The sequence below is a fragment of the Camellia sinensis genome, chromosome 3, assembly GCF_055761805.1.
Source record: "Camellia sinensis isolate YWXY chromosome 3, ASM5576180v1, whole genome shotgun sequence".
Classification (NCBI taxonomy): Eukaryota; Viridiplantae; Streptophyta; class Magnoliopsida; order Ericales; family Theaceae; genus Camellia; species Camellia sinensis.
Window position 1 is genome coordinate 184,755,895 of NC_138963.1, and position 72,089 is coordinate 184,827,983.

Genomic DNA, 72,089 nt, shown 5'->3' on the forward strand with positions numbered 1-72,089 from the left:
GGGGCAAAATTCAGTGTTGTATTTTCTCTAATCACATTATTAGGCCAAGAAAACATTACAAGTATACAAGCATTAAAATAATGGACAACAATTTTCTCACAAAAAATAATAATAAACATATATATATATATGTAACAGAACAAAAGATTACAATAAAGAAAAAGCTTGTTGTGACATTTTATCAAACATATACAAGACGCATAATGATTCCTCATTGCTATTCATAAATGTGTGTAGCATCAACAACAATTCATTCACATCAATGACTATATTGGTTAAAATATGAAGATCATAATCAGAATAGAACATGTTAATCATTCTATATTCAAGTATTTTTTTTTTCTCAAATTAAAATCATTCAAGTGTTTCATGAACTTTTCAAAGTAGAGAAGTTTTGGACATGCTAGAAGCAATGAATGGAATGGCTTTAATCTTATCATAATAAAATAATGGACAACAATTTTCTCAAAAAAATAAAAATAAATAAATAAATAGTATCCTATGTTCAATCTACAATCTGGAAGGATATACTAGCAGTGGTAGTTTCTAAACTTGATCTTCATACTTTCTATGTTAGCCATACTCACTTATTGATTGGGAATGGGGCTAGGACTCTGTTCTGGGAGGATAGGTGGATTAGGGCTAGTTGTTTAAAGGAAGTGTTCCCTTGACTTTTTAGAATTTGACTTGATAGGTAGAGATCTGTTAAGGAAGTCCTTGAACTCAAAAGGGTCTGTTAGAGTGGGATGAGGGGGTTTACAAGAGAACTGAGAGATTGGGAAAAAGAAGAGGTTGCTAGACTTGTTAATCTGATAACCAATGCCTATGCTCTTAAAGATGATAAGGATGACGATTTAAGGTGGATGGCAGAAAATTCTGGGTGCTTCAGTGTATTCTCAATGTACAGATGGTGTGAAAACAATATACAACCAAATGATTTTGAAGTTATTTCCAACATGATGTGGCATAATGTATCCCCTCCTAGAGCTAAATCCTTTGTGTGGTTAGCTTGGAAGCAGAAGCTCAAAATTGTCACTTTTTTACAAAAGATTGGTGTGATTCAAGGCAATGCTAACAACCTATGAGTGTTTTGTAAAACAAATGCAGAGTTGGTTAATCATGTTATGATGTGGTGTCCTCTTATTTGGAAGGTTTGGGCTGATATTATACTATGGTGGGGTACACAATAGGTAATGTCGAAAATAGTGGAAGGGGTGTTACTCTGGTGGGCTAGCTTTTCTTGGAATAAGTTTGAATAGAAAATTTTAAAAATTCTGCCACTTGCTATTTTTTGGTTCATCTGGAAGCACAAAAATAAAGTGGTGTTTAGGGGTTCATTCAACATAGGAGAAAATAGCTTTGTGATTGAAGATACTAGGAATAACTAGTTTGCAAAAACCATCACTTTTTACTAGACTAAAACGGACAGGGATTCTATATAGCGATCCCGGGTTTTCCCCTTTATGTACAATATTCCGGACTTAGGTTCCGTGGTGTTGATTGTTGTTTATATCTTGTTTCCGTCCTTCAATACTTTGTATTTGAGTTATAAGATGTGTTGGGTAGGTTTGTTACAAATTGGGTGTGATTAGGAGCAAATGGTTGCTGCCAGAATTTTGGTTCTTCGCTCGAGCGAGACATTTGTCGCTCGAGCGAGCTTTATGTTTTAGATCCTTCGCTCGAGCGAGAGTTGAGTTTTGTATCTGGTGGCTCGAGCGAGCTTTCCTTCGCTCGAGCGAGCGAGGTCTATGTTTTGGGTTTCTTCGCTTGAGCGAGCATTCTGTCGCTCGAGCGTGCTTTTGGGTTGTAGACCTGAAGCTTTGAATTCTTGGCTCGAGCGAGGCTTTCTACGCTCAAGCGAGAGTTCTTTGTGTCTGGTCGCTCGAGCGACCAATCCTTCGCTCGAGCGAGCCTGTGTTATATCAGTAGACAGCAGCGGGTAAACACTTCACTTTTTTATCTTTTTTGGTTTCAAAACCCTAGATCTGTCTCTCCCTCTCTCTTTACATACTTTCTCTCTAGGGATTGATCTACTTATAGTGTGTTTTTACCCTAATCCCTTTGTAAGAAAGATAGAGGGTTGTTTGGGCTGCGTCTTAATCTGAAAATTTGTGGATTTAGAGCACTTTGGATTTTCACCATCTTCTCCTTTGGTCTCTTCATTTCGAGGTAGGGATACCCTACTCCATCTTATGAGTTTTGTCATAAATTTTGGGCATTTTGATATGTTGGGGTTGTTGGGTAATTTTTGGAAAAGTTAGGGTTTGATTTGTAATTTATAGAAAAAGGGGTTTTCAAAATGTTTAATCCTATGGGTGTTTGAGACCAACAAAAATAGAATTAATGTTGTTGTATTGTTGAATTTGAACCTTTGGGTTGAGTTGTGATAAAGGGGGAAGAATGCCCTAATTATGAACTAAATTAATTTGTATAATTAATTTTGGGAAAATGTGGAAATATGGAATTGAGTTGAGAATAATGAAATTGGAAAATTATGGGATTGATTGGTATAGTTGAATAAATTAATCACTCCCCTATGGAGTAAGTTGATATTATATCTATTTAATGCATTTATTTTCAGTTTAGAAATAACTGCTTTGGGCTATCGGTGGAGGATAGTCTTGATTGTTGTAGACACTGTATGTTGATTAGGGAAAATTGAAACTAATCACATTGATTATGTCATTGAATATGACGGTTGGAATAATACATTAAATATGTGTATTGAGTGATCCCTATATATGTTAATTGTTTATATACTTGGAATATGTGTATTGTGAGGGAGGAGATAGGGGATGTACTCCATGGTTTGAGGGAAGATAGGGGATGGACTCTCAAACCTGTTTGGGAAGAGATAGGGGATGGACTCCATTAATACAGCAAATATGTGTATTAAATTGAAGTATTGATATAGCAAATATGTGTATCTATTGTGAAACATGGAAGTGTTAGTATATGCGTTATAGTCTCATTGAATTGTTTGGCCAGGTTCTGAGCCATGTATATGAAATGATTCGGATAAGTAAAGGAAAATTGAGTGTAACATGGACACAAGTGTCATGGAACTGTATTGTGATATAACTGGTTTATAAGTGTTAACCATCTATCAAATGCTATTGTTTTAGTCACTGCTTATATTTGGTTTAGTATATCTCTACTGGGCTGTGGCTCACCCTATATGGGACATCATTTTCAGGTCCAAGTGATATGCCACCTCCAAGGACATAGCTTGGAAGGTTTTGGGAGTTGAAGACTCTTTTTGTTGTTTTGTTATCTTTGTTGTATTACATGTAAATTCAGGCCAAGGGCTTAATGTGATATGAGTTAATACTCTCTTTTGTGTAACAAAGTGTTGGCTTGGAAAGTTGTAAGCCGTTGGGCATTTACTTTTGTTGTCAACATGTAATACATTTGTAAGGACTACTCTGATGAATGGAAAAATGTTTATTTCTCTTATATCAATGCATGTCAAGAATGTGGGCTTTTATGTATTATTTTGAGGGCGTTACAACTTGGTATCAGAGCGTACCGGGTTTGAATACTTTGGGTACGCAGGAAGTGGTTAGTACCACAATGGGTTTGTCTCGCTTGTTAGAGACTTATGCATGATGTTATATGTTTATTTGATAACATGTTTATGTGACTATATGGGTATGAGATTTAGTTTCTAGGATGTTGATTGGATCATTGGGTTTCTGGGAGTCCTTTTGGAAAAGCACTTGATCAATGTTGTTTCTAACTGGAACTCTAGCAACGCCTCGGGATTGTCATTATTCGGAAATGGAATTCGTAAGTGGTTATGTGCTTATGTGCTTATGTGGAATGAATTACAGTTGTCCATTGCATTAGGACGTGAGTGTTATAGCTTCGGCACATTTGTGAACATGCTAACGTTCCTGTTACCTTTATTAGGATATCAGGACGAGGACGCGGAGGTAGGCATGGTAGGCGTGGCAGGCAGGAGGTGCCTATACCGGATGAGATTCCGGCACAGCAGGAGGGTGTTGGCTAGGCCAATGTGGCCGAGCCAGTAGGTTAGCAGGCCATGGGTGTCTTAGCTTGCGAGATAGCATGAACTTTTATGAAATCCATGGGCATTCTCAGAGCTGAGAATCAAGTTCAGGCCCAGGTTGTTGATGCAGGGCCTTCTTTTCTGAAGAGAGAGTTTTTCTAGTCTAATCCGGATGAGTTTTGGGGGGATCCGAAAAAGCCACTTAAGGCTGATGAGTGGTTGGAGCAGATGACTAAGACGTTTGAGATGTTTGGCATCGAATACGGGGCTTTGAAGGTGACCTTGGCGTCTTTCCAACTTAACGGAGATGCAGGTCAGTGGTGGAAGTTCACGAGGGGTCGTATTGGTGGCATTTGGGAGGCCTTTGTAGATGCTTTCCAGGAGAAGTTTTTGTCTCCCGCTATCAGGGAAAAGTTGAGAGATTAGTTCTGCCAGCTAAAGCAGCTGAGTTCATCAGTGGCCGAGTTTGAGGCCTCATTTACTAGTTTATTCAGGTTTGCACCTGAGCTTGTGGCGTCAGAAAAACGTCGTTGTCTCAAGTTTGTGAGGAAATTGAGGCACGGGCTCAAGATGAGAGTTGGCGGGTCTATGACTCAGGAGTATGGGCGCCTTATGGACACTGCGGCCCATATGGAGATTATGATACATGAGGAGGAGGAGAGGTTGAGGGGCTCCAAGAGGAGTCAGGATGGCCAGGGGGATGGCAGGAGACAGAGGGGTCCTAACCCTCAGCAGTCTCAGGGTGGTTTTGCTAGATCTACCTTTCTAGTGTCGAGTGCAGGTTCTAGGAGAGGCAGTCAGGGAGACATTACTTGTTACAAGTGTGGTCAGCTGGGCCACAAGTCTCCAGCTTGCCAGCAGAGGGGAGAAGGTCAAAGAGCAGCTTCATCTTCAGCTCGACCTCAGAGCCAGAGTCAAGGTAGAGGCCAGCCACTCTCATGTTATCAGTGTGGTCGGGCGGGACACCTGAAGAGGTTCTGCCCGCAGTTGAGTGCCACTTCAGGTGCGTCTGGTTCGAGGCAGACGCAGAGTTTTCAGCCAGCACAGTCAGTTCAGGCCTCGAGGGCCAATCAGGGAGCTTCGTCGTCCTAGTCTATGTAGCAGTCTTTTGCTCCTAGGGGTGAGCAGGTAGATCAGAGACCTTCTGGGCGCGTGTATACTGTTATCACGCAGGATCTTGTACTGGCTCCATCTGTTGTGAGAGGTACCTTTTTGTTTTGCAACTCGGTTGCCAATGTGTTGATTGATACGGGTGCATCCCATTCCTTTATATCTGCTACATTTGCGTCTGTTTAGGGTTGGAGTTGGCACAGTTAGCATCTCCTATATGTGTTGTATCACCTGTTGGGGGTGAATTGATTTTGAAACAGGGGTGTCGAGGCTGTGATATAGAGGTCGCCGACCGCCGGCTTCCATTTTCTTTTGTAGTTATGGCTATGTCGGGTTTCGATGTTATTTTGGGTATGGACTAGTTATCGTCATACCGGGCTGTTATCAATTGTTACCGCCAGAGGGTCACAATATGTACCTTGAGTGGGGAATGCTTTTATTTCTTGGGGGATCGGGTTGGTAGTGTGGTGCCACCAGTGTATGATCCGCGAGGGCGGAGTGAGCTTAGTGGTCTTCTCGCTAGCTTCATGAGTGGTGAGTGTGATGAGACCCAGACAGTATTGCCAAGAGTGGTTTGTGAGTATTCGGATGTTTTTTCCGAGGACCTTGTTAGCTTACCACCTCATCAAGAGATTGAGTTCTCTATTGATCTAGTGCCCGACACGGCGCCAATTTCTATGGCACCTTATCGTTTCACCCCAACCGAGTTGAGTGAGTTGAAGATTCAGCTCCAGGAATTGCTAGATAAGGGCTTTATTCGCCCTAGTGTTTCGCCGTGGGGAGCACCGGCCCTCTTTGCTAAAAAGAAAGATGGGGCTTTGAGACTTTGTATCGATTACCGAAAATTGAATCAGACTACGATCAAGAATAAGTACCCTATGCCTCGTATTGATGATTTGTTTGACCAATTGAAAGGGTCCCGTTGTTTCTCTAAGATAGACTTGAGATCGGGTTACCATCAGTTGAGGGTCAGGGAGGAGGATATTCCGAAGGCGGCATTCCGTACGCAGTATGGCCATTATGGGTTTCTGGTGATGCCTTTTGGGCTCACCAATGCACCAGCAGTCTTTATGGACTTGATGAACCGAATCTTTCGGGAATTTTTAGATCGTTTTGTAGTCGTTTTCGTGGACGACATTTTGATTTATTCACCTTCTGAGGAAGATCACGAGGAACACTTGAGAGTGGTGCTTGAGTTGCTTAGAGCCCATAGACTGTTTGCCAAGTTTGGGAAGTGTGAGTTCTGGCTAGGAGAGGTCAAGTTCTTAGGCCATGTGGTTTCCGGGGAAGGGGTGTCTGTTGATACATCCAAGACTGAGGCAGTGCAGGATTGGGCACAGCCTAAGAGTGTTTTTGAGATCTGCAATTTTCTGGGATTAGCTGGGTATTACCGTCGGTTTGTGAAAGATTTCTCTAAGCTAGCTTCACCATTGACTAGATTGACGTGGAAAGGGGTCAAGTTTGTATGAAATGAGACTTGTGAAAAGTCGTTTCAAGAGTTGAAAGTTAGATTGACCACCGCTCTTGTCTTGATTATTCCGGAGAGAGGTTTGGGTTATGCGGTTTATTGTGATGCCTCACGAGAGGGTTTGGGTTGTGTGTTGATGCAGAAGGGGAAGGTCGTAGCCTATGGCTCGCGGCAGTTGAAAATACATGAGAGAAATTACCCTACACATGACCTAGAGTTAGCAGCTGTGATTTTTGCAATGAAGATTTGAAGGCACTACCTTTGCGGTGAGAGATTCGAGGTGTTCTCAGATCATAAGAGTCTGAAATATCTGTTTACACAGAAAGACTTGAACTTGAGGCAGAGGAGGTGGATGGAGTTTATTGAGGATTATGACTTCGAGTTGCATTATCATCCGGGGAAGGCCAATGTTGTGGCCGATGCCCTTAGTAGAAAATCCATTAGTGATGTAGTTTGTGTAGCCATCCGAGAATGGGAGATGTTAGGCACACTTGGCGAGTTTGATTTGCTTCTAGGCGAATCTGTTGAGGCTGCGACCTCGTTTTCTGTTGTTGCACAGCCTACACTTGTGAGTCAAGTGTCAGAGGCACAGAGAGGTGACCTTGAGGTGGAATCCCTCCGAGAGAAGATCTTCAGTGGGAAGGTTGAAAAGGGTTTGTCTATGTATCCCGACCTGTGTGTAAGATACCGAGACCATTTGTTTGTACTGAAGTCTTGCCGAGAGGAGGTACTTCGAGAGTTCCACCATTCACGCCTTGCGGTGCATCCATGAGGCACTAAGATGTATCGTGATTTGGGTCGCCAGTTTTGGTGGAGGGGCATGAAGAGAGATGTGGCAGTTTTTCTGTCTAAGTACCTTACTTGTCAGCAAATGAAGGTCGAACATCAGAGGCCAGCGGGTTTGATGCAACCCTTGCCTATTGCCGAGTGGAAGTGGGAGCATGTCACTATGGACTTCGTTGTAGGTCTTCCGAGGACTCAGCAGGGTAGTGATACTATTTGGGTGGTGGTAGACTAGTTGACTAAGTCGGCGCACTTTATCCCTATGCGTGTGAGAGATTCGGTAGATCATCTTGCCGACTTGTATATTCAGGACATAGTGAGGTTGCACGGGGTCCTAGTGTCGATCGTCTCGGATAGAGATCCACGTTTTACTGCTAGGTTGTGGCAGAGTTTGCAGAGTGCCTTGGGCACTAGGTTGACCTTTAGTACGGCTTATCATCCTCAGACTGACGGGCAGTCCGAGCGTACTATTCAGATCCTTGAGGATATGCTTTGAGTTTGTGTCCTTGACTTTAGTGGGTCGTGGGAGAGGCACTTGCCCTTGATGGAGTTTGCCTACAACAATAGTTTTCAGTCGAGTATCGGTATGGCACCGTTTAAGGTGGGTGATACAGCTTTGTTGGCCCCGGAGTTGGTTCGGGAAACAACGGAGAAAGTTGAGCTTATTCGTAGGAGGCTTGTTACAGCCAAAGTCGTCAAAAATGCTATGCCGACCGTAGGAGGAGGCCTTTGGTATTTGAGGTGAGTGATCATGTCTTCTTGAAAATATCACTTAGGCGGGGTTTGATGAGGTTTGGTAAGAGAAGGAAGTTGTCCCCTCAATTTATTGGCCCTTTTGAGATCCTTGAGAGGATTGGTGAGGTTGCCTATCGTTTAGCTTTGCCACAGTAGTTGTTCGGAGTTCATGACGTGTTTCATGTTAGTATGCTTCGGAAGTACGAGCCGGATCCATCGCATGTATTGGATTGGACCGACTTAGAGGTTGATGAGGATGCCTCATTTGAGGAAAGACCGGTTCGGGTCTTGGATAGACGGGATTAAGTCTTGCGAGGCAAGACCATCCCCTTGGTGAAAGTTTTGTGGAAACATCACGGAGTGGAGAAGGCCACTTGGGAACGTGAGTTAGAGGTCCGAGAGAAATATCCGGATCTATTTGTGGATGTTTGAACTTTTGTTGTATATTTTGTTATATCCATGAACCATAAGAGTATTAAAAATGTCTTAAGTTGTAAAACATTGTATATATTCTGGTTTATGGAAGTATTGAAGAACTTGCCTTGAAATAAAAGTTTATTATAACATTATATATGTTGAATGTGTTGCAGGAATGGAAATATATCATGAACATTAAATATGATATGAAATTGTATATCTTGTATATTGGAAATTGTTGGATTTGAAGGAAATGCATGTTGATAATGCATGTTGTAATATATATTGTAATGTACCTCTTGAATAGAGATGAAATGACCAGTAATGGGTCAAGTTATGGAATTTTAAATTACAATGTTATTGAGAATTGGGAAAAACTTGTTTTTGAAAACTCGTACTTAATTTCGGGGACGAAATTCTTTAAGGGGGGGAGGTTATAGTGATCCCAGGTTTTTCCCTTTATGTACAGTATTCCGGACTTAGGTTCCGTGGTGTTTATTGTTGTTTATATCTTGTTTTCGTCCTTCAATATTTTGTATTTGAGTTATAGGATGTGTTGGGCAGGTTTGTTACAGATTGTGTGTGATTGGGAGTAAGTGGTTGCTGCCTAGAATTTTGGTCCTTCGCTCGAGCGAAGGATCTAAAACACAGAGCTCGAGCGAAAAACCGGTTATAACATTATAACATACTATTAACGGCGGTATTACCGCCGTTAAAAAACAAGTTTATGGCGGTTTTTTTAAACCGGTTATAACATTATAACAGAATTTTTCGTTACGACAGTAACCGGTTATAATGTTATAATGTTATAACATTATAACAGAATTTATAACATTATAACAGAATTTACCGGTTATAACCGACAGTAACCGGTATTAACCGGTTAAAAATTCCCTTTAACGAAACCGGTTATAACACTAAAAAATTCTCTTTAATCACAGTAACGAAAACCGCCGTTAAAAAAACGGTCGTTAATGCCCTGTTTTGGCGTAATGTGATTATATTATTAAAAAATTATTCATTTCAAAATAAAAAATTACATAATTTCATCATTTTTTAGATACAACAAAAGTAATCTATGGTGACGAAAAGTAGTGAAGAAAATAATTTTCGTCACTAAATAAGAATAATCCGTGACGAATTATTAAATTTTGTCACATATAATAAAAAAATAAAAATAATAGGTGACGAAATTTGTTTTCGTCAACAAATACTTTTTTTTAAATGAGGAAAAATTTAGTTTTGTCACCGAAGGTTTTCCCGCTAATTTTTTTTTTTTTGTTGGCGCCAAAATTTGAGACTTTTGGTGAGAATTTTTTTTTGTCACCAATTATAAAATTATTAGCGAGAAATATATTTTGGTCACCAATAATTTTGTATATATATTTTTTGAGAAACTTGATTTTAAATATTTTAAGACCATTTGGTAAGAAATATATTTTTGTCACTAATAATTTTTAATATTTTGAGACTTTTTGGTGAAGAAATTATTTTGTCACCAATTTTGGAGGAAAAATTTTGACATATTGGGCGATAATGGAAAAAATAGACAACTTTTTTCCCCTTATTATTTTTGTTTATCTCTCTCTCTCTCTCTCTCTCTCTCTCTCTCAAAACAAAACACAAGTTAATTAACTCTCTAAACCTATGGTGACAAAAAGTAATGAATAAAATATTTTGTCACTAAATAAGAATAATCTGTGACGAATTATAAAATTTTGTCACATATAATAAAAAGGAAAAATAATAGGTGACGAAATTTATTTTCGTCAATAAATACTTATTTTTAGGTGAGGAAAAATTAAATTTCGTTACTAAAGATTTTTCCTCTAATTTTTTTTGGGTGGCGCCAAAATTTTGAGACTTTTAGTGAGAAAAAAATTTGTCACCAATTATAAAATTATTAGTGAGGAATATATTTTTGTCACCAATAAATTTAAATATTTGTTTAAAAAATTAATTTTAAATATTTTAAAACTATTTAATGAGAAATATATTTTTATCGTCAATAATTTTAATATTTTAAAATTTTTAATGACAAAATTATTTTATCACCAACCAATCTTAAATGGGAACTTTGAGATTTGGCGGTAATGAAAAAAAGGAACCCTACTAATTCTCCCCCACCCATTTTTTCCTTTTTTTTTTGGTGCTCCAGTTTTCCTCTCATCCCTCTCTTGCAAAACACGCAAAGGTATGGCCTCTCTCTCTCTCTCTCTCTCTCTCTCTCTCTCTCTCTCGCTTGTAGTTGTTTAATGGTGGGGTAAGGGTTTTCAGTAACGTGGTGGCGCTGTGATAGGGATGGAATGGTGTAATGGAGGTGCGGTGTGAGAGGAGAAGGGCTAGCGGTGATATAGTTGGGAGGGAAAGGGTAGGCATTTCAGATTTGTAGTGGAGAAAAAGAGTAGTTTTGTGGTTGTGGATAAGAGGGAAGGAGGCAATGGATCTATGGTAGTAGAGGGTTGGAGGGCCTATGGCAAGGGGCGGAAGGGGAAGTGTAACCAGATGGGATAGGGGTTCTTAAGGGGAATGAAGAAGTTAAGGAGCCAGAAGAGCATTAGGAGAGGGAGATGGTCACTACAACAAAACTGACTTTTTACGACACCACATCAACAGCATACAATAAATGCACGCCGTAGTTCCTCACTTTTACGACTTGTTTTTTTTGCACGTCGTACATACTTTTCCAACCACGGCGTGTCTATTGCGTAGGCCGTGAATGATAATAACGATGATTTTTTTACGCCTTGCAATGCATGTCGTAAATAATAAAACTTTCAACAACGTACATATGGCTTATCGTTAATACATCAATTATACATGATGCACATACACCATCCGTGAAAAGTTAATACTTTTCACGGTACACACAACACACGCCGTTAAAAGTATTATTTTTTTACGATGCACAAAACGCCTGCTTGTTGAAAGTATTACAATTTTTTACAATGAACAATGTATGTTGTAAATTGTATAATAAAAAACAAAGAGGCGCCAAAATAAAATTTATGGCACCAATTCACCAAAAAAAAAAAAACAAAACAAAACAAAAATATTTGGCAAATATACAACTGCTCGGCTTCTAATGGATTCTAATCATCAGACACTGGTTCGAAGGGGATCCATCGCCGGTACGACAGCTGGCTCGACAGCAGCATCCATCACCGTTTCCCTCATCATCTCTTTGCTCACTTCCATTTTCTAACTCGTCTCTTTGAGGCTTCGATTAGTAAAATGATGTTAACAACTCCACTTAACAGTGTCAGGCACAGGGAGGAAGATAAGGGAAGGTACATACTCATACTCTTCTCTTCTCTTCTCTCTCTCTCTGAGATTTTGCCCTAAACACATCTCATTTGGGGCATCTCTCTCTCTCTCTCTCAATTTTCCCTAAACATATCTCATTTGGGGCAACTCTTTCTCTTTCTCACACACACAGATTTGCGAACGAGATTGAGTCAGGCCAAGTCGAGTTACATAGTTATTCTAACGAGTCGTCGCTCGAGTGGGAGACTGAGTCGAAGAGGAGTCAGACCTCGTTTGGGTCGGCAGCAAAGACAAAGTACGGCAAGGTCGAGAGGAAGAAAGGAACTCCGTGGACAGAAGAAGAATACAGGTACATTTTCTGGGTTGTTTAGATTCTTTTCTTGGCTACCAAACAGAGTGTTTTCTTAGGGGACAAACAGATCATCTAGCTATGGACATGAGTTTCTTGATTGAATTGTTTTTTTTTGTTTCCCTCTTTTGATATTCTGGCTGATGGGTATAATATTATTATCTTCGAGCAATGGGATCAATCCCTCTTTCTCATAAAATTACGTAGTAATCAATTGTGTGGGTGCTGCAGGTAGTGTTGATAGAGAATGATATAGATGTGAGACCATTTACTTCTCAAGTTTTGTCACGTTTGCGGCCATTACCTTCGTCTGTGTCTTCTGAAGATTTGGCAAGTCCTATTAGGTAGGATTTACGTCATATACGTGTCTTTAGTGTGGATCCTCCAGGTATGTGATCTATAGATTTATCAGACCTTTTCTTTCTTAATACCCTTTTAGTTTTGCATGAGGCCAAATAATATTCTTTTTAGTGTAGGCAAATACCAAACTCTGTACAAATATTATTTTTCTGTTTCTGCAGGATGCAAGGATATTGATGATGCATTACATAATGGAAATTTTGAAGTTGGAGTTCATATCCTTTGACCTTTTGGTTCTTCCACGTATGTTGACCTTATAACTATCATGAAAATTATTGGAACTCATTAATGGAAGCAAATAGCACGAAAAATATCAAAAACCATGAGCAAAATTTATTATATGTGACAAGAGGGAACTTCTGACACGACGGAGAACGATCTTGGAGGAGAAGTTTATGTTTCAAGTCTGTTTTTTTGGCTTTGAATGCTTGTTTATGTTGAAGATTTGCCTATTAGTGGAAACTATCATTTATCTTGCTAATTACTTAGAAAAAACAAATCTTGATTGTTACTAATTTGGTTGAACTTTTACCTATCTTGCTAATTACTAATTTGTTTCTTGATATGTAGAAGAGGCTGCTCTCCTCAAGGGTGTCTCTGTATGTCTACATACGGAGATGGAGACCTTTTATAGGATAGTTTGGCCATGGAGGCCAGCTCATGCTTGAGGGTCATGCCAAGGAGTGGCAAATGTAGGTGTGGTATGCCTTTCGAGTTATTACATGAGTGTGCGCGTCCATGTATGGGATGGGGACCTTTTATAGGATGGTTGGGCCATAAAGGCCAGCTCATCCTTGAGAGTTATGCCAAAGGGTGGCAAAGTTTGGTGTCATACGCCTTTTGAGGTATCATATGCCTTAGTCAAATAGGTCTTTCTTTCTTGTCTAAGATAGGTGAAAGTGGAGCCACCTCGAGAGGGTGGACTAACCAATTTTGCTAATCTCTCAACTTTAACTACTAATCTACAAGTTTGTGGTAATCCAGCGTGGAGTCATGGGTCGCTTGGGTGTCTCATGATTGAGGCACTGAGGGATCCATAGGCCCTACTCCCTATCTATACCTAGGCAAGCTGTGTAGCTCTGGGTGGCATTCTTGAGGCCTTGAGGCAAGGCGAGGCCATGAAGTGACGCACTGCGACTAGGTGAGAATGTGAGGCTCATGCCTTGTGATGATCCAACCCCTCTTAAATGATGATGTGGCATGTATGTAGGGCACAAATACCTATAATATTTATTGAAAATTCATTAAGAGTGGAATTTTTTGTTGTTGCAATGTTTTAAGCGTTTACTATCAAGTTTGAGCATTGGTTGGGGGCATCCACTTTACCTAGCGAACCTCTCACTGCTACATTGGTAGGATGAGCACTTAATTTTAGATGTAATTTTTTTGATCGTCTTATATTTTCATCATCCTTGCTTCTGATTCTCGATACATTCATGATTTAGTCTTTATTTATTTATTTATTTGATAAATAAAATTTTATTATTGACAACATCAAGCTGATGCTAAAATACACCAAAAAAAATAAAATAAAACAAAAACCCCATGAAAGGGGAGAGACCACCTAACCAATCAAATCATCCAAAAAAATTCAAAAAAGCAAACAAATCCAGGTCCACCCTACATGTAACCCAGCTATACAAAACTACAAAAATCCTATTTTCTAACCACGAAAGAGAACAAGCCAACCCTTGAAAAATACACTAATTCCGTTCCAACCAAACCAACCACATTAAACACAACGGGGCCATGGACCAAGCCTTCTAACGCCACTTCCCAACCTGACCCCCTCCCTAACTCCAGAGGATTGCCATCACCCTGCTTTGTTGAACCCAAACCACTCCAAAAATAGAAAAAATAAGCACCCAAATATGATATGGCACAGGCCAATGGATAATAAGCAAATGATCCAAACTCCAATTTAGTCTTTACTTTTTTGTGCAATAGTAATTTTCTAATTGTCTTCTTGACTATTTTGCATGAATACTTGTAAAAAATTGTGTACCCTGTGTTTGATTCACTTCTTGGTTCCTTCAGTGTACACATGCTTATTCCCTATTTGTTGTTGAGCTCAAATGGGCTTTTGTTTTCCTTTGGACTCTTTTTTTTTTATTTTTTAATTTTTTATATATTTTGCTTAGATTAGGGCTAATGTTGGTCTAAATACATCCAATTGTCTAAAGGTGGTTCTCAGTTTTTATCAGTTAGGCATGGAGCTTTTTTGTCAATCCTTAATAACATTTAAACAGATATTGCTGATGTTACAAATTTTGTGCACCCTAGAACCCCTCTTGATGATGAGGCTACACAAAGGGGCACATCAGTTTACCTTGTTGAGCGGCGAATTGTCATGCTTCCTAAACCTTTAACAGAAGGTAATATTTCATTTCCATTAACTTTGTTGAATTTATTGGTTGCACATACAACTAATTTATTTTATGGCTAGTTGTTTGTTAGTTTTAAAATTTCTTAATTGTCACAGGAGCTCTTGGATAGCTCACTCAATAGAAGTTTTATATTGCAGATATTTGTTCTTTTTGAGCTAATGTGGAGAGACTAGCATTCTTTGTTATCTGGGTAATGATTGAATCTGTGGTGGTTATGATTCAGCTTTCTTTTTCTAGTGAGTTGTAAGTATACATGTATCTGATTGACCTGAAAAACACTGGTTCTTGTTACTCTCTCCGATACCCAAACATGCAATATCAATATCTGTGGATTATGGTGTCAATTTCATACCTTATTAATTATTAATATATTATAGTTATGTGGTCACTCCCATTTTTAATTGTGAGTACACCCATTTTACTATTTAGTCTATTAAACCATAAAATAGTGCTTGTAATGCTAATATTTCCAATACAAATGGAGCTTATTGAGGTTGTTGAGTTGTAAGTCAAGTTGTTCAACTGATCTGGATGAGCTGAGATGGAAAAAGATGAGAAAAAGATAGAATATAAAAGAAAGTCGAATAGTTGCTAAATACTGATAAACTTTAGAAAACAGAAGCCATTTTTTTTCCTTATCTTAGAGGTCCCTGTGTTCAATTAGTCCAATCATATGGTTCATTTTTGTGTTAAAAAAACAACTGACCTAAGATTTAGGTTTTCTATTGTTGGAACATAAGGCTGTTTTGATTTTAGAATGCTTTAGTTAATTAATCTTTTTCACCATAATTACTTTTTGCACATGTTGCATCTTTTCCATTCTTGTTTTCACACTTTACACTTCCTTTAGTTGTACCAATGAATGGTGTTGGTTCAGAGTTTTATTTTGATTTTTTACATAATATTGGCTCATAATTGAGCCCTTAAGTGTTAGAAACATGCAACAGATTACTTACTAAAGGAATGCTTACCAAAGGGCATTTGTGCTTTTATGTATCTGCTTTTGTGTTTACATATATTTATTTCCCTATCTTGGTGGTTTGTGTGTATTCGTGTGTGTTTGTGAATTCAAGTTTTGGACCCTTTTTTGACATTATTTGAATTTCAGGAAATGACACCTGAACCGAAGATTATTTCTACAAGATTCACGAAAAGTGTCATCAAGTCGTGTGCAGCATTGTCTTATGTTGAAGCTCAAGCCAGGATGAATGATAGGTGCTATATCTAATTTTTCTTGTTATACCTTGCCCCTTAACTAACATAGTAAAAAACTTATGAGATAAAGATAGTGTTCAGCTTTATGTAGTCTCTATAGTATGATCATATTTACCACTAAATCTTTGGCCATCATTTTCTCACAACATGAATCAACTACCATTTTTCATTGGAGATGACTAAATTATCTCAAAGCAGATATAACACACAACATTTATTTTAAAGCTTTGCTTGTGACCATGGAAAAGTTAACAAGGCATAGTACATAGTAGCAATACTTGATGTGTAATATGACATTCAAAGAATTTGATGTACCAATTATCTAGATTTATAATACCTAGAGAAGGCCGAGGTTACTCATAATAAACAAGATATATTGAATTCTTACCAGGATTTTTGTTCTGACACAAATTGTGTTCAGATTTTTTATGGTGGATTGATTGATTATTTGTTCATACTTCAGTGATGCATGTGTACAATGAATCCAAGTTTCAATATCTTGAGAAGATATATATATATATATATCAAGGCAAATGGAAGTCCAACCCAGTTGTGTAAAATTTTCACATGAATTGGAGTGAGAGATGTCAAGGATTGAGACCAACCCATACGCTCTATGGCCACCAGTATTATGAATGCATAGGTTGCTTGTGTCTACACGGTCATTGCATGAGTATGGAAACCCTTGCCACCCTTGTTAATTCAAGTGTACGCAAGTTTTATTGAACCTTTGACCTGACAAATAATTGAACACCAAAGAAACTGTTTGAAAAGGAATGCTTTTGATTGTTATTTAATTGACTAAATGATAAAGCTGGTAAGTCAGTCAAATTGCTTCATATTACTAGTTTCTATGTTGTGGTGGCTTGAGAATGTTACATTGGTGCTTAGTAATATTGTAAACAAAAGATAAAAACAATCTTGAATCTTGATTAAGAAAGATAAGGGGCATTTGACCCTTTGATATCCTGTTACCTGTGTAAGTTTATACATTTAGACTCGCTTTGGGTCTGTTCTTGCCCCTAAGGTTATCAGCATTTATTTATTTATTGTATTTGAAGCTTCCTGCCTACCAGTTTCCATATTGATGACTTTTTTCTACATGTATATTGTAGCCACTTGATGGATCCGCTAACTACAGATTTGAGAAATATGAATGTTTTAGCAAAGGTATTCATACTCAGGCTGATACTTACTGTCATTTATTCATTTGAGTTTTGGTTAAATGTGAATGGACTCTGTTTTTGCAGGTAATGAGGCAGAGGCGTATTGATAGAGGAGCATTGACTCTTGCCTCTGCTGAAGTGAAATTTCATATTGATACTGAACTCATGACCCTCTGGATATTGGTATGTTGACTTGACCTTTTTAAACGAAGAAAGTTGATTTAGTCTAGCTGTTAAGAGGTAGCCAATACCATTTGTAGGATTAATCCATGAATGAGACTTGGAGCCATTGTTGTCATTAAATATATTGTTGTTTGTTCGTTGTTATCCTTCCTCTGCACACTCTAGAATTCCTTCAGGACTCAAAGGCCCAAATCATTCTATATAAACTAGCTATCTGGGGTTCCATTACAGTTTTCGTCCAACTCATGGTGGTTTATCCTTGAATATGGGTATAACTCCATTCTTTTGTCCTTTTACTGTCAGGGATTGCCCTTTTTTCCATTTTTAATGCTGCTTACAATTCATTGTGCAGATGTGGCTACAACTATGATATTAACACTTGGACCTGTGATTGATTTTCTTTTGGCCAATCAGAATGCACTGGAACCTCGTAATATTAACCGGGCAAAGGTAATTTATTGGTAGTTTGTTCTGTATTTTATTTTTATTATCTGTCTATTGAAATTGTAATTGTTTGGACATGTTTAGGCTAAGAAAATGCTAAAAAATATGAGGGTTAAGACAAGGCTCAACAACATGGAATTTAAGATCATAGCCTTAAATTCAGCAACTTTGTGGACTAATTTGGCAGTTAATTGTTCTTGTTTTATTCTTTTAAAGCAACTCTTCACCCTCATCCAAATAGAACGGTGGGCAATTGTCATATGATGAAAAAAATGCTTTAAGCTTTTTATATATAATGACATGTGGGAATCCCTTGATTTTCTTCACCCCATCCCCATCCTCCTTTTTATTTTTATTTATGTTTTAAATTTTAGCAGTTGAAGGTTCGGGAAGCAGAAAAGAATCAGTGTAAAGATATTGTGAGAAGTGAAAAGACAGGTATCTTAAATGTCTAAGCTGCTCTTTCTGTCAATCAGATTGAACTACAAAGAGTCCATTTTGCTTCTTTCTTTTCTTTTTTTGTTACTCACATCCCTGTTAGCTGAATATTCAAGAGCAAGAAAAAGGTGGCAAACCCTTCGTCTGCTAGTTTGGACATTTACTTAAACCATCAGATGGGGAATCAGACCCAGAATGAGCGCTCAAACAAGAGTGATGCATGCTCTCCACCCCAAATTAGACCACCCAACACTCCTACCTGGTGCAGCTCAGTGGATAATATAGTGAAGAATACAATCTTTCTGTTGCTCTCAATGACAAAGGTAATGTTTTTTGTTGCTTTTGTTTATTATTATTATTATTGGGTGATTGTTAAACCCACAACCTTTTGGGCAGTATCCACAACCCCTTTATCACTACGTGGGACCCACCCATTTGAGAGAGAAGGCCTTGCATTCCTGTGATATGGAACTATCATTATTCAAAATGTTCAAATAAATTCATGCTGCTACACTTGCACATGCTCAATCTGACACGAAAATTTCAAATTACAAATTCATACAGCTCCAAATATTAAATCTACATTTGAACTGACTTGGAAGAAGTATGTTAGTTAAATATTATTGGAATTATTGATAGAAAAAACTTATTCAATTATAATTGCAGTATTGCCCAGAAGCTGAATTTTAGTGGCCAGTGGACTGATAATTATACCAAAAGCATACTCAATAATTTTTAGTGGCCAGTGGACTGATCATTGTGAACCACATGCCACTGCCAATATTTTTTTTAGATTACAAAACAAAAAAAAAGTGATTCATTAGGTGTAACACGTCCGCGAGGGGCCCTCGCTACAGTTTGGACTCGATTATTGTCACGGTTCTTAATCTGAACCAAAGAGTCCAAATCTGGCAAATCGTTTTGAGAAAACAGATTTTAGGAAAGAAGTGCCAAACATGGACTGCTTTGCCAGATACAGAGTCGCCACCTAAATATTTTAAAATGGGGAAATTTAGGAAACCCTGACTCGGTGCCAAAGGCCACGTGTCCGTCATCACCAAAGTTGCCTTGGCTCGGGAGCTTGGGTATGATTAGGGAAGGTCAGCTATGAGCACCCCCTCTCGCCCGATCCGAAGATCGGCCTCTACTAACCATGATATCCGTTTTTGAAAACGTTATGTGTTCTTATTCCATTTATTAGCCTAGAATTACTATGTTATGTGCACAGCAAACAAGTATGGATTAGATTGCCTAATTTGGAAACAAGCATTGCATATCCGTTTGTTTTGAAAAGCGCTTTGGAATTTGCTACTCTCAAGTAGGCTAAAACACGGATTTCAACGAGTTTTTCCAACTCAAACAATCCAACCTTCACCCACAGGCATTCAAACAGTTTATCTCACATAAGCACTTAGCCACATGATAAGCATGCTATCATGTTAACATTCACACGCATGCGAGATGCTAAAGCATAAATACTTATATCATACTCCGTGCCAAAACAATAAACTAGTTAGCAAACATGCGTGATCCTAGTTCATGTCAAGTTGACTAATGCAGCGCATGCAAGATGCAATTAGAGTAGGCTCGGCTAACCTAAACATGGCATGTGAAATGCAACCAATTAATGCACGTATTCAATTTGGGATTGAAATACAAATGCGGTTAGAATGATGTACCGAGCCCGGTGCATGCAAAACAAATGTATGGATGCACGCATGCATATCATAAAGTATGCTAATCTAAACATGCCCTAATCTACCATCATAAGCAGGTAAATAAAAGGGAAGAAAGAAGTGGGGGTTGGAAGACATTCACACACTCACCCACACTTATTACAGATTTGCCCTTGCCCGGAGGGACCAAATAAATATTATAGATAATTAATCTACAAGCTAATTAATTATTACAAATCGCCTTAATTAGTTAACAAACTAACTAAGCTAGGAAAAACAGTAAACCGCCTCGGGAAGAGAGCTCGATGCAATACGCGCTCGGGTCTAGCTCGGAAGTGCACCGCCATGCATAGGCTGCCTCTGTTTTCCTTGCCGTACTCCTCTGGAGGCTACTAGAACCTCAGGATTGCTTCTCTGGATGCTGGGGAATACCATCGGCTGAGCAGAATGCCCACCGGCAGTGGCCTGTGATCACCGGCCATTGGTGAATCTATCGGCAGAGGGAGGATTGCCGGTCGGCACTTAGCACTGCCGGTCGGCAAAAAGCTCTTGCAGAATCTACAATTGACAGCAACAGAGGGCAAGGCAGAGCATGGCAATACAATTCAAGGCATATATGCACCAATCATGTCCCTTATCATGTTAGTGACTCAAAGGGACATGCTCCTTGGTTCTCGGACCATCAATTGCGCATTTCGATGCGTGATGGCCCAAGAGACCAAGTTATGCATTTCCATGTCAAATGCAATGCAAACAATCAAACCAATGGGGACTTAACCTCTATCATGGATAGTCAAGAGGCCAAGCATGCATGCCAATGCAATGCAACCTAAGCATGTTAACTAGGCATGCAATACGGCAATGCAAATGAGCATGCAAGAAATGCAAGGCATAGAGCAATGCGACTAACAAGTGTGCAAGGCTAATGTAGGCATTCAAGCATGTAAGCCAACATGTGACTTCATTCAATCATGTGATTTTAAACATGCAACAACTCACCAATATGCTACAATATACAAGGAGAGCATGCAACAAACAAAGAGATGGACTTAAACATGATTTAGGCAGCTCTAATTAGGCCCAAAACAGTGGCCATAGTGCTATGAAATAAGGGCTAAATGACATGCAAACATGCATGCAAATATGGTCCAATTCCTAAGGCCCACCAAAGAAGTATTGAACTACACTTAATGCAACCACACATGGCATGAATTAAATGACTAAAAACAGAATTTTATCATATTAAAACAAGGCCTAAAGATCACTTAGATGGCATCCAAATGACCTAAATTCAAAGGCATGCACAAATGCCAAAACATGGAGCATGCTACACAAACTTTCAAAGCATTAAAGAGGTGTCCAAGGCAAGCATACAAGCATGTCAAAGGGACTGAAATGACGCTACAAATGGTGCCAAACCAATAAAACAAAGCAAATAAAGCATGCTACATACTCACACACTTAAGGCCAACAAGCCAAAATGCAAAGGGGCTATACTAAACATAGAAAATGTGAATCTAAAGACCCAAGACAGACCTTAAGCATGTTAAAACATGACCAAAAACTTCACAAAGCTAAGCCAAAATATACAAGCATGGTGGTCCAAAGGCAAGATGCATTTCTAGGCAAAATAGAGGAATACAAAGCAAGTGTATGATGCACGTGGAATCTCACCAAACCATCGAAAATTAGTGAATAAAACATGTGAAAATAAGCCCAAATAACCACTGATACGCAACCATGGCATGCAAAAATGATGAGTTACTTTAGAGGGCCATGCAAGGAGTTATTAAGCACATGCAAGATAGACATTCAATATGACCAAAACAACTCTGGAAATGGCTTATGGGGGTCCTAAAACCCACTAAAAAATGCCTGAAACAAGGCTTGGAAGCATGCAAATAGGAGCCCCTTTGGAAGGCCAAAAAGGGCAACAAACAAGGCAACAAGGGAGAGGGTCACCCCTCTCCTTCTTAGGACCTTAAACCACCATCCTCACCACTGAAATCCCTCAAGATTTCAGTGGTGAGGAGGCCCAAACAAAGTGGTCCCGAAGCTTACCAAAAATAGCACAAAATGGGGCCAAACAAGGCCTAAGAGGGGGTAAACGACCCCAAACACAAAAGTGTCCTTAATGAAGTATCTTAAACACAAAAAAACAGAACTTTTTTATGTTATACACAAAGCTCAAATCAGCAAGCAAGATAGGCTAAAATGGTGTGCAAAAACGGGGAATAAAGAGGGAAAATGGGTTACCTTTGTAGCCAAAAGGGGACAGCAGCCTCTAGACTCAAAAATGCAACCCACAACCTCTGAAAACAAGACCCAAGAACCTCCAAGTGATGATGGAAGTGTTGTGCTAGGAGGTGTAGTTCAAATGGCCAAGAACTAGACCCTTTTGGACCCTTTAACCCACCCAAATGTAGAGAGAGGGAGATATATAGAGAGAGTGATATATATATCATCTATATCAGATTTTTCTAACCCCTCAAATAGAAGGAGAGGCTCTCCTTATATAGAGAAACCAAGGGGGCAAAGCTTCTCTTGGAAGCTTTGAGCAAAAAGGCCAAGCTTCTCTTGGAAGCTTAGATCAAAAAGGCCAAGCTTCTTAGAGAAGCTAGGCAAAGGGGTCAAGAGGTTCAAGCTTCTTGGAGAAGCTAAAAAAAAGGGGTCAAGCTTCTTGGAGAAGCTAAAAAGGGTCAAAAGGTTCAAGCTTCTTGGAGAAGCTGAAAAGGGGTCAAGCTTCTTGGAGAAGCTAAAAAGGTTCAAGCTTCCTCAAGAAGCTAAAAAAAGGTTCAAAAGGGTCAAGCTCCCTCAAGAAAAGGTCTCGGCCAGGAAAAGTGGCCGATTGATCAGAAACAGTGGCCGGCCGACCAAACACAATGCCGACCGACCATCAAGAGTGCTGACCAGCCATCACCAATGGCCGGTGGCCAGGAAACAAGGCCGGTGAGGCATGGGGATGGCCTACAAGCTATTTCCCACCCTAAGAAGCAAAACAACAAGTGTTTGGTGCAAAACCAGACACAAAACAGTCGAGTCGAGAGATCCTGAGGCAGGGCGCGTAGCCGAGACCTCCGGGAACTCAAGACGAACACGAACAAGGATGATCACCGAGTGTTCAAACGATGACGTCCAAGTCTTAAGGACGGTCAAAAATGGGGTGTCTACATTAGGGCTCTAATTTTTAAAGTTATAACTTGTAAATAATTTCTTTAAAAATTTATCTTGTATATGCATATGAAAATTTGGTAATGATGTTGAATTTTTATAAAAAGAAGATAAACATAAGAAACTAAGAATGTCATTTCATGCTGCTCTTCCATACACTGGCTTTGGTTCACATCTTTTACTACCCCTGGTCTTTAGTAAAAAGTGTTGAATTGTGTTATATTTTGTTTATGACTAGAAATGAAGTTTAATTTGTTTATTCATTCATTTTTCTTTTAATTGTCTCCCCCCCCCCCCCTTCTTGGAGGGAGAAGGGGAAGTGGTAGGGAAGGTGGGGAAAGATGGAAAGAAAGAAAAATGAAATTTTAGGAGAGGTTAAAATTTGCGTGTTACTTTGAATGCATTTAGGCTTAAGTTAACTTCAAGGCTTCTGCATAATTTCCCATGCTATATCTAACTTTCCCAATGTGGTGTATGGATGTATCTAGTTATGTAATACTTTCAATATTAGATTGGCATCATTTATCGGACATGGATATTCCTCTATCTAGCTTTATTGCTTCATTAAATGAATTGACATGGCTCATGAAGTTTTTTTTTTCTTCTTCTACAAATTGTGCCTCCCTTAATACCTTTGATTACCTTGAAGATGTCAGGGAGCATTACATACAATGGACATAGTTTAAATGAGTTTGTTCCTTAAAGGACATCTGCTTATGTCAGTCAACAAGATTGGCATGTGGCAGAGATGACTGTAAGGAAGACTTTTGACTTCTCAGCTGGTTGTCAGGGTATTGGATATAAATATGGTAAGGTATGGAAGATAGTGTGTGCATGCTTGTGTATGTGTGGAGGTCACCTAAATGCTGAGCAATGATAATCTGCAACAGATATGCTTCTGGAACTTTCATGAAGAGAGAAAATTGCTAGAATAAAACCTGATGAAGATCTTGATATACTTATGAAGGTACATATTGTTTACAAATGGAATATTTTTTCTTGTTGTCCAAAAATATTATTTGAGTTAATTACTTATTTATACTGCTATATTTCTATGTTTTCGTTCCTGTAATGTTTGATGAGTAATTTTCAGGGCTTGCCTAAATAATATGTTTGTAGTCTGTACTCTGTACTCTGTAACACATAGTAATGTTGCTAGTCTTAAATTTATGAATTTGTTGATATCTTACTATCACAAGTTAAGATTCCAGGAAGTGGGATTTACCCTATATTGTTTTACCTGAAACTACTTTTGTGAATTGGTCTGTGTGGGCAGGTGATGTGTACAAAATACCTTCAAGAAAGAAAAGACTTGGTCCAAGCATTTCACAAGGATATAAAACTCTCTGATCTTCCCAAGATAACTCACGTTTTTGTATCTCTTATTTTGTCTGTCACCATATTGTTTAGCTCCTGCTTTGTTTCTCAGTTACTAGTTTGATTGGCTCGCTAATTGTGTAATATCTCCATGATGTAGCCCATGTTAATAATCTAGGGAGATCAAGATCAGATATTTCCATTGGAATTGGCGCATAGATTAAAAAGGTCAATACAAATAATTTTTTAATTTTAGTAACATTTTTAGATGTAAGGTTTTGTATTTTGGCCCTCTCCGATTTCCAAGAGGTTGGAGGAAAAGAAAATGACAACTTGTAACCTTTTTTATTTGCAAGATTTCTCGAGTTTTAATATTATTTGTCTTCTTGGCAACCAAGTGGGGCATTTGCATGTTCTAATGTTTTGAATTGCTTTAAAGTTTTAGGCTTGATTCATTTTCATTGAATCATGTTTCGTTTATTTTTTCAAGCATCTGGGTGAGAACACACAACTAGTGATCATAAAGAATGCAGGTCATGCAATCAATGTAGAGAAGTCGCAAGAGATGTTCAAACATTTGAAGTCATTCCTTATCGATCCTCTTCCTTCTGAACTCGAAAGCAATGGCAACAATGCCAAGACAGACTAAAGGATTCAGGAAAAAAAGGGAATTCGAATCAGGAGCTGTTCTGACCATCCTCATGTGGGTCATACTGAGTGTTTCGGACAACACAAGTGATTTTGAGGTTTGAAAGTTTTCATTACAGATTTTTAAAAAGACATGTATTTTATACAGTAAACAGTGCATATAAAATGAGTCCCATTGGACCTGTGCAAGCATGGTAAATTACTGACTTGAATTTAGGTTTGATGACTGTTGCAAAGGCTCTTTAACTATTAGTTGGATAATGAACTATTTGCCTTAAGGAGTGATAAAAGCCTGTTGCTTGCTGGGGCAATGTATTTCTCAAATTTTGTTATTTATTGACTAATCAGTTGTTTATTCTTATGTCCTATTCTTATGAAGCCCTGGATTTTTTTATTTGTAGGTTTATGATCATCGAATATATCAATATTTAGTGAGCCCTTTGGAGCCATTGTCTATTATAAAAGATGATGAGCATATTGTAGCCTACAGACTTCCAAAAAGTCAGGCAGAATTAACAAGACTAGAGATATGTCATTGTGACCTAGAAAAGTGAGTGATCTTTTTTGAAACCATAGCAATGAGATTTCCACTGGGTTAAGTTTCAAAAAACATATGCATATTTTATTTTTTGACTATGATTTATTATGATTGGCATGCAAAAGTTTGATTGTTGGTTTTTAACTTGTGAGAGAGAATTAGATTTGGTGGTTGTTTTCAAAGATTAGAACCCAACATGCATGAAAAACCCATTGTCGTGAATCAAATGTACCTCAATGCTACGTTATATTTTGGAGCTATTATATATATATATATATATATATATATATATATATATATATATATATATTCTGCCATTAGTGATAGTGATATATGGTATTCTTGCAGTCTTTTGGCATCTTATGTTATCCGTGTTGTTTTATCATCAAAGATCATCTCAACTCTTTGAAGTTCTGATTTGTCAGATGCATTTCTACTAAATTGGTTTATAAAATAAAATTATTTATATATGAGTTTAGATGTAATTGATAATATATTAATGTTTTCTTTGTCTATTTTCTTTGCAGATTGGTCTTTGATGATGTTTGGAAGTATACTTGCAAATGAAGATCAACTGTTGAATTTTGTTTCCTGAACTGATACTTAGTTGTAGTTGCAAATCAAGATTGAGTGTTGATTTTTTTTTTTTTTTTTGTAGATTCCACGTTAGTTCATTTTGGGATTTGCTTTGGTGGTTTTTTTGTTATACTTAATGGTTTATATTATTAAAGTTGTTTGATAAATATATTTTGATTTATAATATAAATTATTTATTGATTTTTTTTGTGGAGTGATGTATAATAGCTAGTGGTTTCTTAGTACAATTAAAAGACTATTGGGATATGAGCAGGAATATTTGTGAAATAATAATTGAAATTAAAATATAAAATATGGAACAGGTTTAGTGACGAATTTGTTTCGTCATTTGTACTTGTTATCATGACAAAGTGATTATTCATCATTAATAAACATTTTTTGTGACAAAATTTATTGCAGCGTACATATGGAAGTTTTCATTGATTTTGTTGTTTGGTGACGAAATATATTTCGTTACATATATAAATATATTTGCGACAAATTTATTTCGTCACCCATGTATGACTTATGGAGACGAAAAATTTCGTTACCTTTACATCTTACTGTGACGAAATTATTTCCTCATCAATGATCAACATTTGTGACAAATTTATTCGTCAACTAAAATTATAAATACGGTATTGAATAATTATTTGGAGACGAAAATGAGAATTTTTGGCGACAAAATCTTGTTTTATTGGTGACAAAAAATTTCTTCACTGAACTAATTTCATTGGTGACGAAATTATTTTTCATCATGGTGGTTTTTAGTGACAAACATTCAATGACGAAACTGGTGACGAAAATATTTCGTCACAAATATCTATAGTGACGAAATTAGCTCTTTCGAGACAAAAAAATTTCGTCATTCAAGACCCAACTTGTTATAGTGGTCATAACCAAAAAAATAAGTCATACATAATTAAATACTACCATATGAAATATAACTAAACATTTCAATAATCTTAACTAAAATATCCTAGTACAATTTTTCTATAGTTTATTTTTGTCAAAAAAAAAATGGCCCCGTCAAGCCCGACTCAAGTCTGTCAGCCCAAACCGAGACCCTAATTTAAGTGGGCCTGGACCAAACTTTTCAATCTGTGAACTAACCCAACGTGGCCTGGCCCAAATATTACTGGAAGGGGGGTCTGGATAGGTCGGGTCGGATTCAAATTACACCCCTGTTGATAGCATGTAAACGTGTTTGTGTACTATATTTCGACTTCAAACCAAGCAAGTAGGAGACCGTTGATTGACTTGTAATTGAGATGAGATTGTCATCATATATAGACCAAAAATGGTGGTCCATTGTTACAGGACCCCACATAGTCTGCAGATGACCTTCTATTAAGGACACTCCAGTCACAATGTAGCTGACATGGAAAATTCTATGAGCACCTTGTCAAATAAATTTTGGTATGTGTTACTATTGGCTTTTTCGACTTTTAAAGGTTAATAATGTAAATTTAAGTGTGCCAGTAAGGATCAATTAGTCCTTATAGAATATTAATTGCCAACCAATTATCAGACGATTGTGTTGTAATTCTTTCAGCCTCAATGAAGACGACTTTTACTGGTGGCTTGTTTAGGAGAAATTAGTAAATAATAATACGTGAAGAACAATTTCAGAATCTAAATTTCATTAAGTAAATGAAAATTTACAATGATCTGACCCAGCCTCGTAGAGGTTCACAGTAACAAACTATTTGAAACTACTCCTGGGAAATGAAGTGCAGTATAGAAATTGAAGTGCTAGAAATGTAAAGAATTGAAAATGTAAAAAACTGGAAAGAAAATGAAGTAAAATAAACTGGTTTCTGGATCTGAATCTGGGTCCCTCATTCTGGGACATTTCTTACTATTTATACTTCCAGTGGTAATCGTCCAAGTGAGCTTCCAACCGTCAAAATATCCTCCCATGATTGTTGAACATGCTCTCTCACAGTCAGTCCTACTACGCCACTCTTGCAGTTAGGCTTCCCTCCTGATTTTGAATTTAAACTTATGAGTAACCGTTAAGCCACATCATCTTGTATCTCTCGATTGTTCCAGTACTACGCAGATCCATTATTACCAATACGAATTGCCACGTGTCCGACTTTGATTGGCAACTTGTATTAACTCCTCAAATTTTCCTCCTCATACCACGTGTTAAATTGTAATTGGCTTTTACAAATTATATAGCCGACATAACCCCCCACACTAATATGCCCAATACTTGGTGATATTAGTAAACTAGTAAAATCTACTCACGTTCTCAGACGTGCATGGACTCTGTATATTCTGGAAGTATAACTGCTTTTTGAACAATGAAGCTATGAACTTCATTAAATCCTTGTGCTTTGCACTTCCATTCTTTGAGTAGACGAAAAGACTAGTATATCCCCAATGGCCAATCACACCTTCTCTTACATTGATCGAGCATACGAGGAATCTTTGGAAGATGATTACAGGCCTCGAAAGAACCTAATGCATTTATTGGCTACACCTATCCGCCTCCATTTATACAAGTCATGGAAGCTTTTGCAAATTACCAACCTTTAGAGCAAGAATCTGCCAACTACAAACCTTTGGACCAAGCATTTGCAGAAATGGATCTAGAAGCTCCTCTTTTGCCGCACCACTCTCTGCATAAGACAAAACCACTTCTTCTTCCTCTAAGTCTATTGGTTGGGAAAGTTGGTCAAAACATGATGAACCCAAATTAAGGAAGAGGATTCATCATCGATTTGTTGAATTCGATGATCCCCTTTCTATTCCTCCTTCTGCTCAGAGCTCAGTGGTTTACCCCTATGTACCCATTGATCACCAACGCAATTTGGAAGACAACTTGCTTGTGGCGTGGTACATATCTTCCATGCCAACGAAGATAGTGCGAGAAACTCCTCATCCATATGAAGCACGGGGATATAATCCGTCATTCTTGGCTAAGAAGGCAAAACTTGCTCTTCTGACTGGCTCGAATGCATGAATGACCCCTAGTTCTCCTCTTCCTTCGGGATGGATCCCTTTGCACCTCCTCTCCCTTAGAATTCTCATTGGATGGAAAAATTGAAACTTACTCTTTTTGAGAATCAGTTTTTTCTTTCCTACCAACCTCCAGCTCTCCTAATTGCATTTGAGCGATACAAAGCTCAGCTTCTACTTGCTGCCTTCTCTCACTTGCCTTTCAATGTTCTTGGAAACGAGATTCCTCTCAAAAACTTCCAATGGGCCTATGATGTTATGACTCGGGGTCATGTTCTCAACCCCATTGCCTAGACAGAGCTTCAAGCTTTTTCAGATCAACTACCACTCCTTCATTGGTACAAAATTTCTTGCGTTACCAATGACTCTTTGGACGAAATCACAGCTTATCGAATTCAGACTCAATACGAAGTAGAGAACCTTATTGAAGAATATGATGACTTCAAGAATAAGGATTCAACGTACTGGGATGATTTGAATATGGACGAAATGGAGCAAGGCTTGAAAGAGACAGAGTTCGAGGTGAAAGCTGAACAGCTTTTTCACCAAATAAGAGCATACCAGCTGCAACAACCTAACTTTGATAGGATAGAACATAAAATAAAGAAAGAACATAAGTTCATTGAACACTATTGACTTAAATTTAATGAACTTGTTACTTTTTCTATTTGCTACTATTATGAAATCGAATTCGTAGCCAAGTAGGCCTTTCTAATGTAATTACTTACATATCAATAAAACTAGGGGTTTTCTTCCCCTATTTGGCATAATCTGGTTTTGTGTTCCAATTGCATGCTTGTGACCATTTTATTCACACAATTCAAATAAAATTAGAGCTTCGAATTAACCAATTTTTGCTTCGAAGCCTGATTTGAACATCTCTGAAGTATGGAATACCTGAAGCCTGATTTTAGTATCTCCAAAGTATGGAATACAATTGACAATTTTCCCTTAGGTCTTCTCATTCCAATCGCATGGTCAATATAATCTAACAGCTTTGAATTAACCAACCTTTCTTCGAAACCAAGTTTAAGTGCTTCAAAGTATGGAATTTTTCCTTAGAAATTACACTACTTACTCTTAAAGAGCTCTCTCAGATAGAAAATTCAAGGATGAAATTTCATGTAAAGGTAAATCTTGTGGGTTTCTTCACTATTTGACCAAGAACTAGTTTTGTAATGCTTACTTATTGCAGAACCCCAAAACAAGATAAGCATTCTAAAGACTCCTTCACAGGATATTACCTTATAAAGACATCCTAGAAGTATGCTTATAAAACCTTCAAAGAGAACAAGCTGTAACTAATATCTTTTTAAGGTATAAGCTTCGAAGATCTTGGAAGGAAATTGGCTACGAAGCCAACTTATAAGTATTCAAAGCCAAGTTGAGCGTTTAAAAATATACTTCCCTTCCAAAACTTACTCTTGAAAGAGATTCTCAATGATGTGGTTTTGACACCCCTTGTATTTTAAAACTAAAGTTTTAATTCCACATGAGCCAAAAACCATTAATTAATTTATTTCGGGTCTACTTGACACATCGAGTCAACTTGGTAATTTTTGGGCGGAAAGGTTTAAAACCCTTTTTCTTCATGCTTTACCTATTCACTTGCCCAAAATTTCCCTTCTCACCCCTATTGCTCTTGTTTGCAACTTTACACTCCTCATCTACCTTCTTCCTTCAACTCCTCGATAATGGCTTCTTCTCCTCTAAAAGTACCAGTCGTTGAGCACGTAAGTCCATCTGTGGCTTTGAGAAGACTCATTAATAAGGAATGTGACAAATATAGACCGATGAATAGTGTGTTGTCGATGGACGCATCCTTATTCCTCGTCATCATGCTCAAGGAGAATACGTGCTTGGACCTATTTTCAGGGAAGCCCGTGCTTAGCTTCCTGCCTTATACCCGCGTCTAAAGGATCATTGCCTTTTTTATGAGGGTGACCTTGACTGGGGAAGCTGGAGGTTGAGTCAACTCCGCCGTTATTAGCCCACCTTGAGGCCTGAATGAGAGGAATGGTATGATCGAGTTATTCCTGCTAGGATGTTGGACCTTATATTTTTGTTGATGATGTTGTTGTTGTTGATGAATTCTTATATTTTTTTGAGCTGTTTTTTTTTTGGCTAGAGAATTTTCGGGATCGGGGAAACCCGATCCCCGTTAGGGGGGCGAGGACGGGGGCGGTGATAGGTTCCCCATCGTGGATTGGGGCCGGGGATCGGAAAATTTCCACCATCAAGGATCGGGGATGAGGAGTGTGATCATCAGCCCCACCCCGCCCCGTCCCGTCCCGCCTGCCTCGTTGCCATTCCTAACAAGGACCACACGCGTGCAAATGAGAATATTCTCTAGAAATTGCTCTATCTTCCTTTGGGAGAACTGCTCTGTTTTACCCTTAGCCACTTCTCTATTTTGCCAACGACAGCACTATGTTTGTCCACTTTGAGGCCTGGCCGTTCCAAGATAAGGCTCGACCAAGTCCAATAAAAGACAGTCGTGCTTCAATTTCAACCAAAAAACCTATTTTGTATAGTGAGATAATAACAGTGTAGACATAATGTTTCCAAAAGATATTTGTCCTTTCTACACCTTTCTATCATGAAGATGCTCAAGGAAGAGGTAGATTTGCTTCCTAAATCATCAACCATCAAAGGCTTTTGCATGATGATCTTAGAGGTGGCAAAAATGAGAATTAAAGCTAGAAACTTCAAATGAAGAAACGGCTCAAACATACTACATCTCATAGTAAACAAGAATAAATGAGTACTCGAATTAGAGAGAATAGGTTAATGAGAATCATTTTATGCAAAAGCCTTGGAAACAAGAGGTTGCATCATTGAAAAAAGGAATTAGAGACTTTTTTCTGTGCTCATGGAACATGAATTGATATCCATTTCCATGCTTCAAAATGGAACTAGAAGAGAGTCTCTAATACTTTTGATGAAAGAGATCTTGTTTTGTTTTAAAGAGAACCAAATCAAAACTAAAAGAAAACAAACAGAATAACTCAAAAAAACAAGCTAACTATCACTTGGGTTAAACAAAAAACACTTACAGGGGGTGCACTACAACAAAATGCACCTTTGGTGACTAAAATTGGCGACTAAAAAAAATTTAGTCGCCAAAAGTTATGGAATTGGTGACTAAAATTATTTTAGTCGCCAAAAGTAAAATATTTAGCTACTAATTTTTTTTAGTTGGGGTATATTCATTACAAAATGCAAGAATTTGCGATAAAAAAAAAATTAGTCGCTGTATATTGACTTTTGGCTACTAAAATATTTAGTCGCCGAATGAAAAATAAAAAAATTATTTTTTCTCTTTGGCGACTAAAGTTTTAGTCGCCAAAAACTTACTGTCAGTGACAAAAAAAATTTACTCGACGTATATTGATTTTTGGTTACTAAAATATTTAGTCCCCGAATGGAAAATAAAAAAATTATTTTTTCTCTTTGGCGACTAAAGTTTTAGTCGCCAAAAACTTACTTTTAGCGACAAAAAAAATTTAGTCGCTGTATATTGATTTTTGACTACTAAAATCATTTCGTGGCCGAATAGAAATAAAGAAATATTTTTTATCTTTGGCGATCAAAAACTTACTTTCAGTGACAAAAATAAATTTTAGGTGCCAAAAAATAAAATATTTGGAGGGATTTTTTAAATTTTGGAGCATTTTATAAATTAATTGGCGATTAAATTTTAGTCGCTAATGGTGTAATATATAGATTTACTTGGTTTCCAAACAACAAACCAACACTTGTGTCTCTCTCTCTCCCTCTCCCTCTCCATTGCTCCTCTCCCCTCCCTCTCTCCCCGCCCTCCACCAGCCGCGCCTCCGCCGCTCCTCCTAGCGGTCGCGGGCAACCAGACCACCGATTCACCTAGATTTGCCCTATTTTCTCTCTCTAAAATCTCTCTATAGTCGTATATCTGTCTATCCATTAACGGCGAGACCGATGTATGTATATATATATGTGTGTGTGTGTGTGTGGATTTGTATGTGATTGTTAGGGTTTTGGAGATGTAGGGAAGGTTGAATGATGGGGGAGAAATTGCGGTGAAGAAGCTGTCGCAGAGCTTGAATCAGGGGAAGAATGAGTTCAAGAACGAGGCCAAGCTGTTGGCTCGCGTGTAGCACCGCAATGTTGTCAATTTGTTGGGGTATTGTGCGCACGGTGCGGAGAAACTGCTTGTGTATGAGTATGTAGCTAATGAGAGCTTGGACAAGCTTCTCTTCAGTAAGTTCTCTTCTACTTTGATCTTTTTTTGGATGCAACACTCAGTTCTTATTTATGTAGAGTTGAAATTGGGACACCAAAATTGAATTTATGGTTGTTATAGTACCAATTAGTGATGAGTTTATTGAATTTTAGCTGTCGTGGTTAGCTGCCAATTGAATAAACAGGTACTAGGTAGATGTATTGAAATTTAAGATATTGAATATGGTATATTTCATCTTTGTAAATGGAAGTTCTTGATTAAATTGTTGATGGTGTCATAGTAGCACTCAGTGTTGCACTTTGCTAGACCTAGGGTGGTCTCAACTGCCTCATTCATATTCTCTGCATCTTGAAAAGAATCAAATCTGTTGCTATGAGTATTTTCAAGAATCAAATCATCTTGAAGGAGTATGCTCACCAAGTGTATGTAAAAATGTCATAAAGAGGTTTTGAGGACTGGTTTCCACTTACTTTAGTCTAGATATTGGGTCATTTATATATAAAGCTTCTCAGGATTTATAATTTTCTTGTGTGCTGATCCAAGTGTTTCTTTCTAATCCTTATTGAGTTGTTGCTTGAATTAATTGTTGCGTGAGTTTTGAAATCTAACTTTACAATTCTAACTTTGGATGGTTCTTTGTGAATTGTAAACAATGCCATCTAGAAGTCTTTTTCTTTGACACCTTATCTCTGACCTATTTTCTTACCTTGTCTCTAAAATTCCTTCTATAAGTTTCTAAAATTCCATTGAACTTTTACTGTGTTTTAAACCTTTTGCTATATGAGTTTTTGTGTTTTAAACCTTTATCTGTGTATATGTTTGGTAAGGTAGGGAATGAAAGATGATTGATGACTGTAATTGGAAATGGGAAAAACAGATAAGAGGAAGTGTGACATGCTTTAAACTGTTGACTATTTAGGATTCTGTTAGTCAGATGCTTTGGAAGGTTTCCTTGTGCAATTATCTGAGGGATTTTGAAATGCAGAAATTTGGATTTCAGTTATGACTCATTGATAGATGTAGCAAAGTGTAAACTGCTTTCGTTTGTGAGGTTCATAAAGCATTTTGTAAAAGTAAAGAAAGAACAAAGGGTTGAGGTGTCTTGCATTGTTGGAACAAGTAAATTTGCACTTCTTTATATAGGATTTTGTGGATTCAAACACCAGTAGGTTACTTAATGGTTAATTAAGAGGTAAGTTACCCATTAAGTTGCAAGTAGCTCAGTAGTGGTAGACAAATAGCTCAACACTAGCAACTTAACCAGGAGATTGCCTTGGAGCTAAGTAATTGAATTACCAAAATGCCCAAAACGTATAAATATAACTTTTTATAAACTCTTCAAATCCATTAAGCTTCATGGTTGAACCAGTTTTTAAAGTGGACTAAATCTTCAAAAAAAAAAATTTCTTCTTCTTTGGCCCTCATGGTCTGCATCATACTATTAATAACCAATTTATTCAAAAGAAGATGCTTCAGAAAATGAGGTCTACTACTGTTTTTATAGCCGTGAATTGTCTAAACTTGTTAACTTCAGAAAACACATAAGCTAGGCTATGGTCTGGTTTCCTTTATCATACTTTTGTACCTCTATGATCATGGTTCCTTTGTTAGATGCATTGATGGTGACGATCTCATGACATTAAATTCCATCTCCATTGTTATCTTGATCCATTGTTTGCTTAGCTGGTGCTGTTTGGTTGTTTGCTTATCTTGAAATTCCATCTCCATTATTACTCCTTGAATGTAATAAGTGAGTGCCGAGCAAACTATGCCCTGCATATATACATTTTAAAACAAAGAGCTGTAGAATATTACCATTTTTGGCAAAAGCTGGTTCTCCCATGTCATGAGAACAAAAAGTTGTCAGGAGTTTGGTGTCCCAGCTTATAGACCAGACGCTAGCATTTTCCCTCTCCATTATAAGCGCCACTATGGCTCCCTGAGCTGTTCCTAATAGGCATATCCAAGCAGTGAGGGAGAGCTCAGCAGGATATGTCTTTAGCGTGATTGCTTAGAGAAACAGAAACAAATATAATTATGATCTCAGATAAAAATTTATTGTCCATATCAAAACAGCCCCCAAACCACCATGTTACTCACACGAACAGTTTTCCCATGACAAATAGGACTTGTGAGAACTAATGGAATGTAATTCGGACCCGTAAGTAGGGAGTTATAGCCGAAAACGCCCTACACTTAGTCGAAAAAGAGCGTTTCGGAGGTAAAAATTCAAAACAACCCCCAAACCACCGTGTGACTCACACGGACAGTTTTCCCATGACAAATAGGACTTGTGAGAACTGACGGAATGTAATTCGGACCCGTAAGTAGGGAGTTAGAGCCGAATACACCCAAACTTAGTCGAAAAAGAGCTTTTCGTTGGCGAAAATTCAAAACAGCCCCCAAACCACCCTGTGACTCACATGCATAGTTTCCCCATGACAAATAGGACTTCTGAGAACTGACGGAATGTAATTCGGACCCGTAAGTACGGAGTTAGAGCCGAAAACGCCCTAAACTTAGACAAAAAAGAGCGTTTCAGGGACGAAAATTCATAACAGCCCCGGAACCACTGTGTGAGTCATATGGATAGGTTCCCCATAACAAATAGGACTTGTGAGAACTGACGGAATGTAATTCGGACCCGTAAGTAGGGAGTTAAAGCCGAATACACCCTAAACTTAGTCGAAAAAGAGCGTTTCGGGGGCGAAAATTCATAGCAGCCCCCGAACCACCGTGTGACTCACACGGACAGTTTCCCCATGACAAATAGGACTTCCGAGAACTGACGGAATGTAATTCGCACTCGTAAGTACGGAGTTAGAGCCGAAAACGCCCTAAACTTAGACGAAAAAGAGCGTTTTGGGAGCGAAAATTCATAACAGCCCCCGAACCACTGTGTGAGTCACATGGATAGGTTCCCCATGACAAATAGGACTTGTGAGAACTGACGGAATGTAATTCGAACCCGTATGTAGGGAGTTAGAGTCGAATACGCCCTAGACATAATCGAAAAAGGGTGTTTCGGGGGCGACAATTCATAAGAGCCCCTGAACCGAGTCACGCGGACAGGTTCCCCATGACAAATAGGACTTGTGAGAACTAACGGAATGTAATTCGGACCCGTAAGTAGGGAGTTAGAGCCGAATACGCCCTAAACTTAGTCGAAAAAGGACGTTTCGAGACTGAAAATTCAAAACAGCCCCCGAACCGCCGTATGGCTGACACAGGCAGCTTCCCCATGCCAAATATGACTTATGACAACAGACGGAATGTTATTCGGACCCGTAAGTTGGGATTTAGAGTCGAATACGCCATAGACTTAGTCGAAAAAGGGCGTTTCGGGGCTGAAAACTCAAAACAGTCCTTTAACCGCCATGTGGCCGATATGAACAGCTTTCCCATGCCAAATATGACTTGTGACAACTGACGGAATGTTATTTGGACCCGTATGTTAGGATTTAGAGCCAAATATGCCCAAAACTTAGTCGAAAAAGGACATTTCGGAGGCAAAAATTCAAAACAGCTCCCGAACCGCCTTGTGGCTCACACGGACAGTTTTTCCATGAAAAATAAGACTTGTGAGAACTGACGGAATGTAATTCGGACCCGTAGGCTTGGGGTTTGACCCGAATACGCACAAAACTTAGTCGAAAAAGGGCGTTTCGGGGACGAAAATTCAAAACAGCCCCCGAACCGCTGCGTGGCTGACACGAGTAGCTTCCCTATGCCAAATATGACTTGTGACAACTGAAGGGATGTTATTCGGACCCGTAGGTTGGGATTTAGAGCTGAATACGCCCAAAACTTAGTCGAAAAAGGGCGTTTCGGGGCTGAAAATTCAAAATAGCCCTTGAACCGCCATGTGGCCGACACGAACAGCTTTCCTATGCCAAATATGACTTCTGACAACTGACGGAATGTTATTCGGACCCGTAGGTTGGGATTTAGAGCCGAATACGTCCAAAACTTAGTCAAAAAATGGTGTTTTAGGGGCAAAAATTCAAAACAGCCCCCGAATTGCCGTGTGGCTGACACGAGCAGCTTCCCCAGGCCAAATATGACGTGTGACAACTGACGGAATGTTATTCAGACCCGTAGGTTGGTAGTTAGAGCTGAATACGCCCAAAACTTAGTCGAAAAATGGCGTTTCAGGGCCGAAAATTCAAAACAGCCCCCAAACTGTCATGTGGCTCACACAGACAGTTTTTCCATGACAAATAGGACTTGTGAGAACTAACGAATTGTAATTCGGATCCGCAGGCTTGGAGTTTGACCCGAATACGCACAAAACTTAGTCGAACAAGGGCGTTTCGGGGGCGAAACTTCAAAATAGCCGCCGAACCTCCGTGTGACTCTCACGGGCAACTTCCCCATGACAAATAGGACTTGTGACAACTGACGAAATGTATTGGAGATGTATAGTAATGGGAAGTTTTGGGAAAAATATTCAGAAACCAATATTAACTCAGTTTACGCCTTGTTATATTATATTAATTTCTTGAACATACACAAGTGGGTTATATTATATTTAAGCTTTCATACAAGTATCAAACTGTGAATGGTGTTTCTGAGGCTATATGCTTCATGAGATATCAAGTATTCTTTCTTTGATGAATCATTTATAGGTGTCTCAACATACATTTCTACATATTTCCTTTTATGATTGAACTTTATTTTTGTTATTATTTTTTTCACATGTTTTAATATCCTGAATGAAATGGCATTGACAGACATTAATAAGTAGGGATGGTTTTATATCCAATCTAATGATTCAAGTGCTTTTTGCAAACAAATAATGAGGAAGTTGGTAAAAAGAATATTTTCTATTCACATTGGGCTGTGATATTGGTTTAGCCACAGAATTTGGATACATGTTGCATACAAATAAAAGATTGTTACATGAGCTTTATGTTAGTAATGAAAGATTTAGTAATGATTGTTCTGCATTTAACAATGTTCCTTATAACAAAAGACTTTAGAAAGACTATAGAAAGACTGATAATTGATTCATCATGGGAGGTTGCTTCTTTGATATGTTATTTGTCACTTGTTGCCAAATTCATTCATGAAATTAGGCATTTTTTGGTCCAATTCTTTTTTTTTTTTTTTTTTTTTTTTTTTTTTTTTTTTTTTGTAGATGACTTTGTTGCGTGGACTTTCAGAGAAATATTTTGGTGTATGGAGAAGAAATTGTACTTTTGTATAGAAGTAATATAATACTATTGTCGTCCCCAACTTTTGTGCAGTTAACTATTACTGACACAGAAATTTTTTTGCAGCCAACAGATAATTACTGGCATGGTACATAGATCACCTTTTGTCGCTGTACATATATATGATTTTTTGTCGTGGTACAGATTACGATGTTAATTTGTACCATGTCAAATGGTCATTTCATATGGTAGTAAATGTAATTTTTGTATATGGTGGGCTTTGCTTTTTGTATGATTTTATATTTTGTATGAAATTATTATTTTAGTTTGGACAATAGTTGGTTTGTATGTACTTGGACAATTAAAGTTATTTATTTTTTGTATACGGATACAGATTGTGGAATGATTAATAGTTTAGGTATCATTTTATTTATATATGTATTACAGGTTGCATGGAATACAGACAGGTTATGGACACATTATAATATTTGCAATAAAACATAATATTATGTGTTTGCCGACTAAACATTTTGTAGCCAAAAAAAAAAAAAAAAAGGTTCAAACATTTGGTGACTAAACATTTTGTAGCCAAAAGAAAATCAAACATTTGGCAACTAAATGTTTTATAGCCAAAAGAAAATCAAACATTTGGTGACTAAAAGTTGTGTAGCTAAAAGAAAATCAAATATTTGGCTACTAAAAGTTTTGTAGCCAAAAGAAAATCAAACATTTGGCAACTAAAATATTTTGTAGCTGAAAACAAAAGCTGATGAATAAAAACACTTTTGTCGACTAAAATTTTAGTAACAAAAAATGTGAGAGTTTAGGCGACTAAATTTTTAGCAGCCAAAACAAATACTATTTGCCGACTAAAATTTTAGTAGAAAAAAAAGTTTGACTTTAGGCGACTAAAATTTTAATAGCCAAAACAAATACTATTTGTCACCTAAAATTTTAGTAGCAAAAAAGTTTGACTTTAGGCAACTAAAATTTTAGTAGCCAAAATATTAGCATTTACTTTAGGCGACTAATAAATTTAGTAACTAAAACTTTTTCCGCGATTAAATCTTTGGTCGTTAACAATAATTGAGGCTTTTGGCGACAAAAAAATTGGTCAGCGAAAATGTATTATTTAATTAATTTTTTAACCTTTTGGCGACTAAACACTTGTAGTCGGCAAAAGAATACATTTGGCAACTAAAATAAGCTTAGTTGCCAAGTAGCTTTCCCGATTACTCTTCGGCTACTAATTTTACGACCAAAAAATTTGGTCGGTAAAGCCCATCGGCGACTAAATATTGACTTTTGGCGATTAAAAATTTAGGTGCCAAAAATGAAAATTCTTGAAGTGAGTATAATTTATTAAACGTGTAGAGGGTATCTGTATTAAGTCAAAACCTCAAGAGATATTAGTGTAATTTATCCTTAAAATTTAAAGTAAATATTCATTCACAGAGTGGCCCCACAATAAAAAAAAAATCAAATCAAATCAAAATCATAAATCTAAAGTTTTGAATAACTTCTTTCTCTCTTCTTGTTGTTGTTGTTATTATTATTATTATTATTATTATTTTGGTGCTGAGACTTTTTGCTGACCAAAAGGACTATATAAAAAATAAAAATAAAAATCTATTCTTTAAAATTAACTAGAATTTAGATGCAAGGGTAAAGATTCATTCCGGGAGTGGTTCCATATATTAATAGAAGTTGAGCAATCTTAATTGGCACTCTCTAGTTTATATCATATATTTTTTTTATATATAATTTGTAAATTAAAGTACACTGTTAAACGAAAAAATAAAATTTTATACATATATAATCTCATTATATGCCTGACATTTTCGTCCATTTTAGATTCAAAGTATAATTTGCCCCATTATATTTTATTCCATCTAGGAGCCTGACTTTTCAACCTTTTTTAATATAATTTTTTGAAAATTGATTTTTTTTTTTTCATATTTTTTTTTATGAATTTTTTTTAATAATTTAAGCAATTTTTTTATTTTCTAGATAGACCTAACCTAGATGTAACTAAAAGGTAAAATATTTATAAAAAAAAATATTTTAAAAAATTAGTAAATACACAAGAATACAAAAATGTACTAAATTTTCATATCTTTTGGTATTTAATAAATTTTTAAAAGATTTTTTTTACAAATATTATACTTTTTAATTGTATTTATATTAAGTGTATTTAAAACGATAAATTACAAATACATCCCTTGAGATTTGCTTAAAATACAGATTGCCCCTTGTAATTTGAAATATTACAAATGCCTCCTTATTAGAATTTTTTATTTAACAGAATTAACTAAAAAAATGAAATTCATAATTGCTCTCCTATACAAAATAAAATTACCTAAATTATTAATTGAAACATATTTTTAACATTACTAAAAATTGTTAATTGACTTGATGATTTATTAATAAGGACATTTTGTTATAAAATTAGAAACCTTAGGGGTGGAATCTAATTTTCAAAATCACAGGGGGCGATTCGTATCCGAATCAAATCTTGGGGGTGTATTTGTCATTTATACTATTTAAAATGTAAAAAATTTGCATAAAATATTTTTAAAATTTTACAAAAAAATAAAAAAATTAAATTTTATAAAATTGAATTCAAAAAATTTAAACAGTTGATTTGAACCGAATGTTGATAAGAGATAAACTGAAATTTGACCACGGCAGTTCCCATAAGTTCTGCTTGAGGACTTCAAAAGCTTTATGCTAAGACTCATCATTCATTTTCAATTGGAGTTCCACCAATTTTCTTGCATCCAAAACAGTACCTTCCGACGGCGCCAAAAAAAAAAAACTTGCATGACATGAACAAGAAAACTTACTATAATTGTCATCATGACTTCAAATTTTTTTCGTTCTATAAGACCTCTCTGAACGACGACAAAATAACCAAATCAACCACAAAAAAATATACAAAAGATAATTTTTTGGTTTATTCTTATCTTAATCTCAATAACAAACAAAAAAAATTAAAATAAAATTAAAAATCAACGCAACACAACCAAAAACAAGACAATAAATTGAAAAGATAGTAGAGACAATTGTAAACTTGGTTCAGCGCAATTAACCTAATGCTAATGTCTTGGAGAGAGAAGAACTTGGTTGACCAACTTGTCTAGATTCAAGAAAGATGAACCAGATGAACTCTCAGTGGCCTCTAGAGCCAATCTCTTCCACTCCATAGCCTTTTTCTTCATCTCCTTCCCTTTCTCTCCAACCATCAACTCTCTCACAAGGCTCTCAACTTCATCTTTCTTAACATCATTATCTATCTCCATCCCTATGCCCCATTGGGTGCAACAGTGCCAACAATTTGTTTGTTGCTCCGCGAAAAATGGCCAACAGACCATTGGAACTCCGCTCGAAATGCTTTCAAGTGTAGAGTTCCACCCAGAGTGAGTTAAAAACCCTCCAATAGACGGGTGTTCAAGAACTTGCTCTTGGGGGCACCAACTTGCCAATAAACCTCTTTCTTTTGTTGCTTCCATGAATTCTGGTGGAAGAACAGCCAAGTCGCCAGTGACAAGATCAGGTCTTATTACCCACAAAAAGGTCTGGTTGCTATTAGCAAGTCCCCAAGCAAACTCAACCATTTGGTTTGGTGTCATGACAGTGATGCTTCCAAAGTTCACATAAACAACAGAGTTGGGTCCTTTTGTATCGAGCCATTCGAGGCACTCGGGTTCTTCTTTCCACAGATTTGATCCTATGAACTTTAGACTATCATCGTTGATTTGATTCATTAATAAGTGTAAAGGTCCAATGGTGTAGACTGGGGGGAACATAGATGAAAGAGCCTCCAAAACGTTATGTTCCAATTTCTCAAATGTATTGAAAATAATGGCAGAGCCTCTGCGAGCTCTCTCAGTTTCCCCACACACAAAATCAATCATAAAATCGCTTAGGTCTGTGGTTCGAAGAAAACTTGGTAAATCCTTCAAACGTATATCTTTCATACCAGGTATCCAATCGATAACCGTATCCAAATACCCATTGGTTATGCAACTCTTATCTGCACATCACCCCAAAAAAATAATATCAGCACCAAACTTACGATATTGTATTGAAAAAAAATTTATCAAATTTTTTATCAAATATCTTATATAAATAAAACTTATATTATATAAAACTCATATAAATTTTACACTCATATAAAATATTTAAAAAATAATAATAATAAACTTTTAAAATCCCGAACATTATTCAATTAGTAAAGGTAAATATAGATAGTATAGGAGTAAATGTCCACACTTGCCACACTTTTCTAGGAGTACAGATGCAGACTCATAATATCTTTTTTAAATTTATTTCTCTACTCTCTCAATTTTGTTTTTATTTTTATTTTTTTTTGTGTGTAATCATGTAAATTCTCAAATTTTTTATTGACTTTGAGATCAAACTACTGACCCATCATGTGATAGAGAAATTAATCTACTTTAGATGAGAGAAGACGTGTTGTCAATCTAATTAAAATAAAATAAAAAATAATTAGATGTAAATACAACTTTATATAAAAAAATTTACACACGTATAAAAATTACAAAAATATTTAAAACTTTAAAACAAGAACACTAAAGGAAGTCTAATAAGTGAAACTTACCCATAGATTTAATGTTTTGATCTTTTTATTTATATACCTAATCACGTCATTACTGTTTTGGTTAGAGCTATGTGTCATCATCGCAAAAAATTTATATATGAATTTTTTTAATTAATAAAAAAAAGGTGTTGATCTAGCATGCTTGAATGTATGTACATGTATATTTGTGCATGTAATGTATACATTTAATTATATTAATATCCATATTAATTGAATTAATAATACCTTCAAGTGGAATATAACTCTTATCGATAAGATTACGATACTGTTCATAACCCATGAACCCACAAGCACTAGTTGTCCAGAAAAGAACTTCAGGAATGCCCAATTCTTCAGCAGCATCCACAGTGAAGCTCATAACCCCATCGGAGACTATGCAAGTCACCGGCGGGACGTTCGACGAAGCGGTGTCGTTTAGCTTCGAAAGAAGGTCTTTAAAAGGAGCTAAGCAGTGTTTTCTGGTGGACTCGCACAGTGATGGGATGTGTTGGGTTGCATCGGCATCGCACTCGGGGAGCCCATCGGGTATGGTTTCGAACCTGAAGGAAGAGAGCCCGTTGAGAGAGTCGGGGCCCCGAGATTTGAGGAGGCGTTTGTGGTTGAACTCAGTGTTGACAAAGGTGATGTGAAAGCCTCTCTGGTGGAGGAGTTTGGAGAGTTTGAGCATGGGGTTGATGTGGCCTTGAGCTGGGTATGGTATACAAACTGCATGAGGTTTTTCTAACTTGCCCATCGAACCCATTCTCTCTCCTCCTCCTCTCCTCTCAATTGGGATATTATAAATTGCTTATTACGAATCACACATTATGGTTCTGTTTTGTTTTATAGCCCCATAAACAGCAACTGGGTTACATGTCTACGCACGTGGTGCGGAGTGGGCAGTCGCACATTAAAAAATATATATATATATATATATATTTTTTTATTTATGATAAAAAATTATATTAAATTTTTAAGTTTAGTGATGTGATAATTAGTTAGAATATCAAAGATAATATTTTTTTATCATTGTTGTTTATTTTCTTAATAAAAAATTGAACAAGTTATAATTATCGAATTGATTTAATTTTTGTTGTAAACAAAATACCCAAAATGCATGACAAAATGAGCGGTTCAGGTCATCGAAATGGAACCTATAGGGGGCCTCACGAACCCAAATAACGCCTTCAGTTCAAAATCTAGACTTGAGGGGATCATTTTCCTAAAAATTATATTTAATTTTTAAGTTTAGTGATGTGACAATCAATTATAATTTTGAAAAAATTATTTATAAGTCCTATTAGGGAGACTTATGCTACATATGGTCCTACAAAAAAACTTATGTTCCCATAAGTCCTGTGTAAAGTTTGTTGACACGTTTTACACCTACGTAAATGTAACGTAACGTGACACCTACGTAAACGTAACGTAACACGTTACGTTTCGCAAGCTTGCTACGTTTTTTATTTTTTTAATTGAATGTAAAAATGTTACTTTCTATGGTATCATTCAATTTCCTATATTGCAAATTGAATGTTATCACATTTCGCAAACTTATTAGGTTTTTGATTTTTTTTAATTGAATGTGAAAATGTTACTTTCTATTGTAACATTTAATTTTTAATATAGCAAATTGAATGTTACCATAGATTAAATTTGCGAAACGTAACGTGACACTTACATAAACGTAACGTGATGTGACACCTACATAAATGTAACGTAACGTGACACCTACATAAACGTAACGTAACGTAACGTGTCACATTATGTTTCGCAAACTTAATACCATTTATGTACAACTCATAGGATCTTGTGGAATACATTCCTATCTGAATAGGACTTGAGACTCTATAAAAAATTATACAGGACTTAGCATAGCATAAATGTCCGAAAAAAGACTTATAAATAAGGCTCCCTCGAATTTTAAAGGTAACACTCTTTTATATATATGTACTAATTATTAGCCAATTATATTACTTACATATTATTATATCTAAAAAATTAATTTAAACAATAAAAGTTTGTATATTGTTCTCTTTATTTAAAAAAATCTTTGCCGACTATTAGACCGAAAACGACATATGTGCTAACGGGGTATTCATTAAAAAAAAAAAAATGTACAGGTGCAATCATGATAATTGGTTAATAATTATAAAATAAATAAGAAAAAAATTTTACTTACATATTTTAATGTAGTGTCGTATTCTGAAAAGCATGTTTAATTTTTTAATCAAAATATTAATACTCAGGTCTCCTCCGGGGGCTTTTTTTTAACTAGAAAATTAAAAAATTATTATAAATTATTATGTCACTCTATTAAATATTTTTATGTGGAAATAAAAAATAAATAAATAAATAAAAACCTTTACAAAAATGATATAATAGTCTACTTTTTGAACTCATTTTCTAAACTAAATGATATTTAAGTGATATAATTGATTGATGATTAGAAAATATATAAAAGAGAGTGTCACATTTAATACCGTAATTGATTCTCACATTACTTGCTCTAAAAATTAGGTGCTACACATATTAATTAGTACACTAATTAGTGTACCAACATATGTTATAATATTATTATTTTAAAACTATGATATTTACCCATTATATAAATTATAAAAATTTAAAATTTTTAAAATTATGTTATATCATCTGTTAATATACAATTAACGAATGATACATTAGAGTTTTAAAAATTTTACAATTTTGTAATTATAAGCCTCCGTTTGGCAAGAGCTAAACGGGGCTTTTTTGGCTATTTTAGCCACAAAAGACAAAATAGGCTATTTTAGCCACAAAAAACAAAACATCACATCCAACCCATAATCATTACATTCTTCTCTCACAAAAAAAGCCAAAAAAGCCAAAAAGCCAAAAAGCCCTTCCCAAACCAAACTTTTTAGCCCAGGCTAAAATAGCCAAAAAAGCCAAAAAGCCAAAAAGCCAACCCACTTCCCAAACGGAGGCTAAGTGAAGTTATAATTTCAAAATGATAATATTATAATAAATATTAATACATTAATTAATATATTAATTAATAGAGGTAATATAACCGAAACTTTATTCACACACGTTAGTCGGCGTCGTCGACATATCCGAAATTCTGACCGAGACCTGGTTCACATTCTGTGTATGTAGACTCACACTGGTCAAATCAAATGATTCTTTAATCTTATTATGTTAAAATTGTCAATGTGTGGAAAAGACGTTATCAAACATGTCACGCAAACACAGTTATGCAGCTAATGAAACAACGGTCAACTTGCAGCACCGCCGTGTATATTATAATAAAAATGAAAATAATATATAAATTTATTTGGGCAAATTACATATACACCTCTCGAGATTTGGTTAAATTACAGATACCCCCTGAGGTTTCGAAAATTACATCCCGCCCCTTGAGGTTTGTATTTTCATAACAATTTACCCCCTGAGGTTTATATTTCATAACAAATTACCCCCTAATTTCTTATGCAAATATAACATTTAGGGGGGAATTCGTAATTTCTCAAACCTCAGGGGGGTATCTGTAATTTAGCCAAACCTCGAGGGGTGTATATGTAATTTGCCCAATTTATTTTTTTAGACGTGCTTTACAAACTTAGTAATTATATTATTAAATTTAAAAAATAAGTTTAATTTTTAAACTTTAATAACAATGTTGTATTATGAGTTTAAAAAAAATATCTAAAGTGTTTTTAAGAATTATTCTTCCACCATCCAAAAAAATAATAATCCCTTTTAAAGAATCTTAACTTTTTAAGGTAACAATCACTTTACTTGGTTAGAGTTTTCTAAAAATATTTTTCAAAAAAAATTATTTTCTTATTTTCCGAAATGTGATTAATTGTTGGAAAAATTAGTCTAGATCCCTCCCCCACTTTTCGTAATGGAAAAGATCCACAAAATTATTTTTTGATGTCTAAGGCCCCTAAACATATATCAGAGAAATTTGACTCTTTGCCCACGATTCCTCTCTCTCTCTCTCTCTCTCTCTCTCTCTCTCCCCTACAACCAAATGAACAAAAACTTCGTCTACCCTACCCCCAAATCCCATCCCTTCGCCAATGTCCTCCTCCCAAAACCTTATGCTAATCAATCTATTTCGCAACAATCTCGAGGGTTCAATCCCTTCGTTCATCGGAGATCTCCCGAATCTCGAGGTCTTGCAGATTTGGGAGAACAATTTCACGTTGGAGCTGCCAGCGAACCTTGGCCGTAATGGAAAGCTGTTGAGGCCGTCAAGGCTGCTATAGAAGCTGCTAAATGAACAGCACGTTCTAAGGATGAGGCCTATATGCGAAGATGTGAAGCACTGCAGAGATCTTTAAAAGTATTGGATGCCACTTCGAAGATGTGGAGATAGAGAGCAGAGATGGCAAAATCACTCTTGTTGAAGGAGAGACCACTTGGTGACGTGGATGAAGATACAATATATGTTGTTAATGGTGGACGGATTGCCTAGAGAAAATTCAAATTTCTCTAGGTTTATTTTGGCCGATTTCTTTCGAGGCAAGCTATTGATGTAAGTTTGATTTCAATTTCAATTTTGATTATGAATTTTAAAGTTTTTTGGTTGATTGTTGGTTATTATAATTAAAAGCAGAGTGACAAGTGGTGGGCGATGATTGTTATCAGTGGCGTGCTTGTCTTTGGCAACAAAGATGGAGGAATACAGAGTACCATCACCCTCAGAGTTTCAACTGGAATGCAACTTTGAGAGCAAAGTTATTTAGAGAATTAAGCTTTTGGTATTGAATACATTGGAGTGGAGAATGAGTTCAATCACTCCTTTTGCTTTCATTCATTACTTCATTAGAACCCTTGGGAACCATTACTCTCCACCAAGGAATCTGGTTTCTAGAACTGTACACCTCATTTTGGTTATAATGAGAGGTAAATTTTAGACAGAATTGCAAATCAATTGAAAGCCAAAAAACAATTTTTTTTAAAAAAAAATAGTAAGAATAAATCTATATGCACAAATTGTGATCTCTTGAACATGCTCCACAGTAGTCAATTTTCTCTGGCTTGGAAAGTCTAGAATTTATTAATTTTCTCTGGTTTGAAAATTGGTTAAACTGAACCCAGAGAAATTTGAATTTTCTCTGGGTTGAATCCAGAGAAATTCTTTGGAAGTCCAGAATTTCTCTGGACCAATTTTCTCTGAATCAACTTGAGGGATCTTAGACATTATGAAAATATTGAGGATCCTTTATGCTGTAAAATCTTAATATCAGGGACCTTCAAAAAAATTTCCCATAATTGTTCTGAAAATAAAGTGATAATTTATTTTATTTTAATCGTTCACTTTAAATTTAATCGTTCACTTTAATCACATTATTTTCTGAAATCGTTCACTTTAAACACTTTTCACTTTAATCGTTCACTTTATTTTCAGAAAATATATGTAAAATTATCATAAATGTGATTTATTGTTCACTTTATTTTCCAGTTCATTATCAGATTGGACAAACTAATCCAGCCTCATTTCAATAATACAAATTATTCAATATGTGCAGCTCGTCGATTATACCAACCCTACAAAAAATTACCTTGATCGAATATCGTTAGTTACTTGATCATATCACATTTCTATTAATGAAACATATAATTTTTAAAATAATTATGACAGAAATGTGATCTGATCAAATGACTATAGATATCTGATCAATATGATTTTTTACAAGAATTATATACTCGATGAGTTTTACATATTGGTGGTGTTTGGCAACTCGTGGGTGAGGCTATTTTATTGGCTACCTTTCTATTTTATTGTTTTTGGTATGGGCACTTTGGTCATTTTACATAACACCATCATTTCAAACACATTTTTCAATACAACAACTCAAATAAAAATTCATCCCATATTTCCAAACATAAAAAACTAAAATATCCTACTAAAATAGTCAAATAGCTAAAAAGCCTAAAAAATAACCACTTCCCAAACACCCACATTAAACGATTTGAATCATTAAAATAGGTTCGAATCAAAGCCTAATATGACCCAACAAGACTTGGAATGGTAACGAATTGGGTTGAGGGCTAGGGATTACACTCCCCGTCCCTGATCTCCTAAGGTAAAAAAATTTCTATCCTCGCCCCCAATCCCCGGCAAGGAACCCATCACCCCCCTCCCCACCCCCACCCACTAACAAAGATGGGGTTTCCCTGACCCCGAAAAATTCCCAACCCCCCCTTTTTTTTTTTGAATTTTGTTCAACACAAGAATAACAAATAAATTTAATCTGTTTTCAATGTGTTTCATCATCATCATCATCAATAACAATCATCAACAACTTAAAAAAACAAAAAAAAAATCTGAAATTGTTATGCACACATATATATATGTGCAAATCTGTGGTAGATCTGTTCATTAGCAACAACTAAAGATTTGTTCACTATACACAAACACAGATATATATATATATATATATATATGAAAATCCTAAGTGATTCGTGATTAGATCAAGATTAAGATATTCCAAATCCCAAATTTCCAAAACACTCAATCTAAATCAACCAGTACGTACAAGAGTGATTTAGATTGTTCGTTTTTCGGAATAAACAATAAATCGACACAAACGATTTTTACGTGGAAAAATCACAATTGAAGAACCTTCAATTGTAATCAAAAATCACGGGCGAACCGCCACTAATCAATCCACTACTGAAGAAAGAAAGATTACAAAGATAGCATACAAATTACCCAACTCAGTTAATTTATCTTCGAATCTTCTGTAACTCTTTCACCACGCCTTCGTCTCGGAATTGATTATCCTGAAGTTGAATCCACAATTTCATTTGTCGACTGAACGACTACGCACAGAATCAACCTCCTTTGAAACTCTACATTTGAATCTTCGAAATCCACCAAAGAGAACTCTCTTGAATATAAAGTCACAAACTCCTTGATGTATGAATCTCAACTCATAAGTTTAGAACTCTCACAGGAACATCAAGGAAAACTCACAAAAACCTCAGAAGAAAACTTCAAACAAAACCCTAGGACTCTTGAATAAGATCTAGGAAAAGTAATCCCTAAAAACAACCTAAATAGGTATAAATAGGCAACCTGAGTCCGCGATCTCCGCTTGAGTGCCCAACAGCCCGCTCAAGCGGCTTCAGCAAAATCTTCGTGTAACAAAACAGAGTTCCGCTCGAGCACTTGATAACCGCTCGAGCATGAAATCATACCTTCCAGTATTTTTACAGACTTGACAAAATACTGAGAGACCCCAATATCCGCTCGAGCGCCAATGGTCCCGCTCGAGCGAGAAAGACAAAAACATAGAGAAAGTTACAACTTGTTCAACACAAAGTTTTGTGTCCGGATTTGACAATAAAGGGACCTAACAATCTCTCCCTTTGTCAATTCCCGGACAAAACCTTTCTAAACAATGGTCCTTAAACACACGCACTAGACAAGACTAGAAACAAAGAAAAAAAAAAAAAACTCAAAGCAACTCTATAATCAAACAATCTTGCCATGTATCAATCCATCCATCCAATCTTCATCCAACATTTACCTGTGAAAAGGCTAGCAACATACCAGAAAAAATAAAACTTGTGGAACTGTATAAGAATATATCAAAACATACATAGAAAGATAACCATGATAAGTATCCACCAACTATAATATTCAAACTATCCGAATATCAACAAAGTATCCAACATATCCAAACATGAACAAAATATCCAAATATCAAAATATGTACCACAAATGTCCAAAAATTACCATGTATCACCAAGAAACAAAATACCATGTATCACCATACTCTCCCCCTTTTTGGCCGGGAAACAAAGAAGAAAACACAAAGATCATGCATCAGGGGGAGGTAGAGGCTGCTGAATCTGAAGTAAGGAAGTGATGTGCGCCAGCTGTGTGGTAGTCTGAAATGCAGTCTGCTCCAACTGACCAAGGCGGCCATCAAAAGCATCAAAGCGTGCATCCAGAAAGTCCAACCGCCGGGTCATAGCCTCCTCGAAATGTTATAGCTAATCATGAAGAGCTCGAGGTGGAACAGCATCCTCCTCACCACCTACTGCGGCAGCATCAAACTTCGCCTCCTCAGCTAGTCCAGCAGTGGTACCTGCAGAAGTGCCGGCCCGAGAAGACTCCCCCTTAACATGAGCACGACTTTGGGACACGGTCTTTTTAGTGAACGGTCGGGAGGGGAAGGCAAACTCATCATCCTCTAAGACACGGACCTCAAGCTTGGACAAAAGACGGTTGATCATGCAACCATAAGGAAGTCCTAACTGTTTATTTCCAAAAACACCTATCATCTTCTTAACAATCAAGGTGGCTAGATCAATAGACATGTGACGGGCGATACAGAACAAAACAAATCCTTGTTCTTGATTGATTTCGGATGAGTGAGTGGTCACAAGAATGTTGGCACAAACAATAAGGTTAAGCAGTCTAAACTCCGGAAGAAGTTCAAACTGTTTAATCAATGCACCCGTAGGCCAAGGACGGGAAGTACCACATAACATCTCAGTCACATTATTGAAATCACAGGTAGGACGACCTAGAACTGGAAAAGGGTAATGTTTAGGGAACACTTGGTCAATCTTAAGAAGCCTGCGAATGAGATCAGGTGTGACAGCAATGGATTTTGACCAAACCCAAGTAGTGAATAAAAGCTCAATGTCACTAATTTGCCCAATATTGCAATAAAATTCTCGAACCCAGTCAAGATTTTGACGCCCAGAAAAAGACAACACCAAATCACCACCTAGGGGATCAAACAACGGACGGATATGAATGGACTCGAAAGTGTTAGGCTGGACATTCCGTTCTAGATGAACAGTTCGAGCTTCAAAAGATTTATGGAACAATTTGTCCTGTTTGGCTGTCTGAAACCTAGCAGTATTAAAAGCAAGACGAGACACTGTGGCCTTTCGACCCTTAGGGGCAGACATAATGATGTGAGATATAACTAAAATCCAAAAACCAAACAAACCCAAAAAACAAAACAGGCACAACACAGAACATTAGTAACATTAGTAACAATGAGATTGAGAATAATGAAAACAAGTATGACACTTACAGTATGACGCAACTCATATACAAAATGACTAATGTAGGGCATAATAGCAATGTCAAACACCAAGGAGGAGAACAAATAACATTAGCGATCACTAATGAGAAACCAAACCCTTGCAAAACAAAACCAAAGAGATACCATAGCAATACTTGTAGATACCCACAGTTTAGCACATTCGAACCCAAACCCAACAAAAGCATGAAAAAAACATAAACCCTAGATCTAATAATACAACAAAGCATATAAAAAAATATAAAAGCCACCAAGAAAAAACCATTACGACGCAGTGAATGTGTGTGAGAGAAGGGAAAGAACAACAAGACATAGAATACCCAACAAAAAACGAAATACAATCCCCATATGTGCCGAAATTACAAAAAGAAACCGAGGAGAAGGGAGGGAAACACTTACCAAAGATGAAATCGGCAAGGAAGAGGAAGAAAGAAGATGGAATCGAGCACACAAAGACCACAATCCAAGCCCTAGGTCTGAGAAACTGAAGAAGAGGGGAAAAAATGACCTGAAGAGGCGAAGGAGGGAGTTTTATACAAAATAGGTCCGCTCGAGCATAAAGTTTAATGCTAGAGCGTGAGGCAAGGCAAGCTGACACCCGCTCGAGCTCGAAGAAGGACGGTCGAGCTCAAAAATACCTTTCTCAGAACTGTAAAGCAAAGAGCAAACTATTGCAAGGCTCAAAATCACGCTCGAGCATGGGAGTATCCACTCGAGCGGGGGAAAAAAAAAACAATTTTTTTTTTAAAAAAAAATAAAAAGAAAAACTAAACTCAAAATCAAGAGGTGAGACCTGAAACAAAAGTAGATGATCACATTTAGACAAAATGACTACTAAGATGAAATAATCCGCAATTCATGACTTCGGTAAACTTGCAATTTTAAAAAAACAATGACACTGGACATCATGAGCAAAGCAGATAAAATATAATCAGTGATCATAAGCTACATGAGAATGTACAACTCAAAATCCAACATGAGAGCTCACAAAATAAAGTGTGTGTGTGCAATCCATGAGAGTCCACTGAGCTAGAGTTAATTCTCGTAGTGATCGGATGGCTGGACCTCCGACAAGAGTAACTTAACAACACAGAGAAAAGTCAAACCACTAGGAATCACGGGGTATTTATTGAGTAAATGCGAAGGCTCCCCCTCAATCAATGAGTCCCCTTTCTTTCTTTTTTTTTTTTACTTTTTCTTTCTTGTCGGCACTCATTGGTGGCATTCACTCTCAAAAGTATGGAAACCAAACCAGAGAAGAATGAAATCATAAAGGATGGCCTGGTTGGTGCCTCTGAGTTAGCCTTTTCCTAATGCCCAAACTTTAAGGAACAGGGGGAGAAACCGTGGAAGTGAAAACAGATGGTAGATGGTTAAGAGACTCAACATCACCCATGATATACTAGTATCAGTCAATTCCACTGTAAATGTACAAGAATCACTGTTAGTAGTCCATAGAGAACTTTAATCACTTGTGCGGAAACCCCTGCAACAATTTATCTCAAGGATGTGTACAGAATGAGATCATGAGGTTAATGAGCATGGGCATTCAAAATGAGCTATGAACAGTGAACAATGAGATCTTGTAAGCAGCATGAGTAGTGTACATAAAAAAATTAGATGCAAGAAAAACAGATATCAATGACAATGAGATTATAGCATCCAAGCACATATAAGGAAAAACACTTACACCTACTCAAGGAACAAGTAACACTCTAGTGATTGAGCATGAAACCCAAGGTCTTTCTAAGGAACTCAAACCGAAGAAGATCAAGGGGTTTTGTAAAAATATCAGCTTTTTGATGCTCAGTGGGAACATGCTCAAGAACAACAAGGCCCTCTTCCACTAACTCTCGAATAAAATGATGACAAATGTCAATGTGTTTGGTGCGAGAGTGTTGGATAGGATTTTTTGAAATGTTTATGGCACTTGTGTTATCACAAAAAAGTGTGAAAGTTTTCTGTTTTATCCCATAATCATGAAGCATTTGCTTCATCCACAGCATTTGTGCATAACAACTTCCCGCAGTAATGTACTCAGCCTCAGCAGTCAAAAGAGAGATGGCATTTTGCTTTTTACTATGCCAGGAAACCAGATTATTTCCAAGGTAAAAACACCCCCCGGATGTACTCTTCCTATCATCCGCACACCCTGCCCAGTCGGCATCAGAAAACCAGTAAATTCAGCTGTAGTATCAGTAGAAAACCAAATCCCATACCCCAAGGTCCCATTAACATATTTAATGATGCGTTTGACAGCAAGAAGATGAAACTCTTTAGGACTGGCTTGGTAATGGGCACAAACATGTACACTGAAAGCAATATCAGGACGACTAGCTGTGAGGTAAAGAAGACTCCCTATCATACTCCTATAAAGGGTAGGATCAACATCAGTACCAGAAGAATCTTTGGAAAGGTGAAGACTGGTGCTCATGGGAGTGCGAGCATGTTTGGCAGACTCAAGACCAAACTTGGACACAAGATTTTTCGCATACTTAGACTGAGACACAAACATACCTGAAGGAGACTGTTTAATTTGAAGACCCAAAAAGTAAAACAGCTCTCCCATCATGCTCATCTCAAACTCATGTGTCATGCAATCCGAAAAATATTTCACAAGATGATCAGCAGTGGATCCAAACACAATATCATCAACATAAATCTGAGCAACAAGAATATGAGACTTAGTATGTTTCACAAATAAGGTATTATCCACACTACCCCTTTGGAAATCATTATCAAGAAGAAAAGTAGTAAGTCTATCATACCAAGCCCGAGGAGTTTGTTTCAACCCATACAAAGCCTTGTCTAACTTGTAGACATGATTTGGACATTTAAGGTCCTCAAACCCTTTTGGTTGCTCAACATATGCCTCTTATTTCAAGTACACATTCAGAAAGGCACTTTTCACATCCATTTGAAATAATTTGAAACCAAGAAAACAAGCAACACCAAGTAAAATACGAATAGATTCGAGATGTGCAACTGGGGCAAACGTCTCATCATAGTCAACACCCTCAACTTGTGTGTAGCCTTGAGCAACCAACCTAGTTCCTAACCAAAGTACCATTCTCATCAAATTTATTTTTAAAGATCCACTTGGTACCTATCACATTCATGTCTCTAGGTTTGGGAACTAGAGTCCAAACTTTGTTACGTTCAAATTGACCTAATTCTTCATGCATAGCATTGACTTAACTATCATCTAGCAAGGCTTCTTTAAAATTCTTAGGTTCAATTAATGAAACATAACACATGTGTGATACCTCATCCCGAATCTGTCTTCGGGTTTTCATTCGATCCGAGACACTTCTAATCACCTGTTGAGCTGGATGATTCAGTTTCACCCTTGCTGATGGTTTAAGCTCAAGACTTACAGTGACAGAAGCAACAGGTGTGATGTCCCTTTGAGCACTCTTTGGACTTGAACTTACCTGTGAAGATGGTGTTGTAACAAATTCTTGTGATTAGACTGCAGCTTCTCCTTGATTTTGTGGTTCAGTATCCAAGATTGGAGACTCACCATTGTCATCCTCATTTGTTGCTGGAGTAGGTGACCCTGTATCATTTATAACCACATTGACAGATTCCATTAAAGAAGAAGTTCGCAAGTTATAGACTCGAAAAGCCCTACTGGTGGTTGAATACCCTAGAAAAATACCTTCATCACTTCGGGAGTCAAATTTGCCCAAAGGCTCTCTATCTTTGAAGATGTAATACTTACTTCCAAAGGTTTCGAAGTATTTTACATTAGGTTTCAATCCCTTCCACAATTCATATGGAGTTTGTAAAGTGCCGGGCCTTAAATACACATGATTTATGACATAAATAGCAGTATTTAGGGCTTCAGCCCAAAACTTTGGAGGAAGTCTCTTACTAAGGAGCATGACCCTAGCCATTTCTTGAACAACTCTGTTCTTCCTCTCAGCCACTCCATTTTTTTGTGGAGTAATAGGTGTAGAAAATTCATGCTCAATTCCATGCATATCACAAAAATCCGAAAACGGACTATTTTCAAACTCACGACCATGATCAGTTCGGATTCTAATGATACGCCCAATGAAAACACCCTGTTCATTTTGGATTTTAAGGACTAAGGCCTGGAAAGCATCAAACATATCAGATTTTTCCCTTAAAAAAATTACCCACGAAAATCGAGTAAAATCATCAACAGTTAAAAAAATGTGTCTTTTACCTCCGATGTTTTCAGTGCGAGTAGGTCCCATTAAGTCCATGTGAACTAATTCAAGAGGCCGTTTGGCTGTAAAGCTGTTCACCTTCTTATGAGGGGCACGAGTTTGTTTCCCAAGTTGACATGGTCCACACACATGGTTTAGATTCTTACCCAGTTTAGGTACTCCTCTCACAAGCTCTTTGTTGGCTATCTTAGTTAGGTCTTTGAAGTTCATGTGACCTAATCTTTGATGCCACAAATCAATGTTACTCATGATGGCAGAGTGACAAGTGAGATCATTAGTAGTAACAATCCCATAGCAATTATCAGATGTGCGAACCCCATGCAAGACAGTATTTCCCTTTTTATCCAAAATTTCACATTTATTTTTTGAAAACAATACTTCATGATAGGAATCACACATTTGACTAATGCTCAAAAGATTTGCTTTCAGACCATCAACAAGAAGTGCATTTTCGAGCTTAGGAAGACCAGCAACACTTATAGAGCCTTTACCAATGACTCTAGAAGTGTCGCCATCTCCAAAGGTAACAATTCCTCCTTCATATTTTTCAAGGGAGGTGAAGTAGGATTTGTTACCGGACATGTGACGAGAACAGCCACTATCAAGATACCACATGTGTGAGTCACGTGTTTTTAGGGCAGTGTGAACAACTAAACAAGTCAAATCATCTTTCCTCACCCAAATCTTTTTGGTCTTGGTCAAAGTCTTGGCGTTGTGAACACCCTCATGAATCTTGGTATTCCGCCTAGACATGTAAGGTTGTCTCCTAACCCAAAAAGTATTCGAATTACTACCCTTTTGAGACACCTTACCAAACAATTCATAGCAATAAGGACGAATGTGGCCATACCTACCACAGTGATGACAAATAAAAACAGGTTTTACCTCGCTTTTGTTGATCTTACCCACTTTCGGTAAATGAAGAGAGGAATCATCCTGGTCTACCTTCAACTTTCCCTTTGCTTGAGTCTTCAGGTTCTGTGTGGTAGAGGCCTGTCCCTTGTGAGCTGTCATAGCCTAGCCCACTTTTGTCACAACCCATTTGTTGAGACCCGAGGATGTCTTCTAGAGATTTGGAACCTTTGTTCCACATGGCAATTGTGGCTCTAGCAACACGAAGTTCTTCATCTTTCTGACAGACTATCTCTTCCAATGTAGCTTGTGACATGTCAAGGCTTTCAAGCTTCTCTTCATATGTGGAATACACCTTCAGAAGTTCATTCCTTTCAGTTTCACAGGATAGAAGTTTTCCACATAAGTATTGCCTGTCACTTGAGATCTTGATGATATTCTGCTTTGCTGCTACAAGCTCTCATTTTAGTTTGACATTCTCACTTTCGCATGCTTTGAGCTTGAGAGTGAGTTTGTCATTGATTTTAGACAGATTCAGAGATTCATCATAAAGCTTTTCGTAAGCTTGCTGTAGATCATCACCGGTAATCTCATCATTGTCTTCAAATGTAGATGTTTCATCATCATCTTTTTGCTCCTCATTCTTCTTGACTTCATCCAGACGGGCAACTAAGGCAGAAAAGTTGCTGGATGGTAGTGAAGGTGAATCTCCTCTTTCATGGAATTAGCTCAGAATTTTCTATGCCTCTTTAGCTTTTGTGCACTGAACAACCCGTTGTTGTTCTTCAGCAGAAATTGCTCCACGAATAGTAGACAGAACTCTCTGATTGCTTGGATTGTCAATACTTTCTACATCCTCTTCAATGGCTTGCCAGCCTTCTGGATCGAAAGCTCTCAGATACGCCCTCATTCTGATCTTCCAATACAAGTAGTTGCTTCCATCAATGGTGGGAGCATTATGCAGGTTCTGACCTCGAGCTAATTCTGCTGGCTTTATGAGTGGTTGAGATACAGTGGACCAAAATGCCATGAAAGTACTATCCCCGTCTTCACCGGATTCAGGTTCATCGGGTTCTTGCTTCGACCCGCTTTCATCATCCCAGGTCACAGTGTAGACTTTCTTTCGATTCTTTTTCGAAGGGCACTCAAGGGCAATATGACCGAACCCTTGACATTCATAGCACTTGACCCTTTGCCCCTTTACAATCTTCTTTTCAGTTTTTGGAGCAAATTTTGGTGGAAAAGTTTTGGGTTTTTCATTACTCTTGTCTTTTGACATAGGGTCTCTGAAATTAGGCTTCTTTTTCTTCAAATTTTTTTTAAACTGTTTAGTAAACATAGCCGTCATCTCAGACTCTAAATCAAATTCAGTTTCTAGAGTTTTTGCAGTCTCATGAGCACTAGAGAAAGTCACACTGTCTTTTTGTTTTTTCTTTAAAATCTGGTGGGCTTCATAAGTCTGCAAGTTTCCAACCAATTGATTAAGCTTAAGGGTATCAACATTCTGTGCCTCCTCAATGGCTGTCACTTTTGATTAGAACCTCTCAGGTAAGGACCTCAAAATTTTTCCAACAACTTTAGCTTTCGAGATTTTTTCCCCGAGTGTGAAATAGGAATTCACGATATCACTAAGTTTTGCATAGAAATCATCAAACGTCTCATCATCGCGCATAAAAAGGGTTTCAAAGGCGGAGGTGAGACGTTGAAGTTTTGACCTTTTGACAGAAGTTGTACCTTCATGAATCATTTCAAGAATGTCCCAAGCCTCTTTTGCTACCTCACACGTGCAGATACGATGAAACTCTTCAGGTGTGACGGAGCAAAACAGGGAGTTAAGAGCCTTGCTGTTCCAACTCGAATTTTGGTAATCAGTTGTGTCCCATTTATCAAGGGGTTTAGGAATATCAACACCATCAATGGTGACAGTAGGTTCACTCCACCCATAGGTTACGTTGTGCCAAACTTTCTCATCGATGGATTTTAAAAACGCTCTCATATGAGCTTTCCAATAAGAATAGTTTGTACCATTAAGTAAATGAGGTCTATGGGTCGAGTTACCTTTACGTATAGAATCCATATCACTAGTCACACAAAATCACACTCCTATATTTTTTTTTAAACAAAAAGTGACCTACTCTGATACCAATTGAAAATCCTAAGTGATTCGTGATTAGATCAAGATTAAGATATTCCAAATCTCAAATTTCGAAAACACTCAATCTAAATCAACAAGCACGTATGAGAGTGATTTAGATTGTTTGTTTTTCGGAATAAACAATAAATCGACACAAACGATTTTTACGTGGAAAAACCACAATTGAAGAACCTTCAATTGTAATAAAAAACCACGGGTGAACCGCCATTAATCAATCCACTACTGAAAAAAGAAAGATTACAAAGATAACACACAAATTACCCAACTCAGTCAATTTGTCTTCGAATCTTCTGTAACTCTTTCACCACGCCTTCGTCTCGGAATTGATTATCCTGAAGTTGAAACCACAACTTCGTTTGTATTGAACGACTACGCACAGAATCAACCTCCTTTGAAACTCTACGTTTGAATCTTTGGAATCCACCAAAGAGAACTCTCTTGACTATAAAGTCACAAACTCCTTGATATATGAATCTCAACTCATAAGTTTAAAACTCTCACAAGAACATCAAGGAAAACTCACAAAAACCTCAGAAGAAAACTTCAAACAAAACCCTAGGACTCTTGAATAAGATCTAGGAAAAGTAATCCCTAAAAACAACCTAAACAGGTATAAATAGGCAACCTGAGTCCGCGATCTCTGCTCGAGCGCCCAACAGCCCGCTCGAGCGGCTTCAGCAAAATCTGCGTGTAACAAAATAGAGTTCCGCTCGAGCGCTTGATAACCCGCTCGGGCGTGAAATCATACCTTCCAGTATTTTTACAGACTTGACAAAATACTGAGAGACCCTAATATCTGCTCGAGCGCCAATGGTCCCGCTCGAGCGGGAAAGACAAAAACATAGAGAAAGTTACAACTTGTTCAACACAAAGTTTTGTATCCGGATTTGACAATAAAGGGACCTAACAATATATATAAATATATGTATCTATCAGATCTAAGAAAACCCTAACAAAAAAAAGTTAGATCTGAGAAAGCCTTAACAAAAAAAGTTGTTATCAAAAAAAAAAAAATAAAAAAAAATTGAGTTGTTCTCACAGATCAGAGAGAGAGAGAGATCATCGTTGAAACTTTAGATCAGATCTTCAAAATTTCAAATCTCACGACCGGTGATGGTGGTGGATCTGGATCTTGCGCTTGGGCAGCTCTGGGGATGAAGGTTCGGTTGGTGGTGAAAGAGATCATCGTTGTCGAAGTCAAGGCAATAGACGGAGGCGATAGAAGAGAGAGATGAGAAGGAGAAGGAGGTCGCCATCAGAGACTAAGCTGTCATCAACGAGGTAGCAGACAGAGGTGATGAAATAAAAAGAAGGAGAGTAGAAGAGAAGTAAAGAGGATGAGGAGGGAGAGAGAGAGAGAGAGAGATGAGAACGATCTGAGGCTTGTGTGAATGTGTTTGTGTTAGGGTTTGATTTTTATATATATATATATATATATATGTGTGTAGGGGTATAATAGTAATTTCAATTCTAGGAAACGTATCACTGTCTTCGGCTCGAAAATTATCGGGGATTTATTTTCGAATATCATTCCCGACCCATTGAGAGTATTTTTCAAAAAAAGAAAAAGATAAAAAATAAAAAAACCATTCTAATCAAAATCGAGGTGGGAAAAATCGTGTTCAAATTACCATATCTAAACAATACCACAGTTTGAAAGCAAACCGAAAAGGGGCCCTTACTGTTAATAAGTCTTTGATTGCATATGGTTTGTCGCACCAGTTTTTCTTGCCCCAATAGAAAAACAGAGTAAACATATTTGCTTTCCCGCATGGTTTATTGCTCCATTTATAAAAACACTATTGGCTGTCACACAACGCACAGTGTGTATAATTTAAAAAATTAAAAATTAAAAAAATAATAATATTACAATATATATATATATATATATATTGTTTAAGTGGTAAAAACATTTTTTTATTATGCTCAAAGTTTTGGTTTTGAGTCTCATTAATTCTTCATATAATTTTTTTAAAAAACAAAAATTCACATGCCATGTGGCATAAAGAGAAACAAAGGCTTCTGTATATTTCTCTATATATAATTTTTTTTCAAATAAAAAATTCCAACATGCTACGTGATATGAAGAGAAATAAAAATTTCAGAACATCGCATTACTTCATATATATTTCTTATTTCCCTTCCAGTTGTTATATATATCTTTTTTCTTTCGTTAATAATATTTTGTTGAGAAAATTATTTATAATAAAATTCACATTTTGATCCTTATAACAAAATAAATCATGAATTTTTAATTTTATCAATTTAGACTCTCTTTTGAATTGTTTTCAATCTAAACCATTAGCTAATTTCTATTAAGTAAAACTGATAAAAAAAAGAATATTTTAATCATGAAATTCAATATAGGTATACATAAAAATTTTAATATATCATTTTTCATTAAATTTAATGACTAAAATATTAATTTTTCTTCAATTTTATCGAATGAAAATAGGTAAATTACTTAAATTGAAAACAAATAAAAAAAATTTAAGATTTAAACTAATAAAATTAAAAATTTATAATTTATTTGATTGAAAAAGTGAAATCTTAGAGAGAAAATATATATATAATTTGTCCATTTTTCTTTAAAGAGTGATGAATGATTGCAACATTTCTATTTTCATCACATCCCACCAGCTCCTCGATTTTTTTGACTAATTCGTCTCCATCCAAAAAAAAAAAAAAGAAAAAAGATTAAATAAAATACCACATAGGTGTATTTTTAAAAAATAATTATAATTTCATAATAAATATTATAATTTTAATAATTAATATTTATAAAATTTATTATTTATCTGTAATTATTTAATAAAATTCAACTGTACACAACACCCCAAAATCGGAGTGAAGATTTGCCGCATCTCATGGCCCAAAGTTTCGGTGTCACATTTATCAACAACGGAATAATTAATGAAGTCGTGGAGCACATCATATTCCATGTTCAAAAAGTGCTTACTTTCCTATATTTTCGCGTCAAAAGAAGCTCACAATAATTTCAAAGAATTGTGATAGAGACACTAATTTAATGACTCTAAACTCATTATTAATAAGGTGGAAAAATAAAAAATATTAAAAATAAAAAATTAAGACACAACACATATTGCGACAGTGGGTGAGACTCACTGTCACATCATTAATAGTAACTCTAATTAGAACTCTCACTTATTTTTCTAATTACAAATCACAATATAAAAGAACATAATAAATAAAGCATGTACTTTTTTTCAACAACGGCTCTAGATGCCTATGTTAATAATAGGCCTGTTTGGTAGAGTTTATAAGCTGCTTATTTTAATTTTTAATTTAATTTAAGTTAAAATATTGTGTTTGGTACAATTTAAGTTAATCAGCTTATAACTTAAATCAAGCTATTTCTTAGCTTATCTCAAAAGCTGGTCAAGAAGTTCTTAAATTTTTGACTTAAACACACTGCTGGTGTTAAGGGGATAAAATTAGTTAAATCCCACCGTCAATACCCAAATATTAATATTATTAATTAATATTAATTAAAAAATAAAAAATTGTATATTTTTTAAGAAAAAGAAAAAAAATCAATATTAATTGAAAAATAAATATTAATTGGTATTAATTATTAATAAATTCATATTGTATATTTTTATATTAATTAAAAAATAAAAAATTGCATATTTCTGAAGAAAAAGAAAAAAAATAATATTAATTGGTATTAATTATTAATAAATTAATATTCTATACTTTTGTAATGAATTAATTATTAATTGATACTAATTAATAGCAATGGTTGATTATTAATATTAATTGATACTAATAAAAATTAAATATTAATATTAATTTATACTAATTAATAGTTTTAGTATTAATTGATACTAATTAAGCAATTAATTGATACTAATTAATTTATAATGGAAAATAATTGTGACAATAATACTTCCATTACATTTTTAGCAAATGTATCAATTTTTATATTAATTGATACTAATTAATACTATTTATATTAACTTTTACTAATGAAATATTTTTTAAAAAAATTAAAACTGAAAAAAATGACAAAATAATCATTTTTATATCATATAAGGATAAAAAGGACAATTATACAGTAAAAAGCTATTTTACAACTTATTAACCAAACATTACTCTACTGCTTAAATCCATAATCCCATAGCTGCACCAAACAAGTTAACAGCTTATGTTCACAGCTATAAGTCATAATCTATTAAGCTATAATCTATAATCACTTTTTCACAGCTCTACCAAACGGGACCAATATAACGTGGTATGCACGAAAATTTATAAAATAAAAGACTAAAATAAAGACAAAAATTAGAACATAAGTTTTTGAATTTAATTAGGCCTCGTTTGGAAACAAGCTAATTTAGTAACTTTTTGGCTATTTAGCTAAAATATGAGCTAAAAAAAAACAAGTATGTTTGGGATGACTTTTTGATTTTTTACGAAAAGATGTGCAAAAAGTAGAGAGAAAAGAGAATATTTGACTTTTGGTATGGGTTGTTAGCTTTTTAGCTAATTTAGTAATTTTTTGACTTTTTGGCTAAAATGGAGGGTTCCCAAACGAGGAATTAGTTCACTTTATTTTATTTAGGCCTTGTTTGGGATGTTCTAAAAAAATTAAAAAATCAAAAAGTTACTATCCTATTTAAATCACATCACCTCTCTATCACATCACTTCAAACTCAACACATACGCAACCTATATTTCATAAAAATTTAAAAAATACACTTATTTTGATCATCTCAAACCACCCCTTAATCTAATTTATTTATGGTATAAATGACTCAACATTTATTGTGCATGTTATATTTAATTATTTTGTGACTTAAGTTATTTAAAATATAAAAAAATAAAAATTACTTTTCATTATAAAAATTAAATGTAAGAATATTTAGGCATATTTTGTTTGATCGAGTACAAATTAATTTTAAAAATTAAGTGGTAAATAATTCTTCAAAAATTTTAATTCACATGAATAAGGGAATCATCCCCACGTTATGGAAGAGGAATTACAAGTATGAGTTAAAAAATTGTAATTTTATCAATTCAAGTACCTAAAAAATTTGTAATATTTCTTATAAATAAAATAAGTTAATTTATAGGATAAATTATCAATATGTCTTAATAGTTGTACTTAATTCCTATCAAATCCTATTGAAAAGAAGTCATAGTACAATCGTCGCTAAAAATAATTTTTTGTAATTTTTTACATGTCAGTAAAAATTGACAATTAGTGACTTTTTTGTTACCATTTTATAAATTGTCACTAAAATTTACAATTATTGATATTTTTCTGTGACGAATTTTTCAAGCTGTTACTGAAAATTAAAAATTAGTGACATTTTTTGTGAAGATTTTTTTAAACTGTCGCTAAAATTTATAATTAATGACAGTTTTGTAATAAATTTTCAAACTGTCGCTAAAATTAATAATTAGTGACGTTTTTTAATAGTGTATGATGAGAAATGCCATTAATTATAATAGAACTTATTGAACAATAAGTCTACTTAGTAAGACCTATACGTAAGTCCGCTGTTAATGTATAATAGAAGTCTCTAAATATATAAATTTATTTTCTATTGTGTATTTATTATACTTTCTAAAATGATTTAGATATTTCATGTTAACATTTTTTTCTTTATTTTTTTTATATAATTATGTGTTTTTCTTTTTATTAATTAGTAATAACCAATACTATACACGTGATTTTATACTTAAAAAAAAAATTAAAAAAAGAAGAAGAAAAAGATGGTGATGATGATGATGATGATGATGATGATGATGATGATGATGATGATGAAGAATAAAAAGCTTAGTTACAGTCAAAATGAAAAACAATTTTCATAAAACAAAGCATAATTATAATATGATTGGAGAAATGGTAATTGAATTTTTTTTTTTCAAATTCTAAACTACTATAATTAAAAAAAAAAAAAAATTTCTTTTACAACTTTCTAAAGTGAAGATTCTTCCCCACAAAATGAAAAAATTCAAAATTTCTAGTAGTTATGTCACATCATTTGTTAGTACACTAATTAATATATTAATTAATGCGTATAACTTTATTCTATTTTTTTAGGTTACCATAAGAAAATGATACCATGCAAATCTTGTAATAATCTGAAAATTTAAGTTGTTCCTTAAATTTTATATTAGTATTATAGTTGTATGTGATAATATATTATTAAATAAAAAATAATAAATACATAATCTAATTTGGCATTGGATTATCAAATATGGGATTAATTAGGGACAAATTAACAAAAATATGGAATTATAATACTAGTTGGGCCAAATTAAAGTTAAAGATAGTAAATAAATAAATATAAAAGTAATAATAATAATAATAATGGGTGTAGTAGTAAAATAAATAATTAATTTTCTATTAATATACGATAGAGTGTAATTTAATTAAAGATTAATTTATTTATATAGTTATATTAAAAAATTGGGTCAAAGTATAATCATCTTAAATATTTATTAAAGATAAGTGTAAATTCATATAATTTATGATCGAATCTATGAGAAGATACCCTCTGCCACGTGTTGGTCACGTGTTGGCCAACTGATGTTCTTACCTCCCTGTGGGAGATAGGTGGCCACTGGGTGTAAAGAAAAGGGAAAACAAAAAGAAAATGAGAGAAAGGAAGGAAAATGAATTAAGAAATGTGAAGAAAATATTGGAAGTTAAAAAGATCGTTGATAATGGAAGGAAAGAGTGAGGTGTTAAAATTAAGGTGTGATATATTATACCTTGAATCACCATAATATATTTTACGTATTTTTTGACTTACCATATTTATTTTATACAATTTATGTTTTATAAATTATTATAAATTATAGTAATATTTCAATTACGTGGATTAATTTTTGAACTCTATTTGTTAAAATAAAACCTATAGATGTGTTTGTTTATATTTTAAAGAATATTTGATAATAACCTTATAAATAATTATGTTTTGTAAGTACCATCACGGGAGTCCCACGTCTTGGGGGATTTAAATAACCATTGATCTATGTTTGGTCACTTTGTGACCCTCTGTCTGTCATGGATCCATTGACCCTCTGATTTCTAGTATGGAGTAAAGTGTTGTACGAAACTAAGTGCTACATTGTTGTGGGAGCCACATCTAGAGTTCGTACGAGCCACCTCTTGAGTCCATGCATCTGTTCTGTTCGGTTCGACACCGTGATTATGGTTATTTATTTACACAATATCAGTTTTGCTACTTAAATGATTATTTGTTCGGACTAAGTGATCTTAAATATATTAGTTACATAATTATTCATAATTATTTTATGTCTCTTATATTCTTGGTATAATATTTCTCGCTCTACTATGTTCTTATAGTTGTTTACCAATTTTTAAGAAACAATGCAATTCAGAAATAACTTTTGGAAAGTCTTAGATGCGGGGCTGCGAAATAGACACACACAGTAGTTTTATGATATTTTTATATATAAATATCGGCCTTTTTGATCAATAAATTTTGTAATAAAAATAGAAACTCCAATGATTATTTTGGTACCCTCACTTAAATATTATTTTCACTCGCGTTTATTAATTTGTTCAAGAAGTGGCCGGAAGTAATTTCAGTTACTGGCCATCACAATACTTAACCCTAAAGTACGGAGAGCGAGTCGTGACAAATCTTTTACAAATAGTTTCTTTAAAATTCTTAAGATATAAATAATAGTTTGTTTGGTACATTTTTAACTTTTTTATTATTATTATTTTGAGGATAATAATTTCAGGGCTAGTTTGGCATGTATTAAATAAGTTAAAAAGTTAAAAAGTCACTATCTTATTTAAGTCACATCATCTTATTTAAATCACATCACCTCTCTAACACATCACATCAAACTCAACCCAAACCCAACCCAAACCCACCAATAAGTCAAAAAGTACACTTTTTTAAGACATCCCAAACCAACCCTAAACTGGATTTTAAACTTCTTTATTTTGTTAACTAAAAGTATACAAAATAGTTAAGAAAAGATGGTTTATTTGGTACAATTCTAACTTATTTTGTATTATTATTAAACCTATTTATTTTATTGGAATGAGCTTGAGAGAGGATTCTGATACATCCCGTCTATTTAAAAAATATTATTCTTCAACAATAAAATAAAAGATAAGGAAAATATTTATATATAATCATTTTTCGAGCCTAAATTTAAACATTTTCTTAATGAAATTTATTTCCTTACCCAAAACACAAATAAAGAAAGAAAAAATGTCATGCATTTGATCTTTGGTCATAAACAACCATTTATCCATCATTTATACAAATTTAGTCAATTTTGCTATTTCTCACAATTGACAATTATAAATAAAAAAACACAGTAAATATAACTTTGTCATCTGTCAATTAATAATTTTTTTGACTAAAGATATATAATCACTTTAAATATATATATATATATATAATTAATATGTTACCTTATTCCATACTTTAACTCTGTATTCTTATTCGTATGATAACAAAATCTCGTAACATAGCATCACCATCAACACAATCTCTGTTATGATATAGACCTGCATTTACAAAGTATTACTATAATTAGAATAAAAAAAAAACCATTAAATTAAGTTCATTTTCATTCAAAGAGAAAATTATCTTACTTTTAAATTCGGAAAGCTATGAAGGAGAGGTTTTTTTTTTTTATTATTATTTTTTTGAAAACCTGAAGTATGAGATAAGTCTTGACAATTGTAGGTATATATTGTGGTGATCTTGAATTGAGTTAGAAAGCTTTCCTTTTTGAAATTTTTAAATCTTGGGAGAAATCCTGTAATTTAAATGAAATTAGTAATAATTATGAATTTAAATTTTACATTTAAATAAGCTAGTCAATAGAGATTTTGATTTTAAAAATAATTTTAGATGAGATCTTAAAACTCTCATAACATCTCTGTCCCATTCTTTTGTGAAATATATAGACATATATCGCTCCTTAATACAAAAAATTATAAGCTAATTATGAAAATTTTAAATTTATATTTAAAATTTATAAATCATAAGATAAATCATTATAAATTTAAATTTATATTGTACCAATTTTAAATTTAAATTAATAGATTGCTTTCCATATTTAATAGCCCTCAAATTTTTTGAAATGGATTAGTTTACTTTCCATTTCAAAGTCATAAATCAAAGGATATTATTATTATTATTCAGTGTGTTTGGTTTAAGTTTTCTGGATTAAATTTTTTGAAAATTGATTTTTTTGGTTTTCGTGTTTTTTTGTTTTTAGTGAATATTTTTAAAATTTTAAACATTTTTTTTCCTTTTTTAGATGCACCTTACTCAGATGTGTCTAAAAAGTAAAAAATTTGTGAAAAAATATTTTAAAAAATTAATAAATACATAAAAATACAAAAAATATATTGAATTCTTGTATTTTTTTGTATTTTTTGTATTCAGTGAATTTTTAAAAGATTTTTTTTACAATTGTTTTACTTTTTAAGTGTATTTATGTTAAGTGTGTCTAAAAAGTAAAAAAATTACTTAAAATATTAAAAAAATTTAGTAAAAACAAAAAAATACGAAAAATAAGAAAGTAGAATTTTCTGAAAAGTGTTTTTTGAAAAGTGGAAACAAGATTTTGCTTCAATGAGAGCTAGCCAACATAAGATTTTTTTAACTATTTAAAATCAAAAAATTAGAAATTTTATTTGTGACATTGGAACTCTTAGCATTCTCATTGTTAGAAATCTCATTTTCCTTAATATATAATACTAGCATATCATAGATGCTATGAACGGACTATAAAAATAATTTTAAGATTAAATAATAATACAAAATTTATTTAAAATGTATATAAAAGTAATTTAGAATGAATTAAATTTTAACCATTTCATTAGAATATATATATTTTGCCGTTGTTATATCATTAATTATATATATATTTTTGTAATTTATTCTATGTTTTCTTTCTGTACTAATTAATTGATGGCATTTATTTATTATATTTTTTCTATCTTTACTAATTAAATTATGACATCTATTTCTTATTGAGAAATTAAAATATACAATTAATGACATAACAATTACACAATATATATATATATATATATATTCTAATGAAACGGTTAAAATTTAATTCATTCTAAATTATTTTTCTATACATTTTAAATAAATTTTACATTATTATTTAATTTTAAAATTATTTTTTAAGCTAGTAACTTTTAATAGAAAAAATATTTATTTCTATTTAGTTTTAGCAAGTCACTTTTTAACTATTTAAGTCAAAACGTTTTTGCTTTTGATTTTCTTTTATTTAACTGACAATTGGGGGCAAAAAATTTAAGGATATTTACTAATAAATCCCATCTCATAAACAAATATTTTAATTAGTCCTAAATTTTTTCTACTGATCTGTTAAATCTTATTAGTAGAGAGTTTCTTTCTGTGTGGCCCTATTTTTGATTTTGGTAGCGTTTTGGTGAACAACTATACCCTTTTATTAGTGTGACATGTATGATATAATACTTTAATATGATAGGTATTAATGTGACATTCTGACGATGTGACATTCTAAAAAAATTAAAAATTTCTTAATGTACTTTTTCTAAATGTAGCAACGTAGCGAATATGATGTGGCACTTCAAAATTGTTACTCAAAAAAAAAAAAAAACTCTTTAATGTACTTTTTTATAATGTGACAATGTGATGGGTATGATGTGACATTTCAAAAAAAAAATTCTTAGTGTACTTTTCACAAATGTGACAACGTGACGGGTATGATGTGACACTTTAAAAAAAATAAAAAATTCTTTAGTGTATTTTTTTCTAATGTGATAACGTAACGAGTATGATATAACACTCTAAAAAAAAATTAAAAACTTCTTAATGTATTTTTCCCAAACGTGACATGTGACACTCTGACTTGGTAGGTATGATGTGACACTCTAAAAAAATTAAAAACTCTTTAGTGTATTTTTTCTAAATGTAACACACTAACGTAACGGGTATGATATGATACTAAAAACTGTTTAGTGTATTTTTTTCAAATGTGACAGGCCAATGTGGCGGGCAAATGAGACATTATACATCCAAAATGACTAAATGGATCCCAAGAAAAAATATGGGACTATATAAATTATAAGTTTAAAATATAAGACTTATTGATCAATTTTCAAAAAATTTAACAGGATGTATCATGTTTAGTAAGTGCTAAAAAAAAATCATGAGTATGTTTGGTTTGTGTTTTAGAGATGTGTTTTAGAGATAAAAAGTACGAAAAGTTGTTTGGTTTGGTTTTTTTCAAAAGATGTTTTGGAAAATTATTTTGAGAGAGAGATTTGTTTGGAAAACTTGTTTGGTTTACAAGTTTTGAGAAATTTTTTTGAGAAAATTTATTTGGTTTGATTACTTTTAAAAACTTATTTGTAGAGAAAATTTCTCTAAAATTTTTCAGAAATACAAACCAAACGAACCCCATATATGCTTAACACAATCATTCCCCCGGATGCGAGATATAAATTTCGAGTATGAATTAAACCGCAGCAACTTTATCAATTAGTTATAATGGAAAATTGTAATGAAACAAATATAGAACGATTAAAAAAAAAGGATTGAAAATGAGTGTGAAAACTTTGCCCGATAAAAAATTTAATTTAAATTTGTTATTGTCAATAAATAATTTTGGTTAAAATGTCCAGTTCTGTTTTGTAGTTCGAATTTCGTCTAGCCCGAGTGGCTCGACTGCCCAAAACGACATCATTTTGGGCAGTGTTTTTTTTTTTTTTTTTTTTCTTTGCAAAAGAAGAAGCGGAAGCAACAAAAGGAGAAGGAGGAGGAAGAGAGAAGAGGGAGAACATATCATCATCACCAACAACAATAACAAACAACACCAGCATCAACAACAAACCATTATCAACAACAAACAACACCACTTTGAAGATCAAAAATCAAATCCAAAAATTCAAAAATTAAACCAAAAAATTAGAGAAATTAAAACCCAAAAATCAAAATGAAAATCAACACATCATCATCATCAACACATCATCATTATTATATACAGATCTGTACCCAAAACAATGGAAAAAAAAATTTCAAAGATCGAAGATCTCTGAAAAAAAAAATTTCAAAGATCGAAGATCTCTGAAAAAAAATTTCAAAGATCGGAGGCCGGGCGGTGGAGAAGAATCGAAGATCAGAGGCGGCGATTGATGGGCGGTGCTCTCTTCCTCTCTTCTCCTTCCCTCTTCTCTCTTCCTCTCTCTCTCTCTCTCTCTCTCTCTCTCTCTTCCTTTTTCTCTTCTTCTCTCTTCTCCCTCTGTTTCAACGATATAACAGGGAAAGGAAGAAAAAAAAAAATTCCTCAAAACAACATCGTTTTGAGGATTCGAGCCACTCGGGCTAAATTTTTGTCGAGCTACAAAGGATTATTCTAAAATCTCAAAGAGATATCCTAAAAGGGAAAGATTTAGTGATTGCTAATGGAAATTATTAATTTTTTTTAACAATGCTTTGTAATTACATATAGTATAAATAAATTTAGAAATGTGAGTTAATTTTCTTATGTACTTGTGGGTAATTTCCTTAATTGTGTGGGTTTTTATTTTGGGAAGGGATGAGAGACATTTCGCTACTAGATGTGTAAGTCA

At 35.2% G+C, this 72,089-nt stretch overlaps 1 protein-coding gene and 2 long non-coding RNA genes across 3 annotated transcripts; 2 read left to right on the top strand and 1 right to left on the bottom strand.

Annotated features, from left to right (window-relative positions):
- The first annotated feature begins 25,547 nt into the window (after window positions 1-25,547).
- Window positions 25,548-26,465, top strand: LOC145822987 (uncharacterized). The gene is made up of 2 exons (XR_014364958.1): window positions 25,548-25,696; window positions 26,212-26,465. It is a non-coding gene; the product is annotated as an uncharacterized LOC145822987 (long non-coding RNA).
- Window positions 26,466-32,939: 6,474 nt separating this feature from the next.
- On the top strand, window positions 32,940-38,993 carry LOC114268696 (uncharacterized). The gene is made up of 2 exons (XR_014364959.1): window positions 32,940-33,469; window positions 38,735-38,993. It is a non-coding gene; the product is annotated as an uncharacterized LOC114268696 (long non-coding RNA).
- A 2,550-nt stretch (window positions 38,994-41,543) lies between these two features.
- Window positions 41,544-44,118, bottom strand: LOC145822989 (7-deoxyloganetin glucosyltransferase-like). The gene is made up of 2 exons (XM_082921629.1): window positions 43,458-44,118; window positions 41,544-42,644 (listed from the first exon to the last, which is right to left on the bottom strand). The coding sequence occupies exons 1-2, from the start codon at window positions 43,972-43,974 to the stop codon at window positions 41,707-41,709; spliced, it is 1,455 nt and encodes a 484-aa protein (XP_082777755.1). The 5' UTR covers window positions 43,975-44,118; the 3' UTR covers window positions 41,544-41,706.
- Window positions 44,119-72,089: the final 27,971 nt, after the last annotated feature.

Excerpts from the sequence above, each read along its gene's own strand:
- LOC145822989 (XM_082921629.1), bottom strand. The coding sequence starts at position 43,974 with ATGGGTTCGATGGGCAAGTTAGAAAAACCTCATGCAGTTTGTATACCA. Across the intron at positions 42,645-43,457 it reads GAGTTATATTCCACTTGAAG|ATAAGAGTTGCATAACCAAT; the intron begins GTATTATTAATT and ends GGTGATGTGCAG.